The sequence below is a fragment of the Lytechinus variegatus genome, chromosome 17, assembly GCF_018143015.1.
Source record: "Lytechinus variegatus isolate NC3 chromosome 17, Lvar_3.0, whole genome shotgun sequence".
NCBI lineage: Eukaryota > Metazoa > Echinodermata > Echinoidea > Temnopleuroida > Toxopneustidae > Lytechinus > Lytechinus variegatus.
This window is the reverse complement of record NC_054756.1, coordinates 24165962-24238050: the sequence shown is the minus strand read 5'-3', so window position 1 is coordinate 24238050 and position 72089 is coordinate 24165962. Positions and strand designations below refer to the sequence as shown.

Below are 72089 nucleotides of genomic sequence, written 5' to 3'. Positions count from 1 at the left end.
TCATAGGGTCAGTCAAATGCCACTGTTATTCTAGTCATATCTGACTATTTTCTAGTCGTAGTTTACTAGAAAAGAGTTATTTCTGACAAGAACGTATGTCAGAAAAGTGATAATCAGTGATTGTCATATCAGTTTCACCCATCTGACTACTGGTCTAGTCAATTTGACTGGTTTGTTTTAAGAGTGTACACTCAAAATCGAATTCAAACCTGGCGTCAATAGCGAGCAGTCAATTAGGCCCTGCTGAATTTTGATTCAATCTGATAATATTTGAATCTAAATACTTTGAGAATAAGAAATATAGCTTTTGCATTGAAATTACATCCCGACTGTGATTGATCACCGATTCTTGGTCCCGTCTTACTAAGAAATGCGATTGATCCATTCATGTTGAATTATATAGAAATCCATCACAGCCATCATTTTCCCTACAATTTTTTTTTACACTGCCCCTTTTGAACTAAGAGGAGCTTACTGAATTGTTAAGACAACGAAGAATGTATGGAATAAAAATGCTTATCATCTTTTTTTTTGAAGAAACACGCATTTAAGATGTTTGCGTTGTCGGCTTTTCGTAGTTGTGGTCGATCGGATTAATAGTAACTCTTTGCAAAACGGGACCAAGACATGCCTTCACTTTAATTCCATGTAAATCATACTATGTAATAAATGGGATAAATAAAAATAAGTATGAATTTCTCCGATGCATTATTTCATTTTTCATAAAGAGAAAAAGTTGTATGCCAACGTTACTGTGTTTCGTATCAACAGCACATTGTAAGAAGTAACTTTGAAAAGATTGATAAAGGCGTAGCTAATGTGACGTCATAGCTATTAATATTGAGTTTACATTAAATTGGCAGTATGTCATCATCTTAAAGTGATTGGTTGACATTGGCTTGACTTTTAAAAAATCTGAGCTAGAAGGTCACACTTGTCACCTGTGTCTGTGATATGTTACAAAAATGAAGCCAAGAAAAAATTGCGTTCGAAAATAATTATTTAGTACTTCAAAACTTGAAATTATATTAAGTGACCGGAAACACCATCTTAGTTTCATCCCATACACTTATGTGTACTATTTAGGTGTCTATAAGACGCCTATTTACAAAATCAGGGTTTGCCTTGTAGTTTTAGCTTTTCATTCTCAATAATGGTTGTTTTCAGGGTTTATTAGTTCTAATACATGCACTTGTACACATGTTTCATCTTGGTTTCAGAATTTTTTTAAATTGGCTGCTCACAAAGTTAAACAATACCTTTAATTGTGAAGGTCTGTCTTATAATATGAGATGGACGGATTCCTGTTTGAACGGTTACAGCAAGGGATGGTTGCTTTAGCAGAGTGACAATTTTTCATTATTCTGATTATTTCGATTGAGGAAGATATTTGCAATAATTATTCATTAACAACAACAAGAACAATTGGCTTGACAATAAAAGTGAAAGGAGCTTAGAAGTTGGTCGAAATAGTGTCTAGTATCATTTTTAGGATGATTAGCCCGTCTTGACAATCTATACAAGCTTGGTTATGATATCTCTATCTCTATCATTCCATCTTGTCATCGAAAGTGTGTGTTTTTTTAATTTTATTTTCTATATTTTTAACTGTTATCACTATATCTATTCTTGATAAAAGATTTTATTGTAAAAATTAGTATTTGTGTGACTATTTCTAGCATAATTTTCTTTAGAGAATGATCATGTATTCATTCGTTTCTTGTGTATGAGAGTTTGAATATGAAGTGCATATGGATTGGTATATATTGGTGTAAATGGATTAATATTTCTAGTACTACTACTATTAATATTGTTACTACTACTACTACTACTACTACTACTACTACTACTACTACTACTACTACTACTACTCTACTACTACTTCTACTGTTACTACTATACTACTACAACTGCTACTACTTCTACTACTTCTACTACTGCTACTACAACTACTTCTACATCTACTACTACTACTACTAGTACTACTACTATTACTACTACTACTACTACTACTACTTCTATTACTACTACTACTACTACTATTACTACTACTACTACTACTTCTATTACTACTACTACTACTACTACTGGGTCATTCTCAGAAAAATGCACCAATTGATGGGGGGGGGGGGGAAATCGTAAAAATGAAGTCTACAGAATGGGTTGAAAGATGCATATTGTGAAAGTACCATGTATGAGAAAGTGGAAACAGAAAAGGGGCAAGTCGCTGTTGCGTCAATTTGAAGTACTGACCGGATTAACTCGAGCACTGTATATCAACGTTACGGAGGTTAATCGTTAGCATTGCCCACTTAAGTTACTCGATTAAATCACTTTTGAAATGATTGGAATTGAAATGCACACAATTTAGTTTCAGTGTGGTATCAACAATTTTATCTCTGAAGCCAAAATGTTTGAAAGATGGAAAAATATTCAATATTGTTTTTCAGAACTAGGATTTTACCAAATAACAAATAACAAAAAGTACCATAAAAATCATTGCACATTTTTCGTTCAGTATAATGTTCATAATTTGAATGAGTGAACCTTAAAATAAGTTTCATCCATAACCTGAGATCCTAAGCAATGCATGACCAATGCTGGGAATCCAAAGATAGTCTACCATTAAATTCTCTCGATGGCATTTAACTCTGTCAATCTTCGTTACGGAAGTTAAAATTAAGTTACAAGTTGCAATACTTATTTTGTTAGCTTAGGAACATTCATATCAAGGTATTCGTATATCATTTTTTTAAAGATTAATGTGGAACGCATTTCTTAATTTTCCCACCCCCCCAATAAAAAAATTTAAAAATAGAACAGGAAACAGAAAACTGTCATTTTTGTTGTCGTTCTTGATCACAGTTAAAATGAGAAAACAGAATAACCGGGCCACAGAATTGTAGTTCGTCTTAGAAGTTTCTGGCCTCAAGTAATCCTAAGCAAGATCCTTAGAAATGCATAACAAATTCTGGGAATCCCAAGATACTTTACCATCAAATCATCGAGTGGCATTTACCCTTGTCAATCTTCGTTACGGAAGTTAAATCAAGTTACAAATTGCAATATTTATTGTTAGCTTAGGAAAATCCATATTTACGTATTCGTATTACCTTTTTTTAATAAATAAAGATAAAAGTGGCGCGCATAGCTTACTTTTGCCACCCCCCAAAAATGTGAAAACATAACATGAAACGGAAACTGTAACTTTATTGTCGTTCTTGTTCAAAGTTGGAATGAGAAAACTGAATAACAGGGCCACAGAATTGCAGTTCATCTTAAAAGTTTCTGGCAATAAACAAAATATAACAATCGTAGTCCCGTAACCAGGATGAGTTCTCTGGGTTACGAGGAATCCCGCCGCTTGCCAATAGCCAAAAAAGATAGAGAGAGAGAGAGAAAAAAACGTTTAAAAGGACATGGGGAAACGAATAATAATAAAGTGACGTGAATGAAACAAGAGGATATCAGAAATACATAAATTATTAATGGAATCTATATGATCTAATCGCGATTTTCGTTTCCTTATTTTGTTTCATCGAGATACCCAATTACGCATCCTGTTACAAAAATGATTTACAAAAATTATGAATAGCCAAAATGTTTGATTATCGAAATACGTATTTCATTAATAAATTCAAACAAACCTTGAGTGTTTGAATACCCCTTTCCACGTTTTCACGTAGGTAGACCTATATCAAATATTTCAGCTATTTTCATGCGCATTAAAGGGGTCATCCAGGCTCAAAAAATATGTTCTGAACAGATAATAATCTGAAAAAATAAAATACTGCAAATATGATCAAAATCGAGCAAGGAATAACGAAGTTATGCCATTTTAAAGATTTGCATTATTTTAGGGGAACAGTTTGGTCTATGCATATCTTCATGAATATCTAAAGAGTTGATTGATGGTGTACATACATGTAACCCCACTTGTTCTTTTGTATTTTATTGCATGAAATTATTTTTTATTCAATTTATATCCTTCTTATTTGAAAGTGTGCTTAAAATGACTGTATTTTATATTGGAATGACACATTTTCAGCTAGCGCTTTGCACTCGCTGCGCATCAGTTCCTTAGCAAGACACCCATCCTTTTTATGATTACAAAAAGTTAAAAGAATGTCCCGTTTTGGGTTCTAAACTTCAAAAAGCGCGCGTTTTACCTTTTCAATAATTTTTTATTGGATATATATCTTGTTCTCAAATTAAAACGTCCAAAAATGATTGTTTTCAGATCAAAACTAAAGAAATTTACAGTCGCATCAATTAAGATACCCATCCTTGTAATTGGTACAAACACTGTTTAGAATGTCAAGGTTTCAGTCGGAATACTAAAAAAAATCAGCTAGCACTTTGTACTCACATTAATAGTTTATTCAGATATCCTCCTGATCACTTTTACAAAAAATGCTTAGAATCCCAAGTTTTCAGGTAAGACTATACACAAGTTTTAGCTCGCGCTTTGCGCTCACACTTTTGATCGGTGAAATAACCCTCCTCATCATTGCTCATGAGTCATTGCAAATAGTTTTCCGTTCTGTTTCCTTGTCTATGAAAGTTTTATTGTTTCTCCTTATTCCCTTTCTTTCCACCGTTTCTGCCGACTTCAGCATTAGACAAAGCCATGTCACATGTTCTGGAACTAGAATCGTACTATCAATCTCAGCAAAGTACATCAAAGAAGTGTATTAACTTCCGTAACAATAATTGTTACGGAAGTTAATGCACTTTATATAGCAAAGGAAGTTAAAATTGTTAAGTTCTAAAGAAGATGCCAATATTCCAAATTTGTAGTATGAATTATTTAAAATTCCAAAAGCATTAAATATCGTATATAATTCGCGGGAAATTGTTTTCGCTGGCAATTTTCCCTCTTTACAAAGTGATGTCGAAAATAAGGTGTGTAATAATAATTTTACAAGGATGAATAGCTATCATTTTTATGGGTGAGAAGGTGAAGGGTACCTTATATGATTTATATCTGTATGATCCGGAGTGATTCATTATAGCATAAATTTGTAGCATATTCAAGAAAAAATGTTACGGAAGTTAATGCGTTACGGAAGTTAATGTCTTTATGCTTTAAGGTCCAACGTGGTCCTTATATAGCAGCCCTAACTTTGCAAACTGTATTTATTATGAAAGGTGTCTCTTATTCTATATAATGCTGAATTCTCAACAGAACTGCTAAAGTGCATATCTTCTTAAGGTGCGTTACGGATGTTAAATCTGTTTAGTCATACATTTCATTTTGTAAGAACAGTCCTTTATTTTCGTGTAAAACAGGAAACACATATGATAATTCCCTATCAATTATTTATTATTGATTATAACTCTACTTGCAGACACATTATCATGTAATATAATTCAGTTTGAAAGGGAGAAAAAACTTGTGGCAGTATTCGTTACGGAGGTTAAAATAAATTTGGGACAAAGTTAAAAGTGAAATTAATCACAAAGTGATCATCAAATACTAGGATAAGCGCAGTATGTCAGACGTTTACACCATGCTGCCCTCACCAGACATCAATGTAGGTAAGAAATACAGAGTACTTATAAAAGAGAATGATAGTAAAATCTAAAACTGACCCGAGACAGTGTCTATTCTAATAAAAAGCAAAAATAAAAGTCTTTTGTAATAAAATTAGAGCTTTACAAGTCACTGGTCGCATATGCTTTGTGAAACTAGTCTATTATTGTCATTTTCTTGATAAAAATTTTGTAGAAAATGTTCAGGGTTGTGAAGCTAGCGGCCATAAGATAGTCGAGACACGTTTTTTGTGAATTGTATCATTTTTTTGAGATTGACCCTACTACTTCTACTACTACTCATGCTTCTAATATTCTTGATCCTCCTACTGCTACTTCCGTTATTATTACTATTGCTACTTACTATTGCTACGTAATAAGAGCAAATGGTGATAATAATAAGAGTCTTTAGATATACGAATGACGTAGTAGAGGTTTTAAGTACTTTTATTTTGGGGGAAAAACCAGTTGCATGATAAATGGCCAATTCATGATTATCAAACGTTTTACAAACAGGATATTAACATTATGTTGAATACGTGTTCGTAAAAGAGGAACTTCATTTTGAAAATGACTCGGATCGCCTATTCTTTAGTGATCGGTTCACTAGTTCAGGGTCGACTTATATGAATCAAACAAAAGGCTGCTCCTTTATGACATAAAAAAGGAATGCAGAAATGAACAATGTTCTAGGCCATGTTTCTCAAACTGTGCTTTCTGTGATACTATGGAATATTTGTTAAAAACAATTAGACATGAGTAATTGGACTGCCGCATATTCGTTAAGATGGTTATTTTGTGAAACCCAGTCTTATCCCATATAGGCGAAAGGGGGATTCTTGGATGAGGGTTTTTTTTACACCCGTGCACCTGTATGTCAACGATCCAGCGAATATTTGGACGATTCATAGATGCAATGCTGAACAGTACTGCGACAAGCAACACTAGTAGCGGCAGTTTAGTATACTCATACACGACAGCTGTTTTAACTTGTTAGCAGATGATTCTTGGATTGATTGAAAGAGACAAGAAAGACATGAAGAATTAATTAGGAATAATGGTAATTATATTTTCATTATTTCGAATGTCAATTTCGGGTAAGTCGTTACAACAACTTTCAAATTATATTTATCACTGTCACTATCAAAATTATGAATGTTAAATGTACATGCATAAAGACCTACTGTATAACGAGGGAAAATATATTTCTTTTCGATTATAAGACATGCTCGAACTGCAGATAGAATAAATTACTATGATGAGAATATAATGTTAATGATGTATATTAGGGTGGGGGGACAACAACAAAGTGGTAGAGGTTTCTCAGTATCGGACAAGAAATAAGAAATTTGTGACTGTTTGGAACAGTAACAAATAAGTAAGAATACTGATTTCCCAAATTGGAAACTTTTTAAGTGACATGCGATAGAGACAATCATTGGGAATTTCATTTCCAGGGATTTTTTTTTGTCCTGAGTATCCTTTCTGTACCATTTTATAAATGTATTTGACTTTCCAAATTGTTTGTCTTTGGGTGCGTTTATTCGACACTTTTTTACCCTAGAATCATGATTAGAATCATGATTCAAATCACGATTCTGCAGAATCACGATTGCGTTTAGTCGAAATTGGAAATAAACGTCTTTCAAATCACAAACATGAAACACGGAAAAAGGGGCGTTTGGAAAGACGTTTCTGTAGAATCACGAACGAAAAGGGTCGTATAAACGATATCGTGATTTGAATCATGATTCTATGACGTCATTGTGTCGTGCTTCTTCCGGGTTCGACTCAAAGGCGCGCGCTGTGTTTCGTGCTGGTTAATTTTCGTGTAGCAGATTGCCAGTGTACTAGTACCGGTATATGCCATTTGTCATGTGCATTTAGGAATTATCATTCTGTGTATTGTACCCCGGGGTTGTACTGTAGCGTCATTTGTATATTTCACTCAGGGTGACCAGATTTCACAAAATGAAATACGGGACAATTGACAAACGAAGATCAACAGACTCCATAGTATAATAATAAGACTTTTGAAAAAAATATAAAGAATTAGAAGGGAAGGTGAACGAAAGAATGAAGGAGAGAAAGAAAAGAGATGATTGGGAAGGAAAGAAAACAGAAAAAATAACAGAAAGTTAGAATAAAAGGATGAAAGAAATAATAAAAGAGATAAAAAAAGGTTTCCGTCATTCTTTGAAATGAATATAGAAAGAAAGAAAGAAAGGAAGGAAGGAAGGGAAGATTAATAAATGTCTCGCAAAATAAAGGAGACAATTAAAGGGGGAAAGGTGAGAAAAAGGAGGAAAGAAAGAATGAAGGAAATAAACATGTTTCCTTCATTCTTTGAAAGAAAGAAACAATAGAAAGAAAATAAAAATAAGGGAAAAGAATGAGAAGGGAAAAATGAAGAAAGGAATAAAGAATGGAAGGGAAGAATGAAGGGGAAGAGAACGAAAAAATAGAAAATAATGGAAGGAGAGAAAGAACGAAAAGAAACAGGAGACGAAGAGAGAAGGAAGCCAAGGTAATTATAAGGAAAGAAAGAATGAAGGAAATAAAAAAGTATATTGGATAAAGAAGGAAAGAAAGAAAAATGAACAGAGAGAGAGAGAGAGAAAAGAAAATGTCGAGGAAAGAAAGATAGGAAATAAAGATAGATGGAACAAAAAAGGGCAAGCAGAAAGGATAGGGTATATATAAAATAAAGAAAAGGGAAAAGTTCAAACTTCAAGTAAACAAAAAAAATCCAATCATCTAATAAAAATCATAACTTTATTAAATGTATTTTTAAAATTTTAAACATAAAATGTTTTAGAAATGAATAAAATTTCAAAGTGAAACATATTGTCAAACTTAAAAATTAGATGAAACATCGCGGCATCGTGCACACCAAGACTCAAAACGAAAGCTGAAACTAGATCTATGAAAAGTCAATAACATTTTCCTCCGATTACATCTCCAAATCATTAAACTGAGAATCCATAGTATATTTCCCGCCGATTTTGTGATTATTTTGGTAGAAAAACTGTTTATCATGTGAGGTGTTTGCACCATTGAGAATTTGCTTCGATCCTCCATGCCTAGCTAGTAGCCTGCCACACACAGGCAGGAGGCCAGTTCGTTTGCAATGTATTAGCAAGAAATCATCGCAGAACTTGCAAAAGTTTACAGTTATCGATTTAATTGTCCCTGCTTCGTCAGCTGTTGGTTATTTAATGAAAATTCGTCACTTTCAAATGTATTAACTACCTTTTGTTCAATATTCTGAAATACGGGACAATCCCGGGAAATACGGGACGTCTGGTCACCCTGATTTCACTGTTTTCATCAATCATGTCTTCAAGTTCCAAAGGCACAAATTGGACTGACGACGAACTCAGGGCTCTGCTTGTGCTTTGGGCTCAGCCTGAAGCACAAGCATCCCTTACCGGGATTCACAGAAATATAAGACAATCTACGAGTCCCTTTCAGCGGCGCTTGCAAGGGAGGGATTTCAACGGAGATGTGGCACCGCCTGTCGAGACAAAATTAACAGAATTCGTGCCCAGTACTACGGCTACCGAACACCATTTTTGATGAACCGACAAGATTGAATACAAGTAAACAAAAACAATACGAGGACGAGGTACAATACACGGAATTCTGGAAATAAAAGATTTATTTTTCGGAAGCCGAGTTGCACTTGCACAAACGATCGCGCGTTAGCTCCGGTGGCAGCAAAAATCAAGCAGCCGACGTGAAGTTAGAAACACGCGCGAAAATGTTGACCTATACTTCCTGGGTCAAACTGCGCACTGTGATGCGCACTGGATCGGCCCGAATTCAGGGAGAAACAGCGTTAGAAAGATGGTCGTATAAACGCTGATTCTGTCGGATCGTGATTCATGTTGCTGTTTTGAATCATGATTCAAATCGTGATTCCAATCATGATTCTGGGTTGAGGTCGCATAAACGCAGCCTTTGACTGCAAAAACAATCGTCCATGCAACTTTCTGATTTATCATTTTTTCGTGTAAATTAATTTCCCCATTTTTTTCTGTGTTTGTTTGTATGGGGGGGGGGGCTATAATAAAGCGGAATTTAGCCTGGGTAGTAAATTGAATTGTGTGCTAGGGAAAAAAAGGAGAAATAATGTGAAGGGAACCATGGTACAAGAATCAAGGGAATGAGACCATTACTAGGCCTATGTAAATATGTAATAAAAATTAATGATGATGATAATATGATAATAATTATAATGATAACAGTGATAAATAATGATAATAGTATGATGAAATCAATAATGGAGGCGCGATATCTCAGTCGGTAGAGCGGGGGATTCGTATTCCGGTGACCCGGGTTCGATTCCCACTTGGTGCGCTAGTGCCCTTTGGTAAGGCATTAATCCTCAGTACCAGGTCCTTCGGAGGGGACCTTAAGCCGTCGGTCCTCTGGTTGCTTGCTTACAAGCATTCATGCTTTCTTAGCAATCAGATAAAAAAATCACCAATCAATAATAATAATAATAAAAACGTTGAGTAAATTGTTAAGTGATAGGGACTATTGTCCATTCGTCATGCACTTCGGACAGCAAGCAAAAAGCAATAGAAAATGGATAGGTGGTGTTAAAAGTAAATTATTCTGCTGAAGTAGCTTTTGATAAATATGATACATTAGTCATGTTATGTATTAGAACGAATCGATGAGTTCTTGCACTCCATCACAACATAACAGTTGGTCATGCATGGAATTTCCGAAGATGATAAAACCTTCATTGTCACCATAGTTCACAAATTCAGAACTTAATGGTTTGTCCGCTTTACTTCGCAACTTCACGTATTTGAATAAAAAAAATCATCTAAAATCCACTGTTAGCAGTAGGTTGTTTTGGTTTTGGTCTACCATCGAATTTCGAGTTTTGTACACCATCCTATTTAGGTATGTCTTGTACGGCGCCTATCAAGGATCCAAAAGGCATCACGAATTAGTCGTCTCTGCTTGTCGGTATTCGTCACTGGATTCAAAGAAGTAGTTTCGTCTCTAATGAAGTTAACACTCTATTTTTTTGTACAGTTTGGTGTAAATAATAAATGGAACTTTGAAATATAAAATAAGTTAAGTGAGCCTGAAATGTTCTAGGCATCACGAGTTAGTCGCCCCTGCTTGTCGGTATTGGTCACTGGTTTCAAAGAAGGTCGACTGTAGTTTTATCTCTAATGAAGTTACCAATAATCATTTATATATGGTATAAAACATTAATAGACTTTTGAAATATGAAATAGGTTTAGTGAGCCTGCATTGTTCTGAGCAGGCAAAGGGTCGGAGGGGAACAATTGATAACACACCATGGTTAGCCCCTTAAATATGTTTATTTAATTTTTTCTGCTCAAAACTTCCTAACACCGCTATTTAAATTATACTTCTGATATAAGCCCCAAATTCTAATTGATCTGCAGATTCACGGATGATTGCATGTGATCTAGAAATGGATTGGCATCGGATCAACTTTGCGTTCCTAATCACACTTCTGATGCAGTACGGTAATCATATGGTCAGATGTGACATTACAGGTAACAAAGAATGCCCAATATAATGAGTTTTACTAATATCGAAGGACTTATACTACGTTAATTGCAATGGCACCATGTAGTTAAAGGATATAGAACGCCTTTGCTTGATGAGTTGATGTCCGTCGGCCCCATTGAGGGTCTTTGGAGTCTTGGAGTGTACCTTGAAAGAAAAGGATTACAGACAATGAAAAGAAGGCAAATTATAACCCAAAATAATATAGATGCAACTTAATCGAAATTTCATATGCAAGTAAAACTAACAATCTTGATCAGATGTTTTCTGGGTATATAAATATCAATTATAATGTAATGCGTATAGTTGGAACAAATGGTTTCTTACATTAACAACCTAACAGCAGACTGTATGCTCCTAGATTTCATATTCTTTCTATCCCATGTCCCCCCTTCTTCGTTACTTCGTAGATGTACAACTGGTTGGAGGTCCATCATCTAATAAAGGTACAGTAGAGATCAAGCAAGATGGCGGCGATTGGGAGACGACGTGTGGAATAAATCTTGACATCAATGACGTCATTGTCATCTGCAGACAGTTAGGATTCACAGGAGCAAGCCTAGCAATGAGAGCCACACCTTATGGACAGAATTCAAATCCTCTCATAGGGTTGGATTGTAACGGAAGTAAGTAAATACCATTTAATAATTATTAAGATACTCTTATACACCTTCCTAAAGTAATACATTCATATTCTTTATCGAACAAAATTGAAAAAAGTTGGCATATGTTTTACCCCATGTTTATTTAAAAAATTGTAAAAATCATATGGAGTATGGAACTATATTAATGTTATTATGTCTTTGGCGTCACCTATGCATGGGAAGCGAAAAGCGAACTGAATCACTATGACCCGCAGGTCTCTCCTCCCGATATAATTCATGGGGGAGGGGGAGTGCAGGTGGACCACTCCACCAGGGTTACACCCCCAGATGTTTGTTTTCACAACTCGTAACCCTAAAGAGACTTTGAGGGGGAGGGTGATTCAGCATCCATTATGATCTCGGCCGTCGATCACGCGACCGCTACAAAAAAACGGCACGCGTGTAACCCATGGCATAATCTACAAAACTGTAAGATCAAATTCTTCGGAAAATGTCACTGCTAATTAACTATGCTAATCTATGCATACAATAACAAAATGTTTATATCAATTAAATAAGGCCCCTAAAATGCTCATTTTGGATTACAGACTCTTTGTTGGACTCTGTTCAAATGAAAAAAATATCATATTAAGTTTCCTATGTATTTTATTGCTTTCTAAATTTCTCATGTAGTTTCATAATGTTTTTAATGGAAATTATCAGGACTGTAAAGAAGATGAAAACAATTGAGTTTAATCAGTAAAAAGAAAAATACTGATACATTTATGAATTTTGGATAAAAACACTATTTGCCTTGGATTCTTTTACACGAATTCACGTTATTGGAGCAGGTTTGGGTTTGCATGCACTTATTAATGCTGCGCAAATTCGGAACTGCATACCTGGGGTCGCAGTTTTGGTCTCAAAATTTGCGCGAGGTTACGATACTGCAACAAATTAAAATGAAAATTTAGTTCTAAATTTGAGTATTTTTTTCAATCACAGGAAATAGATCAATCATACAATAACCCCCCCACAAAAAAAATAAACACCTAACATGTACATCTCTTGAAGTGTGCTCTGGTTAGTCCACAAATGTATATTTCAAATGATATGTATATCCAACTTCGCTGGCGAAGATTCCTTAAATTAAAGTTCACAATGCTGGCGATGATGAAATTGATTTTAGAACACAATGAATAACATGAATGAGAAGAGTCACTGTAACAAGTTGAAATGTCCGTGAAGACGATGTTGATGAACAGTCAATTTCAGCAATCCATGGGTTGACAAATGTTCCTTAAAAGAGGTTGATAATCTCAATGAGAACCGATAATTCCTCTCTCAAAAAACTGCAAGCAGTTCATTGATGGTGTCCAAATAATTCCAAAGAAGATAAGTTTTGTATTCCAGTTGGAAATACTATGCTCTGACACAAAGCCTGGTGTGAAACTCTTAAGTTCTGATCTGATATGATGATGTCCTTGAATTAAACTGCCAGCTTATATATAAATTTCCATTATTCTGGAAGCTTCTCGTATTTGCTTAAAAAAAATTTCTTCTTTCTAGAATGGTCCACTTCTAGACGACTCTTGAATGACCTTAATAGTGAAATTAACAATATAAACAACATATCTAGTCCGATTGTCCTTTTCCACTGCTGCCAGGCCCTATTGTCTATCTTTGTACATTCCTGAAATACTAAAAATATCTGTACCCAAGCCTAAATGAGGCATTCTAGAATATTCTTATTATACAATGAACCTCCTTGAATAAAAAATAACTAAATGGCTAAATATACATGCAATGTCTCTTACAATTCTTCTTATATATAACAGAGAGAAAAGTCAGCGACCGACGCGGTAAAAAAAATGGCGCGGAGGATTTATAGCGAAAAATTTCGGGGGGGGGGCTGAATCAGTGCCTAGTCTTATCAGGATGGAGTGGATATCACATATGACAAAAAAAAATGTCGATTCTTGGAGTTCGCAGTTAATAATAATAATAATAAAATAATAATGCTCAATTCTTGTATAGCGCATCACACATAGCATAGCATGTCCCTATGCGCTTAAAGAAGAAATAGTGAAAGGTATATAAGAATAAAGTAATCGAGATATTTAGATTGGACCATTAGTTCAAAGTTAGTTTTTTATGCATTGAAAAGATATGTTTTGAGGGATCTCCTGAATGTACATAAATCACTTTGATATCTCATTGAATTCGGTAAAGCATTCCAGGACAGCAGAGACATGAGTAAAAGCACGCTCACCATATGACTTTGTAAAGACAGAGGGAACAACAAATAATGCTTTTGAGCTTGATCTAAGATTTCGGGATGGCTGGTAATATGAAACTAAATCGAGTAAATAGGACGGGGCAATTTTATAAAAACAGTTGTGTGCAAAAAATGGAAAATTTCAAACTGCATGCTGTTAGCATGGTGAAGAGCACATCGCCAACGCGTATCAGAACTGTAATAGAGCACTGTTTTTTTCATTTCAGAAATTTTGCTACCGTATTTATTAGAGCATGATAGAATACCTCTGCTACCAAAATTTGGTACGAATCGGTCCATGGGGGCCTGTGATATAACCTCAACATATTTAGCCCCACTGAAGCCAATGTATTATTGGTCTGTTTCCAAAAGTAATGATAACAACCCCCCCTATTTTTTGACGTAAATCAATAGATGTAATTATGTTTATGTTGAATTTCTAGGTGAAGGAAACATCGCAGCATGTCCTACATCATCACATGCATCGGGATGTTCCCCAGCCGGAGCAGCATCTTGTCATGGTAATTATAAAACCAACAATATTTACCTGTTGAGTGTTGAAAAATTATCTTTGAATATCATAATAAGATGATGTTTTCATGATTTGGCATTGGTATTGGTATTTATTTTTCATATCCCAATGTAAAAAACAATACAAGGTAAATGTATGTACAAAATAAAATCAAAAGTATAGTGAGATGGCTGGATAAACACACTCACATTTGTTAATTTAACAAAACTGTTCTTCTCTGGGGTCCAGAGAATATGTAACAACGGTTACTGTACATAACATGACATGAAAACAGTTACTGTACATGACATAAAATAGGATTACATATAAGAAATAATTGAGCTAGACAATACTGAAAAAAAGCAAGAGAATACATCTGTACCTTAAAGTGACTCCCCCACCCACCCATTTTTTGCTAGTTTTTCTTTTAAAGGTCAGGGCAAAAGTGAATTATCTGATTTAAATTTTTATGAAAAGTAAATAGGCTATTTGATAATTTTATTGTAGATGGTAGATCATTATATTCTCGTGATCCTCTTTATAAGAACGTTCTTCGACAGCATTTACTCTTGGGTTTTGGAATTTTAATATTCCCTCGCGATCGGAGAGAATACGAATGATTGTAAACAATATTGGAAAGACTCTTCTTAATAAGGTGGGGCTAAGTTATGAACGGATTTGTATACCATTATGTTTAAATATGATTTACGCCTTGATTTGAGAGACTGCCATCCTAATTGTATATGAATATAATTGTTTGAAACGTGATTAAACGGATTTATTTTGAAAATAAGATGATGACTGAAGAAATTATAAAGGCAGAATACATTAAATCCGAATCAGTTATATTTATTGAATATGGAGTCCAGTTGGGAGTAGTGATCAAGTTATAGGTCAGCCTTGTAAAATAGATAGGCAAATACAACTTCTGTTACAAAAACTTAATTTTTTTCACGCTCATGCAATGTTGACTCTTGTTAGACATTGTAACGAAAATTGTTGGTACCACCCCAGATAGCAAAGTATCTGGGGCCCATATGGGAATCATGTGGGCCTACTGGGGCCCATGTGTACCATGTAAAACCCATATGGGGCCCATATGGCTTGTCCCACTTAGAACTCAGATAATAAAAACCATATGGGCCCCATGTGGTATCTACATGGGCGATGTGATCTTATTTCAGGGTCGACCGAGCCCAGATAGAAACATATAAAACCCATTTGGGGCCCATATGGGTTTTCCCACCTAGAACCCACATAATAAAACCATATGGGTCCCATGTGGTATCTATATGGGCGAAGTGGCATAATTATCCCAGATAGCAAAATATCTGGGCCCCATATGGGTCCAATATGGGTTATCTGGGACCCATATGGAAACCATATGGGCTAGAAGTGGGTAGGTCCACATGGGGCCCATATATATGGGGCCCATCTGGGTTATATCTGGGCCCATATGTACCAGATGAATATCATCTGGGCTGGAGATGGGCATTTCCCAGTGGGACCCAGATGGGCTAAAATATGTGGGACCGATCTGGGTTAAATCTGGGCCCATATGGACCAGATGAATATCATCTAGGCTGGAGATGGGCATTTTCAAGTGGGACCCAGATGGGCAAACATATATGGGGGCCCATCTGGGATGTATTTGGGGCCATATATACCAGATGAATATCATCTGGGCTAGAGATGGACGTTTCCAAGTGGGACCCAGATGGGCAAACATATATGGGACCCATCTTGGATGTATTTGGGCCCATATGTACCAGATGAACATCATCTGGTCTGGAGATGGGCATTTCCAAGAGGGACCCAGATGGGCTAAAATATGTGGGATCCATCTGGGTTAAATCTGGGCCCATATGGACCAGATGAATATCATCTGGGCTGGAGATGGGCATTTACAAATGGGACCCAGATGGGCTAAAATATGTGGGGCCATCTGGGTTATATCTGGGTCCATATGTACCAGATGAATATCAGCTGGGCTGGAGATGGGCATATCACTGGATCGATCGATCTAGACTCCAGTCAGGAATATTCATTACAACAGTAAATGACCAAAAATTTTAGCTAAAACAGCTACAACAATTGAAATGTAATTATTTTATTTACTATTTATTTCTCGAACCAAATGTTTAATTGTATTAGTTATTTTATCCTGTACATATATTGTAACCATTGCAATTCAGTCTTTAGACTACGAGAATGGATATTTTTTAATAAAATCCTTCAATCAAATGTTTATGTTTATGCAAGGATTCCACCGTAAAAAGTTTTAGAAAAGTATGTAATTCATTACTATAAATCGAAACATTTAATTTCAGGACAAAATTTTCAAGGTTAAATATTGGAAATAGTTATTAACCATTGCCTGTCAAGTATAGGAAACTCGCTGTATATATAGAAGTCAATAACAAGATTTAGTAGTTAGGTGTAGGATAGGATTAGGATAGGATTAAGATTTAGGGTTAGAATATAGGATTATAGGATATGATAAGGATTAGAGTATTGGGTTGCAAAGTCACCTTAATGACACAAATTAATGTAATGTTTTAATTGATTAAACACAGTATTGTTTTAATATGGGAGCAATGTGGGCCTGCCCATATTCAACCCACACCAAACCCACTTGGCCCAAATGGGCCCCACATAGGGTGTACATATGGGTCCCAGATTGGCAAAGTGGGGCCCATATGGGCCCGTACATAGCCCAAATGGGCCTCATATGGTTTACATGGGTACGATGTGGGCCTGCCCATATTTACTCCACGCGAAACCCGGGCCCATATGGGCCCCAGACGGGGTGTACGGTGCAAAAAAACAAGGAGCCCGGATGGGCCCATACATAGCCCACATGGGCGACCCAAATGGGTCCCAGATTGGCCAGGTGGGGGCCCATATGGGCCCATACATAGCCCAAATGGGCCCCACATGGTTTACATGGGTACGATGTGGGCCTGCCCATATTTACCCCACGCGAAACCCTGGCCCATATGGGCCCCAGACGGGGTGTACGGTGCAAAAAAACACAAGGGGCCCATACATAGCCCACATGGGCAACCCATATGGGGCCCACATTTTTAGCCCAGATAAGCCCCACAAGTAACCCATATCGGCCCCATATATTTTGCTCACTGGGACAGGCTAAATGGCCAATTATGTTACATAACAATGAAATTGATTATGTCATTTCATTTTGCATTTCATTTAATTTCGTTTATTTCCATTTCCAACATTTCCTATTTGTTTCATATAGTTTAATATAATTAAATTAAAACCTACAGGTTCGTTCAAGGAAAACAATATAGAAAGTAAGGAACAGGGGGGATGAAAATAAAAATGTTAAGCCAAAACCTTTTTGCTTTAAAAACTGAATTTCGGCACTGATTTGCGAAAGAACAAAGTGAAAGTGAATTTCCTGTCCTTCACTCTTCATTTGGCATTTGTTGGTGAACTGTTGCTTGATTCTCTTAATTCAGTTCAATTAAACATTTTTCTTCAAGTTTCATAAAAGATTTATAAATCAATAAAAAACGAAAATAAAAAAATGAATGTAAATGCAATATTTATGTTCATGGAAGAAGGTGAAATAAACCCAGAAAGCAAGCGCCCGTGTCCGGAATTTCTCCAATTAGTCTGACCTTTTTCTGACCGATTTTGATGATATTTTCACTGTTATGTTTGTTGGATTTTTCTCTTTTTATTTCAATCAGCATTTTATTGGGATGGATTTGTCCTTTAATGTTTCATTTTTGCACCCTGGGACATGTAGGCAGAGTAGCTAATAGGATCATATAATGTTACTGCTGGGTGGCAAGCCAGGTGAAATAAATCATTAATTCACTAGAACCGACTAGTATTAAGAATATAGCTAACCCCCCCCCCCAAAAAAAAAGAGATTCAAAATAATTAGGTACATGTAACTTACATTGTTTTTAGGTGATGTACTTGCATTTTCATATTTCGGCAACATTGATCATTATTGACATGCATATCATTATGATTCTAGGAACATTTTTCTTTACAATCCTAACGTTTTGAAGTTCAATGCGAAAATTCATTGCTTTATCAATACAGGTGAGGAGTATCTTGGATGTTTTAAAGATGTTTCGGATGACAGAGTGTTATCTAGCACCTTCGTCATTGATAGTATGTCGATGAGTATTTCATATTGCTTCTGGTTTTGTCGAGTGTCTACCACACCTTACTATACGTACGCTGGTGTTGAAGATGGATCTAAATGTTCTTGTGGAGTAGCCAGCGATAACTATGCGAGACATGGAGTGGGAGTAGATTCAAACTGTTCCGTTTCATGCCAAGGAGACCATACTGAGAGCTGCGGTGGTACTGGATACATAGCCGTCTTTAGAAGTATGAATTCTAATTCAAATGAATTTGATTTTCCAGGCAATAGAGTATCATTACCTCTTAATATTTCATCATGTTCATGGGAGGAGGTACATCTCATTTTGTTCGTTTAATTTAATTCTGATTGGTACAATTTTAAATTGGAGGGCAGTGGTAAATAAGAAGATACGAACAGAAACATGTCACTGTATTTTTATAGACAAATCCATTAGTAAGTACAACATGTACATTTATTCATGTAAAATCAAAACTAATGTTGCAAAATCGACTATAAACTTCATACTCACCATGTTTGTAATGTTTACCCAGGCCTATTCAGAAATTAAAACATGAAATATCCGTTCTATTATTTTGTTATCTATTTTGGCAACGTCAGTTCGAATTCATCTTTTCTTCATTCAGAATAATTATGGTGGACATACTTTTTGATATATTTGACTTTGTAATGATATGTTGTTTGTTTATTTGAACGGAATAATCAATCAATAAAAACACAATGCAATACATGTTTATTAGACGAAATCTAAACACATACGGCAGTAACAAAATCGTTTCAACAGATAACATAGTAAGTTTGGTTTACCGTTTCTTGTTCTTTTCTATTTCATTTTTTAAAATGTATTATCATACAAATAGTTGTAATATTTAGACTTGTATTGTAACTTTAAATGTATTTTGTTGAAATGGATAAAAATTGATCGATACAAATCTATTCTCTATTTTTTCTCCTTTTATTTTTTACAATACAATTGCAGTATCAGACGCCATGACAATGAACACACCGACTACGGTAGTGGGTATGTTTCCTCTCTTTTGACAATATACGTACTGTATTCTTCAAATTTTAAATCTTAATTTTAGCAAAATAGATTTTGAAATTGAATATGTATTAAAAAAACGAGCGGCTAATAATCAGGTTGATACGAGTAGTACATATTTAATGGCGTACCGTGGGTCACGACATGGGGGAGGGGGGGGGGGGGGGGCTGCAAAAAGTTTGAGTCACTTATTGGGCGTCCGAAGTGCGCTCAGATATACTGACCTGATAGAGACACTTGACGGACGGCGCCATTAAACGGATGTGTATCTCACTGATCAAATGATGCGAGCGCAGAGCGCGAGCTGAAAATATTTGACATTCAAGCCTTAAAGGGGACATTATAAGCACATTTTGTAACCATGTATAAGAAGAATTGTAAGAGAAACTACATGTATATTCACTCATTTAGCTCTTTTTTCTCTTTGGAAGTTCAGTGCATAATAAGAATATTCCAGAATGTCTAAATTAAACTTTGTTAGGCATGCATATTAAATGAGGCACTGCAATGTCTGGTATTTTTGTAATTTACAATGGACAATAGACAATAGAGATTGCTAGACAATAGAGGCTGCTAGCAGGGAAAGGTACAATAGAATTAACTATGTTCATTGAGGTCATTGAAGAGTCTTCTAGAATTAGGATTGCTCTAGAAAGAAGGAGAATGTTTTTTTTTTAAGACAATACTAGAAGTTTCAAGAATAGTGGAAATTTATATATATAAGCTGACAGTTTCGTCAAGGACATCATCATTATATCAGATCAGAACTCAGAGTTTCATACCAGATTTTATGTCAGAGTTTAGTTTTTTTCACCTGGAATACAACATTTATCTAATGTGGAATGATGTGGAATTTGCCTACCATCAAAGAACTGTTAACCCATGGATTGGTAAAATCGACTTTTTATCATCATTAACTTCGTCTTCACGGACATTTCAACACGTTACAGTGACTCTTGTTATTCGTCGTATTCCTAGTTACGCCACTGTATATCAATTAATAATAAAAAATAATGTCCATGGCTATGATCGAAAAATAGGCAAATACAGCAAGCATACTGCATACACCCCAATGTTACCTTTCCTTTGAATAATATTGATGATGTTTGAGATTTTCATCCAAGGGTGTGTTTCCCATCATTTCTGGGATTGATTTGCACCATCTTTATTTCACAAATCCTTTTGATGCATTGCTTGAGACTTCACTCTCTGATTTGAACCCCAGTGCATGTTCTGTAGCTGGGGAAAGTACCAAACATTATGGTTAATAAATCAAACATATCGTTGCATTTATGTTAAATAATCCAGATACGCACATCTTCAGACTGGGTTTGATATTATTTAAACCCAATCTGGTCAATGTAGTTATGTTTCCATTTTAAGTTTTAAAAAAGAATATGTTATAACGGTGAGGGCTAAGGTGTACTATTGCATAAATTACTTTTTGATATTTTTCTATCTGTGGAATTCATATTCTCTTTGAAATGCAAAAAATAACTAATGAATAATTGACAATTATTCAAGGAAATCTTAAAAGAAATATTAAACTATATTATAGTTTAACTATATTAAACTATACTAAACAGGTGAACATGCACGATTTTGCCATATTACAAGGCATTATGTAAAATTGATAAAGAAATGTTAGTCAGTGATATTTAGTAAATAAATTGCATTAATCTAAATGTTCTTTCATTTGACACAGCCACTTCACCACTTACGACGACATCCATTGTACCTTCCACTAACCAGGAAGTTACAACAAACGGTGGTAGAATTTCAACACCTTTATCACCATCACCATCATCATCATCAAGATCAACATCATCATCATCGTCATCACCATTATCATCATCATCATCATCATCATCACCATCATCACCATCTTCATCATCATCACCATCATCATCATCATCACCATCACCATCACCATCATCATCATCATTATCATCACCACCACCACCACCACCATCATCATCATCATCATTATCATCATCGTCACCACCACCATCATCATCATCATCATCATCACCTACGGAACCTCAAAGACAATCCAATCTTCCTACGACAGGAAATAGCACAGGTAATTTAACGACCCCCTGACAATCTTCTGCTAATCTTACGCTTACAATTTCTCTTTCAATATTTTTTTCTTTTTCTATTTATATTTATATATCTCCTTTCTTTTAGGATAGCAACACGAATCATATTTACAATAAATGATAACAATCACAGTAATAAAGACGATTGTAACAATAGTGATTTAAAGGTATTGTTTAATTTTGTGAGCAGCCGATTTAACAAATTCTCAAACAAAGATGAAACATGTGTACAAGTGCATGTATTAGAACTAATAAACCCTGAAAACAACCATGAGAATGAAAAGCTAAAAGAGAATGAAAAGCTAAAACTACAAGGCAAACCCCGATTTTGTAAATACATGTAGGCGTCTTATAGACGCCTAAATAGTACACATAAGTGTATGAGATGAAATTAAGAGGGTGTTTCCGGTCACTTTATATTTCAATTTTTGAAGCACTAAATAATTATTTTCGAACGCAATTTTTTCTGGGCTTCATTTTTGTAACATATCACAGACGCAGGTGACAAGTGTGACCTTCTATCTCAGACTTTTTAACAGTCAAACCATTGTTAACCAATCACTTTAATGCAATTAATTTTTTATAATAATGTAGTACCACGATGAAGGTATCTAATGCGTATTATATTATTAGAGTTTATATTTCATCATTAAGACCCACTAAATGCCAATTTAAAAATGAAAGTCGCGCGGGCGGTAACACAGGCAATTTGGTAACAGAAAATCCGTGATGATCAAAACCCCAAGGCAGTCACCATGACCACCGCATTGGAATGAGAGTGAAAATTTCATGTCGCAGGTCTATCTACCTCAATCAAAACGTATGAACACAGTATAGGAATTAAGAAACCCGTTACCATATGGTCATGCAACTTTTTATCATTTTTTAAAGAGATTTTTGACACTTTTGCATGAAGAATAGGTATAAAGTCAAGCGGAATAATTAGTATTGTTAATTCACACAGTCTTGTATGCAGGGATTGGTGGAGGTGTGGCTACTGTTGTGATCATCGCCATCATAGTCTTCGTCGCCATCGTTTGTTTCACAAAGAGGTTCGTAGTTACCATATATTTTTTTCAGACAGAAAGGTAGTAAAGAAACTGAAATAGAAAGATAATGTCACAAATGTACAATGATATAAAACGGGACTGCTGACTACAATTGTGACGATGTTTATGTTGTTATAAAAACATAGTTAAATTTGAAGATAATGACTTTCGAAGTTGCTCTGTCATGTTTATGTCTTTCATAAACATTGGTAAATCAATGGGAAACTATAGAGCAATCAGATAATCTCCATCCTCGTTTTAAAAGTTGAGATCCTGAGCGGTCATCAAAAATGTTACTAAGATTGTATTGTATTGTATTTATTTTCAGTCAATTAAAAATTACAACAACAATAGATATATTTACAGTTACGAAGAACCGATCATTAAAAAGAAGGAGGGATCGCCCTACTCAGCGTTGATAACATATCAACGCTGTTTTACAGAGGGGTCCCTAAACGACAAAAGATACTTCAAGTGTAGGATACCTGCTCTGAAAGGTATAACATTTCTCATATTTCTTCCTTATTGTATCAAAACTTTAATTACAGGTCACAACAGAGAATAAAAGGTATCGCCTCTTCACAAGGGGCGACTTTGACTCAAGCCAGCAGGCCTCCAGAATATGAAGAAATAAATGACTTCGGTATCCCCAACGGTGTAATGGCAGAGTCACCGTCCGCCAGAGGCTTCCAACCTGGGGCACAAGCACACAACGCGAAGTTTTCTAGAGGAGACAAGAACGTTCTCCTTGTAAATCTAAATCCCAATAAATCATCGAATATATATGAGGGGACAATGGATGAAACCCCAGACTCTGAACTGACGCCATATACTTCACGTGGGACCACTGACATCCTGCAGAAAAGTAACGAACGATTAAGCGTCCTTTACGCCATGCCTGACAAGAACAGAAACGGAGCACAGGACGGCTACGACGAAATTAATCTCGGAATTGCACCCTATTCTTCTTTTGAAAATTCTGAGCAGCCAACCGCCTCGGCGAAGATGGCCGACAGAATGAGTGTCGCTTACGCCGCACCCGATAAGAACCGAGATCGAAACGGCACCTGGGAAGATATGGACAGTCTGTGTGCTATGCCAGATAAGAATGGAAACCGGAACCCTTCGGATGATACTTCGGAAGATGTCGGCAGTTTGTACGCGATGCCCGATAAATCCCGAGGAAAGCCAGATGGATGTGATGGCGACCAGGATCCATACGCAAAATATAATGATTCATTTTCTGGTGATCAATATAATGAAATGGAGATGGTTGAAAATGAACTTTATACTATGTAAGAGGTGTCAGTTTGAAGTAGCAGTAGATGGGTATTTTTTTCAGTTTTATTTGAAATGTCATAAAATGTCATTATTAAATCATTCCGTAATTACAATTTCGTACACAAACATCCACACATCTTATTTTTATGCCCTTTACACTATCATGTCCATTCAATTAATGCGTTCCTTCAAGACATACTGCGGAGATGTGGATGTGTCGTATTGGAAATTATGTGCAAATTAAAATATATTCATCATCATACAAGAATTTAATGCTTAACGGAAATGAATTCATCTTAAAAGCTATGCCACTTTTATTATTTGCTGACATAGCGATAAATTATCTTTGATTTTCTTACCAACATATGGATAATTTCACCTTCATGATAATTACAATAATTAATCACCTAATGTATTTGACAAAGTATAACAACCAAAACTACGGCAAAGAATGAAAATAATGATAGAGATACAGGGGTCCATTGACTACATTTTTAAAAATAGTAATCATGACAAATTAATAACCACTTTTGAAAACTGTAGAAAATCTGGAACCATGATATCTTATGTTAGCTCGCTGAAATACGAAAATGTGTTGAACGGTGAATGCAGTGAACTGATGATTTTGATATGCCAAATGTCAAAGCTGATTGTACTGGATCAATTATCTGATTGTGCAGTAGATTTATGTAACTATGCGATATTACAGAAAAACATAGCAGATGCAAAATAAACTTAATAGTGTTTTAGATTTACATTGAACTAATTTTGTTCTTACCTGCTGTTTATTAAATGTGTATAGGCATGATAGGGTGATGTTATAACACTTACTTTTGTTCGCGGTGAACGGGTACCGATGCAATCAGGTAGTTATCAGTACTACGTAATAGTGTCGTATAACATTACTTACTACGAATGTTATTCAGAATTGATACTTAATTTGTTTATATATATATTTATACATTCTTTTTTTATAATAAAGATTGTACAATACATCCTTTAAAATGATGACATGTTTTTATGTACAGTAATTCAGGTAAAAATCAGTACTACGTAATATCAACGCTATCATATTGCTTGCAAACCTATGTTATTCAGACATTTTCATGCTAAGTTTTGATATATATTTTTATACCTTTATTTCATAATCAAGATTGTAAACTGTACATATACAAATGGGGAAAATGAAAGGGCTTTGTTCACGAAAATGACATGTTGCTTATGCACAGTACGAATATTTGTATCATTCAATGATTCTTGTAATTTCTTGTTTTGAATCATTGCACTCAAAATCTAATTCAGACCCGCTGCCAATAGGGAGTATTTAATTACTGAATATTAATAGATTAAATCTAATTATATTGGAATCTAAATCCTTGGAGATTAAGAAATATAGCTTTTCCATTGAAATTGTATCCAGAGTTTGACTGCATTCAATAAAGACTCATGTAATTTATGGTACAAGTATGACAACGGGGAAATATCAATAAGTATGATTTACCCCATTCATTCTTTATTTTTTCATGAAGAGAAAATAAAGTTTTTACAATGATTTTCTGTCAGAGTTACTGTGTTTCCTATCGGCATCACATTCTAGTGTATTTGGACTGACAATGTCGTAGCCAATGTAAAGTCATAGCTATTCATATTGGCCCGTATTCTGATAGCGTGGTTTAACTTAACCCTGGGGGCCGTTTCATAAAGCTGTTCGTAACTTAAGAGCGACTTTAAGAACGACTGGTGAACCTTTCTTACGCGCTTAACCCAATCGCCAATGAATATACCATTTACCAAAAGAAAGGATCACCAGTCGTTCTTAAAGTCGCTCTTAACTTACGAAGAGCTTTATGAAACACCCACCTGGTCTAAATGTGGTACTAAACTGCCATATTTAAACCTAGGTTTAAGTTTCGTATTCCGATAGCGAGGTTTAAGTTAACCCTGATCTAAGTGTGGTAATAAATCCTCAAAGAGTTTACATTACGTTTACAGTATGTGCTCTCCTTGATTGTGCACATATATATATGTATATATATATATATATATATATATATATATATATATATATATATATATATGCATCCAAACAGCAAACCACCCATCTCCAATTATATATATACAGTGCGTCCCACAAAAAAACGAAACCGAGATTTATCGGTGATTTATCATAACTTAATCAAAAATGCAATAGACAAATGGCCTACCATTTTAAAGCTTAGAATCTCCTCATCATCTGGAATTAGTTAAATTTTTTGTCATTCACGCATGAGTGAGTAAAAACAATATAAAAAGGGGATTCAAAAAAGTCACTTGGCGGGCCGTATCTGGGTTTAAAAAAACCCCACATTTTTAAAAGGTTCAATATCTGTTCTTTAATTTGATACCTCAATCACAGAAAATGGTCAAGGAATCACAAAGTTCTGGTTATTTGAAATAAGGCTGGAATTTCAATAATTTCATAAAATGAGAGGTTTTACAGGCTAGCGTTCAAACTCACTCGACGTTCCGTTTGTTGACGATCTGCCATGCATTAACTCTTTCGTTACCGTGCGATAGCTTCTGTGGGAAACTGGTGAAAACACGTTTATTTAATGAAATTATGGAAATACAAGCATTGTTTCGAGGGATCATAATTTTTTACTTCTTGACCATTTTTTGTGATTAAGGTATCAAATAAAAGAGCGAATATTGAACTTTTCAGTCATGTGACTTTATTTTTGAACTTTAGATATACATATATATATATATATATTTTATATAATAATAATAATAATATACAGTTCTTGTATAGCGCATATCACATTATGAATAATGTCTCTATGCGCTTCCAAAGGACTTGGATATTATTACCCCAGCTGTAGCTTGGCAGCCGTAATTACTAAGATTACAGCGCACACGCATTTCAAGGAAATAAATTTCTGCCAGGTACCCATTCACCTAACCAGGGTTGAGTGCAGCACAATGTGGATCATTTTCTTGCTGAAGGAAATTACGCCATGGCTGGGATTCGAACCCACGACCCTCTGTTTCAAAGTCAGAAGACTTATCCACTGGGTCACAACGCTCCACATGATATATATAAACGGATATGTATTTTTTTACAAAATTGATAAATGAAAGGAGCTTAGTCTTAGAAGTTGGTCGAAATGGTGTCTAGTATCTCGATATGATAAAGAAGTTAGGTTAAGATATCTCTATCTTGTCATTATTATTATTTTGTTCAATTTTCTCACTATTTCTATTCTTAATAAAAGATTCCATGATGAAAAACATTTATTTGTGTGACGTATTTGAGATTGATCATGTATGTATTTGTTTCTTGTGAATGAGGGTTTGAATATGAACTGCCATTAAATAATTGTTAAAAAAAATATACATGGACATGTATTTTTCTGAGGGTCGACAGTTTGATGTTTATTTATATCGAATGAATAACTATATTTACTACAAATGTTTTACTGATGCACTATTTTATTGCCACTTCTGCTACTACTACTACTGCTGCTGCTGCTGCTGCTACTACTACTACTTGTATTACTACTGCTTCTTAATGTAATAATAACACATGATAATAAGACGCTTTAGATATACGGATGACGAAGAAGATTTTTATGCACTTATATATATATATTTGGTGGAAACAAGATATTATATGAACAATTGCCAATTCATGATTTCACAAAAGTTTTAAAAATACGATATGAACATTGTATTGAATGCGTGTTCCCGAAAGAGGAACTTGATTTTGAAAATGACTCGGGTGGTCTATTGTTCAGTTATCGGGTCAATAATTTCAGGTAGACTGTATATAAATCAAACAAGAGGCTGCTCCTTTATGTAACGAAAAGGAGTGCCAGAATGAACAATGTACTAGGCCATGTTTCTCAAACTGTACTTTCAGTAAAACTATAGAATATGTGTTAAAATGTATTTAAATGCGTAACTGGAATGTCGCATATTCAAATATTAGGTTAAGATGGTAATTTTGAGAAACCAGGTCTTATGCCATATCATTTACGAGGCGAAAATGTGGATTCTTGGAGGTGGGTTTTTGACAGACACCCGCGAACCTGTAAATCAAAGATCCGACTGTTAATTTGTAGGATCCATAGATATAATACTGTACAATATACCGAGAAGCAACTGTATTAATGCCAACAGTATCATCACACACATCTGTGTAAATTGTAAGCAGTTGGTTATTTACCTCATTGCTGGATTAAATGAAGGAGTCAAGATAGACCTGGAGAACTAATTAGGAATAAAGGTAATATAATTATATTTTCATTATTTCGTCTGTCATTTTAGGGAAAGCCGTCACAAAAACATTCAAATTACTTGCATAATTGTCACTATCAAAATTATAGATATATTCATGCGTTAAAAAATGAAAGAAAAAATAATCTTTGTGATTAATAGCGGTGTCCGATCTGCAGTAAAAAATTGAGTTTTACAATGGGATAATATGAAAGGTATATTAGTTGAAATAATAACAAAGAGGAAGAAGTTTGGCGGAATCTGGCAACGAATAAGAAATTTGTGGATGTTTGAGATAGCAAATACTTAATTCTCAATTGCCAACTTTTTTAAATAGTGACAAGCTATTATTCTGAATTCAATTGTCAGGGGTTTATTGTCTTGTCCTGAATACCTTTTCTGTATACTTTTTGAATATATTTGACTTTCTTATTCTTTGTCTTTCACTGAAAAAAAATCAAGTGTTCATCTGACTTTTTTTTGCTTGACGATTTTTGTTTATAAATCAACTTCCCCATTTGTTTGTGTGTTTGTATGGGGGGGGGGGGGGCTCTAATAAAGCGTGATTTAGCCTTGGTAGTAAATTGAGTTGTGTGCGAGGGAGAGAAGGATAAATATAAGAATAGAATCATGGTTAAGTATTGAAGTGAATAAACAAAATTTTTTTCCAAAAATAACGACTATGAATATCTCAAATAATACGAGTGGATAATAATGATAATCATAATATAAGAGTAACAACACCAATAATGATAATGATAAAATAGTTAAGTTGACTGTTAATTGGTAAGGATTATTTTCCATTTGTACTTCGGGCAGTAATCAAAAGAGGTGAAGCTAAATGTAATGAATTAATTATTCCGAGCAAATACATGTGGCTTTTGTTTTATTTGACATTTTAGTCATGTTATGTATTAAAACGAATCGATGAGGCTTTGCTCTAAATCACAACATAATATTAGATTTTCGGTCATGCATGAAGTTTCCTCGGATTATAAAACCTTTATTGTTACCAAAGATCACAAATTCATTAGTTGTTCATGGTTTGTCTGATAGGATTTACTTAAAATCCTCACACGTATTAGGATACAGTTCTCTTATCCAAAATCCACTTTTACATTAGATAGGCCAGTAAAGTGATGTTTTGACTGTGACGTGTTCCCATAAAATTTCGAGTTTCGTACACCATCCTATTAAGTTACGTCTTTTACGCCTATCGAGGGACGAAAAGCATCACGAATTCGTCGCCCCTGCTTGTCGGTATCGGTCACTAGCTTCAAATAAATGGAAATGCTATATGCATTATTGGTAACTAGGTGTGCACTTGTTAAGAAAAAGAAGACAAGATGTATTTTTCTCTAAGGAATGAACACTCTTTTTTGTGAATATAATTTGGTGTAAAACCGAAATAAACGTTTGGGATATCTTACATTTTGATCAGGTAGAAAACTTAAGGGGAATCATTAATTACACACATTGGTTCGCCCCTGAAATAATGTTTCGTATGCTCAGAACGTCCCGAACCCACTGTTTAAGTTATAATTCTGATATTCGCCCCAAATTTTCAATTTCAATCTGCAGATTTGCCGCTGATTGATTGTTTATGATTTAGAAATGGATTTGTATAGGATCACCCTCGTGTTTCTAACTGCTCTTCTAATGCAGTACAACAACCACATGGTCCGATGCGTCATAACAGGTAAACGAATCCTGTTTGCGAAGTATCATGATTTTAATTCATACATATTAACTAGGCTAGGTGTAATGGCACCATGTATGTAAAAGATGTAGATTGTCGTAATTTGATTGATTAGTTGGTCCTTTGAAGTGATCAAAGAAAAAGTTTACAAACAATGTAAATAAAGACACATTATGACATTAATAACCTCAATGTATTTTTATAGGATCTCTATAAATTTCAAACTCGCTAAAGTGATCAGATTAGTTGTGTGTTTATGAAAATGTATTACAATTTTATTGTCTATATGGGATCGGGTGATACTAGTAGTTGGTATTTGGAAGAAGTAGATCCCTTGGTATTTTTCAAAGCTACTCCTAGCCGCAGATTTTTCACTCTCCTATATGAATATTCATTTACGCACGTTGTCCTTTCTTGATAGACGTACAACTGGTTGGTGGTCCATCATCTAATAAAGGTACAGTAGAGATCAAGCAAGATGGCGGTGATTGGGAGACGACATGTGGAACAAATCTTGACATCAATGACGTCATTGTCATCTGCAGACAGTTAGGATTCACAGGAGCAAGCCAAGCAGTGAAGACGACACCTTATGGACAGAATTCAAATCCTCTCATAGGGTTGAATTGTTACGGAAGTAAACACATACCACTTAATATTTCTTTCATAAAATAATCTTACATACTTTCCTAAACTAGTGAATTCATATTCTGTATTGAACAAGATTAAAAAAAATGTAATTTACTGCTTTGGCGTCACCCATGCATGGGAAGTGAAAAGCGAACTGACTCACTATGACCCGCAGGTCTATCTTCCCGAACTGACCTGGAGAGTGCAGGTGGACCACTGCACCGAGCTTCCCCTATACAGATGGGTGTTTGATTTCACAACTCGTAAGTAGATATAAATGTGGCCGAAAAGTTGTCAGTGCATACAGTCATGGAGGATTTTAAACCTCTGTGAAGAGCGCATCGCCAACGCAGATTAGAGCTGCAATGGCGCTGATCTGTCCGGTGGCGGCAAAGTTCATGCGCACCCACTACTCCGTTGTAAACCACAGTGTGTAGCTCCTTGCTTTGAGCAGGGAGCTGGCGATAGTGATTGGGCATCGATGCCCGTTTCATTCCAAACTACAAATACTGCATCTAGAAAAAAAATTTTTACTGATGCCACAGTCAAACTGGCCAAAACGAATCCAAACAAACAAAATCGAAAATCAACAACCAGCGGTAAATTTGGAGGCAGATGTAACAGTTTATCTGCCAATTTAAACTGTCTAGAATCGCGATCTAGTAAAATAACGATGTTCCAACAGCTTCCCTTTGGAAAGAAAGTCAATGTGGTTGTAAGGTGAATAGTTAGCCTATACCATCATTGTCTTTGTTATACAGTCCAAACATTGAGTTTTATATACCTGTCAGGCGTTTAAAAATTGTATATGTTGCCTAATATTCTCTACTTATCCATCATAATTTATATCTGCTCTCAAAGGAACCAATGCAGGGATGACATGCTGTCTTTTCGTTGACCCCTTTATCCCTCAAAATTTGCAGACGTAAATCATCAGATTATTGTTATTATCATGTTTATGTTGAATTTCTAGGTGAAGGCAGCCTGTCAGCATGTTCTACATTACCTACATCCGGGTGTTCTTCAGCAGGATCAGCATCTTGTCATGGTAATAAAAAATATATTCAGCTCTTGAATATCTTGAAAAATCATGATTGAATATAATATGCAGACGACAGTAAAATTGAATCAGTTCTTTGAAATGAATATAGAGTCCCTTTTGGAGCACTATGATCAAGTCGTAGGTCAGCCTTGTAAAATCAATAGGCAATACAACTTCTGTTACAAAAAATGAAAAAATTATAACATATGTGATATTGACACTTCTTAGCCAATCTTACAACGATTGATGATACCATTGGCTTGATAGCCAATAACGTTATATAGCAATGAGTGTATGTCATTTCATCTTGTTGTTCGTTTTTTCCCATTGCAAAATTTACAATTTGTTTCGAACATTTGATATACAAATTAGAGCTGGAAAACATATAGCAAATTTCTATGTACATGTATGATAATTACAATAAAAAATGTCGTAAGTATACCGATAAATGTAAGATCCCATTCATTAAGGCTCGTTCTAGGAAATATTATAAAAAGGAAAGGGACAAGGGTTATGAAAATAAAAATGTAAAACAAAAACGTTTTTGCTAAAAAGAAATGAATTTCGGCACTGAAGGGCCGCAGGCAGGTATTACTTTGGCGAAAACGAATTTGCAGACGTTTACTCTTCATTTAGCATATTTTCGGCGTACTTTTATTACTTTTACTAGTAATTCAGTTCAATTCAATCCTATTCAATTAAACATCTGTTTTCTTCAGATGGACATTCCCTCCAATGCCATATAAGATATATAAATCAATAACATAATCATAAAACAATGGATGGAAATACAATATGTTATGCACATTGAATAAGGAGTATGATAGACCCAGGAAGCAAGTGAATGTGTTTCCAAAAGGACTGACCTTATAGCTCCAGTAGACCTGACCTTATATCTTCAATAGGACTGACGTTCTATCTACAAAATTACTGACCTATTTCCAATAGGACTAAACTTCTACAGGACTGACCTTATATCTCAAATAGGACTGACCTTCTTTTAATTGTTCGTATTTTTCTAAAGAATAAATTTAAATGGTCATATGGCCAAATTGTTGCAATGCAATGTCAATTATGTTCAATGAATAGAGTGCAAATACTAAACGGAATACCTGTATGTACACAACAATATTTTAAATAATTTATAATCCTACGTTTCCAAATGCAATCCTGAAACTCGTTACTTTATCATTTATCCATTTAGGTGATGGATATCTTGGGTGTTTTGTGGATGTTTCCGGTAACGGAGTGTTATCTGGCAATATGAATATTAGTCATCTACGTTTATATCAAGCATTATCCTACGTTTTTACCCTTTTTATTTATCATATAGGTGACGGATATCTTGGATGCTTTATGGATACGAGGAATGGCAGGGTGTTGTCTGGCGAAAGTATGTTAAATATTTCATTGATGAGTATTTCATATTGCATCCAGTTCTGTCAAGGGTCTACCACAGCTAACTATGTATACGCTGGTGTTGAAAGTGGAAATGAATGTTACTGTGGAAAGGCCAGTGATAACTATACTAGACATGGAGTGGGAGTAAATTCAGACTGTTCTCTTCCATGTCATGGAGACCCAACTGAGAGCTGCGGTGGACCTGGATACATAGCTGTCTTTAGAAGTAAATTCAAATTTTACAATAATCATTCCTATAAACGGTAATGTATCCATTCCGTACTGACATGGGATGACGCAGTAGTTGATAATAACTTAGTGTTATTTTCCCTGCATTCATAAATAACACAATTTTTTCAAAGAAATATTATCTATATGAGATTTTAATATCAGCTGACAGATAAAATCGAGAATGAAATATCTTGGAAGAAGGAGAGTTTAAAGTTATTCATACTCGTAGTAGAGTAGCAAAACAGCCAGCGTGGTTAGGATTTGTGAAGACGCACGATGTTATTTATTACATGCATGAATTCATATATTCTATATATCAGTGAATACTATATGTTATTTTCTAATACTCTTTTACTTAAAAAAACAACCGAAATATAAACTTAATCAATATATACAGATTAATTATGGTTCACGCAAAACTTTTATTGTAACAAGATATGTGCCTTAATGAAATGCGCTTGGAGGTATGGAAGTCATTCAAGCTAATGGGATATAATAGAGTATGTTAACCCTTTGCGTGCGTACGTGCTCGTCACCAAATTTATTCTTCCCCGTCTGACTCCAACAAAAAATCGGTAAAGTTGAAATGATTTCCTATTTTCTGGATTTTCCCCACGTAGCCGTATATTTTTTTTCATTCTGTTATCAAAATAGATTTATAAAGGAAATAGTGACAGAGGTTTTAGTAAATAACAATTACGAAAAAGCTGAAAAACTTCATCGGATTAGTCCAAAATTATTTCGGCTTCTGTAGAAGCCCGTCGTCGTACCTAAGTGAATGACACGCTGGGCTTCTACAGAAGCCCGTCGCACGCAAAGGGACCCTTTGCGTGCGACGGGCTTCTGTAGAAGCCCAGCGTGTAGAATGGAAATGAATTTAGATTTTCTTTATGAAAAAAGAGGTTATTGAGATCCCGAGTGAGGTGATATTAGTGATGACGATGATGAAGGATATGTTCCCTTAATAGAAAAAAAGACACATTGACGCTTCTTCTTCTTTTTTCTTCTTATTCTTGCTGTTATCGTTACTGCCATTATTATCATTAAATTATTATTGTTTTTAAAGTTATCATTATCCAAATTATCATTATCACCAATAACATTTTTATTACAATTTGAGACATTCACAATTTACTATGAATGCTATAAACGGTATGCTTAAACAACAGTTCACGTCCTGACCAGTGAAACCACATCTACTATTGCGTCAACCTGGTCGACTGAGGAGATACAATATATAAGCACCCAAAAGAAACCGATAACCACTCAGCAAAGTTTTGAGATGACCAGTGGTCATAGTACAAGCATGGAACTACATCATACTACAAGGAATAATCTTACGTCATCACCAATCGCCACAACCTTTTTCTCTACGATTCAGCCAAATAGCCACAGTTCTTGTAATTATAAACAATTCAATATTATTTTTTTAAAGATGAGATACTGCATGTCACTCCTTCTTATTTGAATGATTTCACAACGAATCAAAAAATGACATTGAATGTGTTTTGTGGTCGATTCAGACCGATTGGGAATGTTTTTAGTCATACACAAACTCTACGTACCATTCTTGAAGAATAATGTTTTTTTTATGTAAATATCAATATCGCATTATATGGGAGCCAGTACGAAGGAAGAGAATATAAATATCACACAACCTAGCGCAATGAGATTGTAATAAAAAGTTTTCACTTCCATGGCCTACGACGAATTCAAGAACACAGTAAATCTGTTGAAGATGGCCGTCTAATGACAATGGGCAGTTGGGAGGTCTTTTTTGAATATCGGTGAACAGGAATAGCAGTTTCGTCCTATGATTTGGAGATGACGCGTGGCCAATTGAAGAACACAGCAAATGTGTTGAGGATACCCGTCAAATGACAATGGCCTGTTGGGAGGCCTTTGTCAAAAAGTTTGTGAACCGGGCAAACAGTTTTGTCCTCAGTTTTAGGGTTGACGAAAAATTGCCAATCTGTCGTTTGTCCAGAGTCCATGACGAAGATGTTGTTTTAATTCACGAATTTTTCGGCGACTCATTGGCTGTTCATTGTAATGAAGGGCATTTAACAATACATATTCTATGTTTTTTAATACGTCCTGCGTCTGAAAGCAAAAAGTCCCAGGCAACTCAGAATTAAACAATGGTAACAACAGACAGATAATGATAGGCACCAATTAATACAAATAATTTTGATGAACAAGCGATACCATTTCTGATATATGCATATTCAATTCAATCGCTACAGGTCTAGGCGTTGGACTTAGCGAAGGTGTTGTCATTATTATCCTTAGTGTTCTCCTTATTGTCTTGGTAATATACATCATTCGAATTCGGAGGTGAGTCCCATTCCTTAAGATAGGTTTTGCAATATGAATAAGCAAGCATTGCGTGGGAAACTACTAAAATCATACTTGAATTACAAACAACATACCTTAATATTTAATCCATGATAATGTATCAAGAGTAGCAGAGAGTAATATATTCTGGTCAAGAGAAGGGCGATCATCGCAACCCAGCAATTACCCATATAGTAAGGCGATGTCCAAATATTGAAAGAATCGAATCTTTAGAATACATACAGCCTTGCATACCAGGAAATGAGTTCTTTAGATGAACTCAAAAAATATCACACCATTCGTCCTTTTCCATTTTTACTTTTGTCTCTATAGGATGATGAAAGACCTTAAAAAGGATCAGAAAACTCAACATGTCGATTTGGTCCAGTCATCAGGTTCGTCTGAAAAAGACACAGGTTTTTATCATGATATTCAGGATGTCATGAAATCGGATCCAACGACAACATCTGATGGAGGTACTTACTACTCTTCTCAGATATACGAACATAAACGTGCCAATGTATTGGATCCTGACGACACCAGTGCACCACACCACTCCTATATGATCTAATGGAGGAATACACCCACCCTCCCACACACACACAACCCCCTTACACACCCTCCCCCACACACCCCAATACGCCCAAGCATGCGTGTGTGGTGTATGTACCGTCATACATACCCCATGTATTAATATAAAGAGAAAAAACATTAGGATAAATCTATTCTATGTAGTTCTTTAACCACTTATAAAATAAAATAAATATTTTACTCCGGGAGTCTTGACAAATGGTCGTATTGAAATGTAGCTGACAACTCATATGGTTATCATATTAAACAGATAGGGATCTTTAAAATATATTCTGGTTTAGATGGTGTATACACAAATTGCGATTTTCAATCCAGTTTTTAAAATTCATTTAACAGCCAGATGGCTAAAACTTGATGGCATGTAACTATGATTTATTTTTATATTCTTCAATAACTTAAATATGATACATACTAGTATACCTTTAGTCATCTTTTAACGTTTAACATGATGTTCGACTCTTTGTGGTGAGATGAATTAGGTCATTTCTGATGAAAAGAAATGTACTCATATTTCCAAGAATAGAGTGTATGACAGAGAGATAAGGGGGCTATTTCTTTTCATCCATTGGTCAAATGTCTACATTTAAAGGACAAGTCCACCCCAACAAGAATTAATTTGAATAAAAGAGAAAAATTCAACAAGCATAACACTGAAAATTTCATCAAAATCGGATGTAAAATAAGAAAGTTATGACATTTCAAAGTTTCGCTTCATTTCACAAAAAACAGTTATATGAACGAGCCAGCTACATCCAAATGAGAGACTCGATGATGTCATTCATTCACTCACTATTTCTTTTGTTTTTTTACTGTTTGAAATATGAAATATTTTGATTTTCTCGTCCGGTCATTGTCATGTGAAATGAAGTTTCATTCCTCCCTGAACACGTGAAATTCCATTATTTCAACATTTTGTGCTTCAGGCAAAGAGGTCCTAATCCTCAAATTCGTAAAAATTGAAATATTGTATAATTCAAACAATAAAAAACAAAAGAAATAGTGAGTGAGTGACATCATCAACTCTCTCATTTGGATGTAACTGGCTCGTTCATATAACTATTTTGTTAAAAATTAGCGAAACTTTGAAATGTCATAACCTTCTTAGTTTACATCCGATTTTGATGAAATCTTCAGCATTGTGCTTGTCTTATTTTTCTCTATTGATTCAAATCAACATTTTTCTGAGGTGGACTTGACAAGACAATAAGCAATATTTAGAATATTTAATATTTATTCAGAAAGAAAAGAAATTAATGAATTTTCAAAATCAATTGATAAATTAGCCAGACAGAAATATTTGTATTTTTTTTTCAATAATTGTAAATTGAACACTATATTATTTGTTTATTTCATTAGACTCTGCTTTCCTTGTGACTGCATTGCGAAATTCGAGTAAATAAAAAAAAGAATTAAAATCGTCTAATAAACTATTATCTTGAGGTTTAAAGATTTATTTCTTGGTGAATAAAGAAGAATACAAAAAATAAATCACAAATCTATTCTTTAAGCGTAATAATAAAAAAAAAGTTTTTATAGTTGAAGATGACCTTTAAAACTTGAACAAATTGAAATGTGTAAAATGCATATAGAACGGAGAGGGAGAGAAAGGAGACGAGGGATTGTGGTGTGAAATATATGCTACATGTGTATGTGTGCATGGGTCGGAGTGTGTGTGTATGTGTGTGATGGATAATTCAATTCAAGGTTTATTAAAAACATGAGGCTCAGCCAAATGGCTGAATTGGTCATGTATACAAAGTAAAAAAAAAGAAAAAAAAAGACTCATTACATATTCCAAACATTAAAAAGCAGTAACCTTTTAAAAACATGAGAAATATGTGTATAGGCAAGAATACTTAGGCAATGAAAATTTATATACATGTACATAAGATAATGGGGAAAAGGTTAATTAAGAATGATAAAAACAAAATACGTAAGCTGTAAAAGATCAACAAAAATATATGGATATTAAATAAAAGAGTTGATTTCCTCATTCATTAAAAACTTGATATTGCAAGTAGGCTGGAATTGCTTTCAAATGAGCAATTGGTTTATTGATTGGGCATGTCTTTATTCAGGAGACCTATGCAGAATTGTATGGGGCTATTGCGAAATCGATTTGTCTTACATTTGTATTACTGATATCTAGGAGTATGTCGGAGATTGATGGTTAACTTTTTTTGAGGAGGTAACCAGGTACTGAATGTTGGATGTTTGGTTAAGGACATTGCGAAATCCAGGCTGAGTTTCTCCCTTCTGTATTCCAGAGAAGGAATTTCATAGGCAAGCACTGGCATAATTTGTGTAGTTTGGGCCCAACGTGATTCTACAAGCTCTTTTTTTTTAGATGAATGTTCAAAATAAGACACGAGAGAGAGAGAGAGAGGCAGACCGCAGAGAGGAAGAGAAAGCAGTGTGTGTGTGTGTGTGTGTGACAGAGAGAGAGAGAGAGAGATAGAAAGGGGGTGGATGAGGGGATTGGTAGGGCAATGGAGGCAAATAAGTACAGACAATATGCTAAGAGAATTTGAAAATTATATTTGCAATTATTTGGATACAATTTTTTTCAATATATATATATACTTTAAAATCATAATGATTCACACCTAAAATGACATGAAGTTTCCACAAACTTCAACATTCTAAGATTGAAGCTGAGGATCAATAAAGAATTCGCTACAGACAACAGATCACTTATACGAAGGTAAACCATGGGCTGTAACCATCGACTAAAAGAAATTGGATAGGGCTCGTTGTATGCTGCCACAAATATGAACTTGAAGCTACAGGATGTGTACTCCATGACACAATAGTATATGGGACCATACGAAGACCTGAGAACTTTTATTTTTTTCCGATTGCATAAAGAAAGTGCATTGATTTTCTATCTACATTTATTTTGCTATGTATATATCAATGGCTGTGACCGAGCCAATCATTACATTTCATTTATTTTCATTTCATTTTTTTTCCACAAATCAATCAAAATACAAAAAACAACAACATATAACTCAGATGTTGTTTGAAGTTTTGCATGGTGGCATGTAAAATTGCTGATGTGGTTTACGGTACACCATGTGGAGTGTTATAGAAACAGTGGATAGAAGAAGAGAAGAAATGGATAGGCGAGAAAGTGGAGATTTGAGTAGAGTATTCTTTCTTGAAAAAAGTCCTGAAAAGGACTGTAAACCAGATGGAATGTTGAGTGAGAACAGCTTGAGTAGTAGAACTGATGAGGAGATGCTGGCTTGAGTCGGCGAGTCTGAAGACGGACAGTCAATCTGTCCGAAACGTCGAGTCTCTCTACTACTCATCATCTCTACTCGCCGACTCAAGCCAGCATCTCCTCATCAGCCCCACTACTAAGGACGAAAACAAACAAAATCTCAAAACCTTATGGAAAGTCTTCCTCAACAAATGACGTTCAAATTGGATTCACAGGCATTCTATTAATAGGCTATGATTTTTATAAATGCGTCTCCGTCAAAAAGGAACTTGACTCTTGAAAAAAATTATGATCGCCTATTATTCAGTTATTTGATCGGTAATCACGAGCAAACTCAATAGAAATCAAACAAAAGACTGTTCCTTTGTGAGAAAAAAAGGAGTGTCAGAATAAATAGTGTTCTCAGTCATGTTTCCTGAAATGTAATTCCGTCAAACGGTGCAATAGCAGCTAAAATTATATAAAAGTCGGAATTTGATTGGTGCTGCATACCTTCGAAGCTAGTTTCCCACGCTCAGTTGTGGACTTTCATTTTGTGAAACCAGGTCCTGCCCAATATCTTTACGGGGCAAAAAGGGGAATTCCTTATTAAGGTTGGTCATCACTTGTGAACACAGTGCTGCACATTATTCTGACAGGCATCTATAATAGCACCAGGTATCACCATAAATAATACTGTGGTTTTATTGCAAGCAGATTATCATTCAACTCCTTACTAGCCACTGACCAGATTGTGGATTGGGCAAACAAAGGTCTGATTGAGAACTCATTACGAATACTGGTAATAACGCATTGTATTTTTATTATTCCTCTGTCATTTTATGCTTAGACGATGGAAAAACAAATCATCATTTTCATTAACAAAATCCTAAAAAATATATATAACTGCATAGAAATATATGCATATTTAAATTACTAGACATGTTCAATCTGCAGTATAAAATTGAGTTAAAAGACAGTCCTGCTATGTGAATAGCGCGATTAGTAAATGAATGAGAACAGCAGAATGGTGAAAGCTTTGCTGAAATCGGACAAGGAATTAAATATTTTATTTGTGAGTGTTTGAAAAAAACCCGATAGATAAGATTGCGGTAATTTGAAATATGTAATTGAAAAGTGAAAAGCGATAAAGACAACTTACTTTTATATTGTGAAATAATTATCGAGTTCGTGTGATATCTTGGGCACGTTTACTCTACAGCGTTTATTCATTTAACTTTAATATTGTTTGTTAGATATTGAATTAACCTTAGCCTATCTGATATTGTAATTTGTGTTTTTGTACTAATATAACCTAATTCCTTCATATTATTCATTTTGTTATTATCTATTCATTTAATTTCATTTCGTTTAATACAATTTTATTCTATTTGAGATCATTTAATTCAATCTGATTGAATTTCGATCAATTTCAATATTATTGTATTTCATTACATTTTATTTTGTTCTTTGGATGAGAATCAAGTCTTAGTATTAATTGGTTTGTACGTGAGTGAAAAAAAGAAGAAGTGAATTATCAACAATTTTAAATGATTTAAACAAGGATTGTTTTAAAGATAAGTTATATGTTCATCTAAAAAATTGTAATAATGAAGAGGGAAGGACTATGGGTCATTTCGTCTGTACTTAAGACAGAAAGGAAAATAAACAAAAAAAGTGGACTGTAATAAAAGACCAAATCTGTGAAAACCTTTTGATACATTTGTAATGCGTAACATTTGTGTATTAAAGCAAATAGACAAGTTGTTCCTGCCTTGCATCACAATGTCATTACATTTGCAAATTTATAAAATTTTTGAGGTGAGTATCATTCTTTTTTTTATCGAAACTAAAACAATACAACGTTTTTATTTTTTGTCTATTTCCTTCAAACTTTTGCGTATATTTGCATATCATTTCACATTGAAAAAAATGTCACTTTTATTAGATCGGGATCTGACGGTTCATTACTGTTTGAATTGCATGTAGGGGAAGGGGCCCTTATGATCCTTCGTACTATTTACAGAATATTTTCATTTATTTATTTTATTGAATTGCCAAGTGTAATTTGGTGTAAATGGATTTTTTTGGGATATGATGCAATACAAAATTACTGAGCCTGGAATGTTAGAAATATTAGAGCGGAATCATTGATATATGGTTCGTCACTGATATTCATTTCTGCTCTGAACGTCCTGGCATCACTATACAAATTATTTATGTGGTATTCGCCCCAAATCTCAATTAATCCGCAGATTCACGGGTGATTGTATATAATCTAAAAATGAATAGGCATCGGATCATCCTCGTGTTCCTAATGACTCTTCTCAAGCAGTACAGTAATCACATGGTCAGAGGCGTCATAACAGGTAAACCTGAATTTTCTCTTTATCAAAGGTAAAGTCCACCCCAGAAAAATGAACCAAGAGAGAAAAATCAAACGACCATGAAGCTTACGATTTTATCAAAATCGGATGTAAAATATTATAAGTTATGACATTTTAAAGCTTGTTTTTTTTTCACCAAAACAGTTTTTTTTGCACGATTCAGTAATATGCAATTGAGAGAGTCGATGATGTTCCCCTCTCAAATTTCTTTTGCTTTTTATTGTTTGAATTATGCAATATTTCCATTTTTACAGATTTGACCTTGAAGACCAACTTCACTGAAACATTGAATGATAAAACAATGGTATTTCCACATGTTCAGGGAGGTTGAAAACTTTGTTTCACAGGAGAATGAGGAAAAATAGAATATTTCATATTACAAAAAAATAGTGAGTGATTGACGTCAGCACTCCCCTTATTTGCATATCGATCAGGATGTGCATGTAACCGTTTTTTGTGAAACTAAGCGAAACTTAAATCAGTCATTATTTTACATCCGATTTTGATCAAATTTTCAGTGTCATGCCTGTTTAATTTTTCTCTTTTTTAACATAAACTTTTGGTGTGGTGGACATGTCCTTTAAATGACCTAAGGCTACGTTAATTGCATGACACCATGTTGTCCAAAGATGAAAAACGCCATAATGTGCTTAATTTTTGCCCGTCCTCATTGTGTCGAGGGGTCTTGAAAAGTACTTTTAAGTGATTCAAGAAAAAGTCTACAACAATGAAAAGAAAGACAAATTGTTACCTAAATAACTTCGATATATCGAATCCATATAAAGGAAAAATTCGCGATAGTGATCAGATATTTTCGTTGTTTCTGAAAATCTGACACAAGTATATTGTCTGTAGAGAATCGGGTGAGAGTTGCAATTTGGAAGTAGTTCCCTTTAGGATTTTCAAAAACTAATCCTAGCCGCAGAGTTTGCACTCTCCTAGATTCATATTCATTTACACACGTTATCTTTTCTTGATAGATGTACAACTGGTTGGAGGTCCAGCATCTAATAAAGGTACAGTAGAGATCAAACAAGATGGCGGCGATTGGGAAACGACATGTGGAATGAATCTTGACATCAATGACGTCATCGTCATCTGTAGACAGTTAGGATTCACAGGAGCAAGTCTAGCAATGACAGCCACACCTTATAAACAGAATTCAACACCTGCCATAGGTTTAGGTTGCGACGGAAGTAATAACATACAATTTTATATTTTTTCCACAAAATCCTTTTATACGCCCTCATAAAGTTAGTAGTAAATTTATGTTATTAATTGCACGAAATTAAAAAGTTAGCAATTTGTTTTACTTCATGTTAAGTTTGAAACTGTTATGCCAAAATACAGGAGTATGGAACTATGTTATTATGTTTTATCGTCGCCTGTGCCTGGGAGGCGAAAAGCGAACTAAAAAGTCTTTTTACCGGCAGGTCTCTCTACCTGATATAACTGATTTGGGGAGTGCAAGTGGTCCAATAAACCGGGGTAACGTAGATATCACATAAAGCCAAAAAAGTTGTCGATGCTGTTCAACACAAATTGTCACCCCGCGGCAATTTGACAATTTGTGCAAGATGTGACACCACTAATTGTCACCCCTGCCTCATTTAGGCGACAATTTGTGGCGGAGGGGACACCACCTGTCGTTCCATTTCACTTAACAAACAAAATAGGTAATGTAGAGTTTCAAATGCAATTAGACAATTTGGCTATTAGACGAATTGGTTATTATACCAAATGAGAATTAGATGAAATATTAATTAGACCAACTGCAAATTAGACCAAATTATTAGTAGACCAAAAGGGTTAAGCCTATGTGCTATTAGACAAACGGAGAATTAGTCCAACTGTTGTTAGACCATGTAGATAAAAACCCAGTTTTCCGTGGGCTCTGCTGCTGTTCTCTATATTAGCCTCCCCAAAGGTAAATTGCCAGTTGGTCTAAACCCGATTTGACTAATGGCCTTTAGCCTCATCCTACAGTATACATGGTCTAATTGTCATTTTGCTTATTTACCATTCAATCTAATTTCCATTTGGTCTAATTTCTATTTGGTCTAATATCTAGTTGGTCTAATGCCACTCAGTCAATTCCTCTAACAGACTGGAAATATTTATTTGGGATTTACACGAAAAGGTAATTAGACCATTTGGCTATTCGACGATTCGGCAATTATACCGACGGTTTATATTCGACCAAGTCCTAAACATTGAAGCAAGCTGAAGTTAGACCACACTGTTACCAGAGCAAATGGGTTTAGCTCGTATGGTATTAGACGATCAGAGAGATTGACCAACGGCTACTGCTGGACCAAGTGAATATACCCCCCCCAAAAAAAAAAAAAGATAATAAAAATTATAATAGTACACACATATAAACACCAGTACGCGCATACACTACGCACCAGACTGGTTGTTGAAGACAATTTGTGCAATGGGCGACAATTTGTGTTTCTAGGTTTCTTTTTGCCGACACAAATTGCCACAATATGCTTAAAAATTGAGACCGGGACGTGCAGCATAAATTTTCGTTGGGAGACAATTTGTTGCAGGACTGGAGCGACACTTTGTGGTGTAACCGGGTGCAACAGGTGGAAAGAGTGTGCGGTTCATGGAGAAAAATGAAAGGTTTACTGATGCCACAGTCAAACTGGCCAAAACGAATTCAAATAAACCAAATTTGAAAATCAGCAACCAGCTGTGATTTTGGAGGCAGATGTAACAATTTATCTGCCAATTTAAACTGCCTAGAACCGCGATCTAATTTTACTACGTCGATTTTCACCTATGAAGTATTATTAATTGTTAAACGTCGATGATCCAGCAGCTTCCCATCGGAAATAAAGTCAATGTGGATATAAGATGGAGAGGGTATACCATACCGTCATTGTCTTTGTTATACAGTCCAAACCTTTGAGTTCTACTTGTCAGATGTTTAAAAAGGTGTGGCTGAATATTCACCACTTATCCATCACAAATCTAGTCTCAAAGAAACGAATGCAGGGATGACATTCTGTCTTTTCAAGGACCCCTATATCCTTTATTATACTTGCATTGAATGTTAAACTTATTTAAAAAAAAATGCAGACGTAAATCAACAGACTGTTGTTTATCATGTTCATGTTGAATTTCTAGGTGAAGGTAGCCTGTCAGAATGTCCTACAGTACCACCTACATCAGGGTGTTCTCCAGCAGGATCAGCATCTTGCCATGGTAATTGAAAATAATAGTATTTAGATCTTGAATATTGTGAAATATTTAGTTTGAATATCATAATGTAATTATGTTTTACTATGAATGAACCTATAAAGGGAGACTACATTGAATCCCAATTAATTATTTTGGATATGGAGTCAAGATCATGAGCAGATGAGTAATAACTCGCCCTTGTTAATTTGATAGGCAAGTACAACTTCTGCTACAAAAAATGAAGAGATTTTAACACATGCGATATAGACTTTTATTAGCCTTTCTAGCAACAATCGTTGATACCACAGGCTTATGACACTCTAAAAAATGAAGTGCTAATTCAGCTCTTAAAGAGCGTGTATAGTGACTGCACTTCGGAGTGCTGATTTGTCTAGTTCAAATTTGAACGAGAAAAATCAGCACTCCGAGGTGCAGTCACTATACACGCTCTTTGAGAGCTGAGTTAGCACTTCATTTTTTAGAGTGTAGGATCTCGTTTCTACAGGATCGTTCAAGGAAAATATAATACAGAAAGGGACAAGGGGAAATAAATACAAATGATAAACAAAAAACTTTGAAACCCCCGTTTTGCATAAAAAAATGAATTTCGACACTAAAGTGCCGCGTGTATTACTTTGGCGAAAGTGGTACTTAGCTTAATTCTCTTAATTCAATTCAATTCAATGCAATTCACTTGTTGTCTTCCTCTTGACATTTCATCCTATTTCATATACAAATCAATAGTATGATAATAGCACAATGCATGTTAATACAAAATGTTATTTTTGTACATAGAAGACACGGAAGAAGGCGTAATAAACTCAGAAAGGATGTGCTTGTGTTCGGAATTTCTCCCATTAAACTGACTTTATTTCTCCAATAAGACTGACTTTCTCTGTCTTGTTACAATTCGCATTTTTCTAGAGAATGAATTTAAATGAACATATACGAACAATATTTTGCCATACAATGTCAATGATGTCCAATTAATACAATACAAATACTTAAAGTGATTGGTTAACATTGGTTTTACTTTTAAAAAAAATAGCTAGAAGGCCACAATTGTCACGTGTGTCTGAGATGTGTTACAAAAATGAAGCCCAGAAAAAAATCGCGTTCAAAAATAATTATTTAGTGCTTCAAAAATTGAAATATAAAGTGACCGGAAACACCATCTTTATTTCATCCCATACACTTATGTGTACTATTTAGGTGTCTATAAGATGCCTATTTACGAAGTCGGGGTTTGCCTTGTAATTTTCGCTTTTCATTCTCACTAATGGTTGTTTTCAGGGTTTATTAGTTCTAATACATGGACCTGTACACATATTTCATCTTGGTTTGATAATTTTTTAAATCGGCTGCTCACAAAGTTAAACAATACCTTTAAACAAAATACCCAAAACATGTATATACGGATGTATTCAAATATGCAACAATAAAAAAATATATATCTTTGCGTACACAATAATATTGATTTGAATAAATCGAGAAAAATTAAACTAGCAAAACGCTAAAAAGTTCATCAAAATCGGATCTAAAATATAAAAAAATATGACATTTTTTAATAAGGTTTCGTTTATTTTTCACAAAAACAGTTGTTTTTGCACACTGGGGCATATAGGCATAGCGGCTATTAGGAACACATAATGGTCACTGCTGGGTGGTAGGCCAGCTAGGAGTAATAAATCATTAATTCACTAGCACTGACTAGTATTAAGAAAAAAAGCAAGAAGTTCATAATAATTAGGATATTTACAATGTTTGAGGTAATGTACATATAATTCATATTTTGGGCAACATTGAATATCATTGATATTCATGTCATTATGATTGTAGGAACTCTTTTTTGTATACACTGTTATAATCCCAAAGTTTCTAAGTGTAATCCTTAAATTCATTACTTTATTGTGCATCTTTATAGGTGAGAGATATCTTGGCTGTTTCAAGGATAACACAACTGACAGAGTGTTATCTAGCAAGGTCACACTTTCTAGTGAAGCGATGAGTATTTCATATTGCATCTGGTTTTGTCGAGATTTTACCACATCTTATTTCACATACCTTGGTGTTGAAAATGGAAATGAATGTTACTGTGGGGTAGCCAGTGATAACTATGCGAGACATGGAGTGGGAGTTGATTCGGAATGTTCTGCTCCTTGCCACGGAGACCCAACTGACAGCTGCGGTGCTTCAGGATACATAGCTGTCTTTGAAGGTAAGTATCAATTTTAAATTCGATGATTTTGATTTCCCACTCAATGGCTAATCGTTATCCTTATTTAATTGAAAGAGGTACACCTCATATTATTCGTTTGAACTGAAATATGGTATAATCAAAGGAGAGGGATGTCTAGTTAGACACAAACAAAAATTTGTTAATGAATTTTTATAGGCAAATCCATTTATAAGTACATCATGTATTATGAAAAATTGAGAGTTGAAAAAAATGTGGCAAACATCGCCTTAAAACTTTATATTCACTATATTTTAGCCTATCAACAGATTAAAGCAGGCTAATTATTTACTAGGTTCTGCTTTTGTTTTCTTACTTATTTTTTTCTATAAGCTCTGTTTTATATAGCTTAGTTCCAAATACCGTTATTTGTGATAATTCCCTTAAGTTTTTAAAGTTCAGTTGAATCTACGCAAGTGTTTTGATATTAACAAGATGTATACCTTCATTCAGAAAAAGATAAATGGTCTTGCCTTTCGGCACAAAACGAAAGTTACACGATTCCCAATTCACGATCAAACTATATGGTAACAATGTGCAAGGGTTTGATAAAAAATAAGGTATCTTGGGGTTATACCTGACTCGCTTTTGGCGTAGTGTGAGCATAATTATAAAACATATAAGTTTTTACCTACAATAATATTGAAGGTATTCGCCGCATAAAGCACCCAATACCGTAAAATATTCTTATGCCTTTGTTTTGTTTTAATTTTACCACATATCGATTATTGTTGTACGGCATGAGGCTCTTAAAAATATATCCAAACTACAAAAAAAAAATAAATATGCAGGATTAATATCAAATAAAGATTATTACACACCACAGTGTACACTTCTTACAACCCTAAATTGGGAATTTGTTGAACAAAACATCACTATTGTTTTATTAGTATTCAAAATATTTCATGTAATAACCTCAAAGTACTTCAAATCGCTAATTACTCATTTAACCTTTAAAATATTGCATCCGCTCTCCCCGACATTCTATTCCCTAAAACGGAATTCAAGAGAAGACCCTTCTCTTTTGAAAAAAGCTCCCTTTACCAGTTCAATCCACAAATTCTATCAATACTTTTAAACGATGATACAAATTGGTCAAACATTTACTGTATCATACCATTTGTTCTAGTATTCCTTCTTCGTTTGCCTTTTTTAGTTTATATTAATTTTTTATTTGTATTCATGTTTATATTATCACGTTTAAGTTCTACCATAGCAATATATCTGTTTGTAAAGATGGAGGGCTCTTTTGTAACGCGATACACTCACTAACGCGATTTGTAACTGAGCTAGACTACCATAACTACCCTCCATCTCATTCAATCATCTGTATTGAATGAAACATGAATAACTAATAACTAACAATACACAATATATCATTATATGTTCCTATGCATTATAATGATTTACATGCTTTGTGATATTTCCGACTTTCTAATGTAATGTTATTTTGTTTGTTTGTGTGAACTGAAATTCAATAAATACCATTACAATACAATATTTACTTCGGAGACGAAATCTTAACACAGGCACACGGAAATATCAAAATCGCTTCAACCGATACCTTTTATCTTAAATTTGGTTCCCATATTTTTTATCATCATATATGTTTGATATTTGTACGTTATTATTTCGTTTTGATAGTGCACTCTGATTTTTGATCATGTTTCCAGTTCATTTTGACAAAAAAGTGTGAACCTGACTTTCTATATATTTTTTTTCGCTCTCTAATTTCTTTAAAAATGCAATTGCAGTACGAGCCGCCATGGTGCCAACGATGAATACGCCACCTGAATCAATGAGTATGTTCCCCTACTTATCATGCTTATAATGAAATGCATTGTGATTATTATACTATATACTTATTTCGTTGGATAAAATAGGACTATGAGCAAATGAATTCAATATACGTTAAAACAATCCATTGTTACCATTGATTGATTGACTGATTGAGTCTATTATTTTTTTTCATTTACACTTAAAAAAATCACAATATAAAGTAGGGGTCTGATCCTGTAAAAAAATCATAATCAGATGGTCACTTTTACTTTTTTTACACGGTTTTGGCAAAAAAAAAGTTTTCCGGTTTCGCGGTCCCTGAATCATGTTGATACGATGCTTGAGACCTCACAATTTTTTATTTGAACTGTCTCTAGTCCTGTTCGAGGAAAGTGTCAAACATTATGATTAAGAATAAAATACTTGTATTAATAATGTTAAATAATTCAGATAAAGCTACAGATTGAGTGTGATGTCATTTAACTCAATCTGTTAAATTTAGATGATTTTACATTTAACTTGTTAAAACATATTTTTTTTTTGGATAAGGGGCAACGTTTATTGATTGATTGAATTGATTGAAACTCACATTTATTTCCTTCAAACAGATACAAAATAATATTTGACATAGTAACGAATACAGTATATATTTCGACACAAATTTGAAGGAGGCGAAAACCCGAAAAGCAGAGCTTGAGTTGGGGTCGCCAGATACAAATAAATAACAAGTTACGTACTGTAATGACATCATATGTAATTGCATATAAAAAAGAAAGTTAAGAGTATAAAAGAAACATACAGTAGATGGAGAAGAGGGAGAAGAAATGTAGGCATTAGAAGATAAGTTCATTTGAACAAAAGAGTAAACTGGTCGCAATAACGTAACATTGGTACATGTATATAGAGCTTGACTGACGTTTGTCCAGCATAGCAACAGGTAAGGCATGTGCATTAATTAACAATAGAAATGGAAGGTAGTTCAAGCATGTCAACATGTCAATGATCTGCATTTAAATAAAGTTTCATTTTATAACAGAAAGATTGCAAAGAACGAGAGTTTTGTAGGCGGGCTGGTAAACTGTTCCAAAGTTTTGGCCCAGAGTAGCGAATATCGTACTGGTATCTTCGGGTTCTATGTTTCGGTAAATGAATTTGGGTAGCGTTTCTCGTACTATACTTATGAATATCCGAATTGAAGTTAAAATGACAGAGATTACTAAATTGCGAGGGGAAAATGTTGTTTGTGCTTTTGTACATAAAAATACTTTGCTGATGCAAATTAATATCGCTAAATTTCAATAATTTTAACTCTTTGAATACAGGATTTGTGTGAGATTGAAAATGTATTCCAGATATAATACGAACAATCCTCTTTTGCAGTATTATAAGCTTTAGGATGCTAGACTTACAGGAGTTGGCCCAAATAATATTACAATACGAGAAATATGGAAGTATCAGAGCACAATATAACATACGTAGAATGTGACTTGGCAAGAGATTTCTAATTCTCGATATAATACCAATGTTTTTGGATACTTTACTTTCGACCTCATGTATATGATCTTTCCATGTCATAAAACTATCTAAATAAATTCCAAGGAACTTGGCTTTGTCTACCCGTGGTAATATTACATTGTCGAGTATAACGCATGCATCATTCAAATCGACATTTTTTCTACTATGAAAAACCATGTAGTTACATTTCTTGATATTTAAAGATAATTTGTTAGCTTTAAACCATTCACATACATGTACAAGATTTGTATTCACAATATCACAAAGGGAGTTCAAGTTTGAATTGCTATGAAATATATTTGTGTCATCGGCGTATAGTATAAATGATAGCTCATTTGCTGATTTATAAAGATCATTAATATATAATATGAATAACAATGGGCCGAGGAGACTGCCCTGGGGAATTCCACAGGTTATTGTCTTAAAGTCTGACACACACGATTTGTATTTAGTACATTGTAAACGATTATTAAGATAGCTGGTGAACCAATTATAAGCAATACCACGTATGCCGTAACGATATAATTTAGATAGCAATATGTTATGGTTAATTGTATCAAAGGCTTTGGATAAGTCGATGAAAACTCCAATTGCGAACTCATTATTTTCAAAAACATCTATTATTTTACTAGAGAGACTTGTAAGAGCCATGCTTGTGGAATAATCTTTACGAAACCCAAATTGATTTTCATAAAGAATAGAACATTTATCAAGAAATTCGAAAGTCCTCTTGTAAACAATACGCTCTAATAACTTAGAAAAAACAGATAAAACAGAAATAGGTCTGTAGTTCGTAAATTCACCTTTGTCCCCAGATTTAAAAATTGGTGTCACTTTGGCCTTTTTTAATTCATGAGGAAACATTCTTTTTGATAAAGACAAATCAAATATATGACACAAAGGTCCACAAATATATGGTACGACTTGTTTGATGACTCTTGGACTATATTCATCCAAACCAGCCGCTTTATTGTTTTTAAATGTTTTAACAATGTTACAAATCTCATTCTCCGAGGTGGGATACAGATACAAGGAGTCAGTTGGTGGATCATTGATAAACTTCAAATAGTCCGTTTGAGTTTCAGGGATTCTGTTTGCCAAAGATGGACCGATATTAGTAAAAAAATTATTAAACGAATTCGATATAGTGCTCGGTTCTGTAACAGTTTTCCCGTTATGTTTAAACACAGAATTTTCACTTGGTTTACTTTTATTAAGTAGTAAATTAATTGTTTTCCAAGTGCGGTTAATATTGGATTTATTGAGTAAAAATTCATTATGAAAATATTGTGATTTTGTTTTACGAATTAGCGTTGTAAGTAAATTACGATAACTTTTATAATCGGAAGCATTTTCATCTGACGGATTACGTATATACCATTTATATAATTTATTCTTATGTCGAATAGACTGTAACAGGCCTTTCGTCATCCAACATTTCAATTTTTTATTCCTATTTTTTTCTACGACGACAGGGAGATTTTTATCATATAGTTTACGAAATTTCACCTGAAAAAGATTATAACTTTCATTTGGATCGTCATTATCATATACTTCTCCCCAGTCGACTTCTTGTAAATCCCTACATAAAACTTCAATATTTCTCTCATTTATCATTCTACAGCTAGCCTCTGCATTTGGTGATTTTACATTGCTAGTGCCGAATTTTGATATATGAAAGACTGGCAAGTGATCAGAGACAAACCAGAATCAATAGATGAATGTATGTTGATTGTTCATATATAAAACTTAAAATGAATATTGGAAAAAGATTCATTAACATTTATGCTTCTAAATGTTTTAGCAAAGTTTTCCACTTCATAATAATTTGAACTGGACGTCGCATAGTCCGCAAAATAATTGATGTCGGGGTCTATGTTTACATTATTGTTATGCATGTCACTCTCAATCATAAATGGGTTAAACCTGAGGTTTAAATTGGCAACTTCGGTGGGGCCAGATATAGCAGAATCCAAATCATCTACGGAATGAGACGGGAACACATGGGATGAACAATGGATACACATGAGCAGGCTCTCATTCCATTCATTATATACAACGTTACATTTGCATGATTGACAGTAGATTTGATTACGTAATAGGACATACTTATCATTAGGCATCAATACAGTACTACTCATTTAAATACAAGGTTGACAACAAATATCGCGGGCATAACTGAACCTGAGTGAGATGTAAGCTGCCTGAATAAGGTACGACAATGCCATCGTATGACAATACCAGTATTGTGTTTAAAAATAATTGATGTACCCAGAGAACAAACAGTTCGAGAGTTTGCGATACATTGAAATCTAAGCATGCCAGAGAAAAGGGTATAGGTACAGGGATAGAGAAGAAAAGAAGGGTAGAAGAACATAGAACAACAAGTTAAGCAAAAACAGCTACAGACACAGATTGTGCTGTGAGTGCACAAAAAGAAACAAAAATACAATCAAATATGGTGTAGGTACCTCTCCGTGTTACAACAAAAATGAAAACAACAACCTCGCCGTATATACATTGTACTGTACACACGAAATATCCTAAATGAATCAACTTGCCATGTACTCGAGAGGCCTCAGAGCCTAACAATTTTCATTTGCAAAAGGAAAAATTAATATCTAGAAATCTAGAATTATGTACAACATTCGACAATGGAAGATGCATTTGATTTTACAGAGTATGGAATGATAATTTTTTTTTTCCAGATCATGACACGAGAGGAAAAACAAGTAGAAGTAACTTCTGAGTAATTTATATCGGCTAGATATATGTAAATATACATATTTATATCAAATTATACAAACAAAACCACTATAGTTTTGCTGTCAGACCAGTGTAAACATACGATTTTTTATATTCATTAGATAATTGGTCACGAAAATCATTATCTCATTAACTTTTAGTCTGAGACTGAAAAATATATACAAAGAAAATTTTTAGTCAATTCTCATGTGAACAAAATTATGAGATATATATATATGTTTACAACTCGGCTTCTGCTTGACACGTCTGCGTAAAATCAAAGGTGGTTCCATTCCTATGTCGCCATTTTCCGGCCGTGAACTTTAGCTTAGTTCCCTGCTGGTAGAGTCGTTTTACTTCCTGAGAATATCTTCGCTTTTCTGCAAGATCTTCCTTGGTAAGGTCATCGACTACGAAGTAGCTTTCGTTGGCCAGTGTGGATCGCGCCGACTTCATTATGGCTACTTTATCGCGGAAAGATAGAAGCTTAAACTAGAATTTAATTCGTCATGCGGACGAATTAGGTGGTCTGTCATGATTTGTCATTCCGTGTCGGCTGATGTATGAAATAAATCATATAGATATCATTGATAATCTTGATCGTAGACATCCTAAGAATAAGTTTTGACCATTGCTAAATGTGATTATTGATGTGATGATGACAATCGTCAAACATACAGTTCAATCAGATACATACAAGATAGATGATTATATATATAGATGGATGGAGTGGTGGATGGAGCGATGGATGGATCAAGTGATCGATTGAGAGATAAATGATAGGTGGTTATATTAATAAAACATAGATAGACAGACAGACATATAGATAGATAAATAGATAGATAGATAGAGACAAATAGATTGGTATAGATAGATAGCCAGACAGACATACATATGGAAAGATAGATAGAGACAGGCAGATAGATTGATGGATATATAGAACGATAGATAGATATACATATCTAAACAGATAAATATGTTATATTAGACAGAGAGATAGACAGATACATATACAGAGTAGGTAGATAGACAGACATATATTCATGCAGATCAATATGATCTTCATGATGACGACGGAATATTCATTATGGATGGAATACTTGTGAAAGACGGGAGATGATAAAGCACTGTTAAAAGGGTCTCTTTCATGTATGACAATACATGTGATATGAAACAAAGTAAATATAATCTGTTTTATCTTGCGAAATTTTAAATTTTATACCATTAAATTATCACGAAGGATCATGGACGAGGTGGTAAAAAGAAAAAAAAAAGAAAAAACTAGATTTTAATTCGTCATTAGGACGAATTAGGTGGTCTGTCATGAAATTTCATTAGGTGTCGGCTAATGTATGAACTAAATCATTAGACAATCTTGATCATAGACATCATGGGAGTAAATTTTGACCATTGCTAATTCCCGGTGCTTAATACTCACTCTGTAATGTGTGATGACAAACGTGATGTTTATAAATATGTTGGTGATAATGCAATACAAAATGAAGTTTGGTGCACGTAAAATGCATTAAAAACAACTCAGAAATTGGCTTTCCGAAATTGCGCTATGAAAGGAGCCTTCATTTTCAGAGCAGCTCATTTTTAATCGACAGTTTATGTTTTTTTTTGCAAAATCTTTTTTTTTAAATTCTTTACTCAGTAAGCAACTTTTCTTTTAAGATTACAAGCAAGAATTTTCACAATGTCAGTGGGTATCAAATTCACAGAATGCGTGAAAATTCATGATACTTTTTGAAAACTAAAATATCTTAAATATTTTTATTCAAAACTTTTGCTAAATTTCAATTATCTTTAATGAGAAATTTCACAGTGCTACAATTTCACAGCATTCACTTCAAAACTCATCAGTGATGTATTAGATGAAAGGAATATTTTTTTTTTTGGGGGGGAATGTTACATTTCACATTATATTTTCCGTCAAGAATTTTCAATCTCCTTTTATTAATTGTGTATGACTTAAACTTTTAATTGAAAATTCTTTCTTAATGATTTTACTAGAAAAAATTCAGGTGAAAGATTCAAATACAGGCAATTTTCCCGCCAAATTTCGGGAAAATATGTATTTAAGTAAATTGCATAATTTTTTATTTTACAGAAGGCATATGAAAATTTGTTATATGTTATATTTAGTGAAAAGCGAATAAAACAAAAAGCCGGATATTTCCACAAAATGTCCGGAATGAAATTTTTCAACACAACAGCATTTCAATATTGTAGCATTTACAAAGAAAATACATAAATGATGTTCTACAATGTTAAAATTACCTCTTAAAAAGTTACGGAAAAATTACAAAAATGTCCTACGTGAAAAAACGCAAAACCAGTTGGCTTGAAATTTATAGGAAGACCGTAAAATTGATTAATAAAACATTTTTTTAAGAAAATTCTCAAAAAATAGGCCCAGAAAAAATTTGGAAAAACTTAAACAGGTCACAACACATTGATGCTGTGGTCAAAAGTGAAAATTATTCACACGTTATTTGTAGAGAATTTTTTCGACTACATCATATCAAAATTTGAGAGAAAACTGACCACTAATAATGAAGATACGGTCAAATATGCATAAATACGTTGACGTATGTTGCGAAAATGTGTAATTTTTATTTTTTAAGCAATTTTGTGGTATTTATGCAATTTCCAAATGAGATATTGAGTATATTGACGAGTGAGGAAAAATTGGGGGTCAACGGACTCCCTGAAGAGCTACAGTGAATTTTATATAGGCATATTTTTGCCCACTTATGACTTATTTTGCGAGTTTGCACGCGCGTGCAATGCAAATTTGAATGGACGCGCATTCCGGTATTATTGGTCGTAAGAGGCTGAATGAGGTATCAAATTAATCAGAAGATCATGGACGATGGACAGACACAAAATAAATGACGACTCGAAGAGGCATAGCGATGGTAGGAGCAAAAACGCGCACGCATACCTGTGCGCGCGCAAATTCTTGACATGCTCAAAATGGCCTAAAACGTACCCAAACTTGACCACGGTTGATTTGGAAAATTTTAAAATTTTGACGCGCGCGTACGTGCGCGTCGTGACCTTTGCATGACCTCTGTTGACATGTCCTGATGACCTGTCATCTGAACTTGATATGGTGCAAATATGAATGATTTATGATGATTAGTTGCGATGATATGATCAATAATTTAATTTTACAAAATGGCGCCTAGATGACGTCATCACGCTTTGATGACCTTGAAAAGTTTCGTTTCGCGATTCCACAATAACATCCATACATGACATGAAAATCAAGAAATTTGACAGGCCCGATTTTGAGATAACCTGGGAACAAAATTTGGCAATAAAAATAAAGTAAAATCTGACGAATATAATAGGTGATCTGTCATATTCATGACAGACCACCTAAAAAATCTTGTTTACCACAGGACTCGAACCTGCGTCCCTGTGAAAGCGATTCAAATGCGTTATCCATTGAGCCACGATATTCCCCATAGAGAATACACGTAAGCAATTTTGAGAATTCCAATTTTGCAAGCGAAATACGAGCATGATCCCGGCATCTGATCAAAAATGAAGAGCACATTTTCGAAAGCTTAGAATCTCGGCTACAACATACTAAAAGCTCAGGGAAAACTGACAAGAAACAATGGAGATATGGCTCACGAAATAGAGGAATGTCGAATCTAGTTTTGAGAAAAAGTCATGTCCCAGACACAGAGGCGTCGATCCTGGGGGGGCAGGGGGGGCGATCGCCCCACCAATGAAAATATTGGGGGGGCAAACATATCATTTTGCCCCCCCAATAATTCCGGATATGCATTAAAAAAAAACAAGATTGTAATGTTCAGCAAGCGAGATGGTGATACACAACTCGTTCTTTATTTAAAATCGTGCTCAAAATGTCCGCTTTTCAGATTGAAATATACAAATTTTCAGCTCGCGCTTCGCGCTCGCATCATTTCTGTAGCAAAAACCCATACTTTTCATGATTAAATAGGTGAATGTAAATGTCCCACTTTCAGTTCTAAGCCTCAAAAGACCTGCTTCGATTTGCAATCATCTTTTCTTGGATATATATCTTGTTGTTCATCAAAAACGTCCACTAAACTGTTATTTTTTCAGATCGAAATATCAAAATTTTTCAGCTCGCGCTTCGCGCTCGCATCTATTGTTCTTTTAAATACAAATCTTATCATTGGTACCAAAAATGCTTAGAATATCAAGTTTTCAGATCAGAATATAAGGAAATTTCAGCTCACTCTCGGCACTCGTACTACCTGTGTAGTGAGATATGTATCCTCCTCATGAGTTACTACAAACAGTCCTAAACAGGCACGCTTTTCCTGTCAGTATACTAAAAAAAAAATCAGCTCGCGCTTCGCGCTCGCATTAATTTCTTTGTGAGATACGTGTATGGGTCTCATGAGTCATATATATATATATATATATATATATATATATATATATATATATATTTATATACAGTATATATATATGTATATATATATATATATATATATATATATATGCGTGTGTGTGTGGTGTGGGTGGGTGTTTTGTACGATCGAGCGCCTTTGGAACATTAATGATTTTGCCCCCCCAATCTGAAAAATGGATCGACGCCCTGCCCAGACAGATTACACGCAAAACACATGTGATATGAAAAAAAAATCAATTATAATCTGTTTTATCTTGCTAAATTTAAACATTTATACCTTTTAAATATCATAAAGGATCATGTAAGAAGTGGCAAAAAGAAAAAAAAAACTGAAAAAAAAATCATCTTGTTCACCCCAGGACTCGAACCCGCGCCCTTTAGAAAGCAGTCAAAGCCACGATATTCCCCATAGAGAATACACGTAAGCAATTTTGAGAATTACAAGTCCAATTTTGCAAGTGAAATACGGGCATGATCCCGGCATCTGATCAAAAAATGAAGGGCACACTTGCGAAAGCTTAGAATCTCAGCTACAACATACTAAAAGCCTAAAGAAAACTGACAAGAAAAAATGGAGATATGGCTCACGAAATAGAGGAATCTAGTTTTGAGAAAAAGTCATGTCCCATAGAGATTACACGCAAAACACATGTGATATGAAAAAAGCAATTATAATCTGTTTTATCTTGCTAAATTTTAACTTTTATACCTTTTAAATATCATAAAGGATCATGTAAGATGTTGCAAAAAGAAAAAAAAAACTGAAAAAAAAAAATCATCTTGTTCACCCCAGGACTCGAACCCGCGCCCTTTAGAAAGCAGTCAAAGCCACGATATTCCCCATAGAGAATACACGCAAGCAATTTTGAGAATTACAAGTCCAATTTTGCAAGTGAAATACGGGCATGATCCCGGCATCTGATCAAAAAATGAAGGGCACACTTGCGATAGCTTAGAATCTCAGCTACAACATACTAAAAGCTTAAAGAAAACTGACGAGAAAAAATGGAGATATGGCTCACGAAATAGCGGAATGTCGAATCTAGTTTTGAGAAAAAGTCAGGTCCCATAGAGATTACACGCAAAATGAGGAAAAATGACATGCCTCTTTTCATCGCTGTTTTACGCAATGATGCGTTTCTCAAAATGAAAATTCATGACAACTAAGAGAAAGAGTACATTCTAAACTACAACATATCGAAATCTGGGCGAAAAATGATCTATATTTGAGAAGTTACAACCAAATTTGCATAAATTTGATGACGTCATTTTTGAAAAAATGAAATTTTTAGTTTAGGCGCCATTTTGATGACGTCACGATATAATTTAGGGACAATGGTGACATGAAATCAAATCTACAACTCATACTCTATCGATATATGAAAAAAAAATTGGGGGTCAACGGACTATTTAAAGAGCTACAGTGAATTTTCAATAGGCATGTTTTTGCCCATATATGGCCTATAGTGAGAGCTCGCGCGCACACGTGCTGCAGACTTTAACGGGTGTTAATTTCGTCATTAATGGTCGTAGAAGGTTGATCAAGGTATCGAATTGTTCAGAATTTTATTATCAATGCAATGATGTAAAAAAAACGGTGTTTCTGCGTTGCGTTGAGGTGTTACGTGCGGAAACGCGCACGCATGCGTGCGCGCGCGCAAATTCTTGAAATGCTTAGAATGACCTGAAACGTACTCTCGTTTGGTCAAAAAGTGATTTTGAGCATTTTTAAATTTTGACGCGCGCGTACGCGCGCGTACGCGCGCGTCGTGACCTCCAGGTGACCTTTGATGACATGACCTGATGACTCTTGACCTGAAGTTGATGTGATGTAAATTTGATTGATTTTTGATAATTGATAATGGAGATGTGATTGATAATGTGATTTTACAAAATGGCGCCTAGATGACGTCATCATGACCTGATGACCTTGAAAAGCTTCACTGCACGTGTCCATGACAGATCCTATAGATGACATGAAATTCAATGAAATTGAGCAAGTCCATTTTGAGATAACTTGGCGACAAGAAAAATCCGTAAAAATAAATAAATAAACTAGATTTTAATTCGTCATGAGGACGAATTAGGTGGTCTGTCATGAATTTTCATTCAGTGTCGGCTAATGTTTTATGAAATGAATTACTTAGATATGATTGATAATCTTGATCATACACATCATAGGACTAAATTTAGACCATTCCTATATGTGATTATTAATGTGGGGATGACAATCGTGATGAGTATAATGATGGTGGTGATAATACAATACGGTAAATATGAAATGAAGTTTGGAGTACGTAAAACGCCTTAAAAACTCAAAAATTTCAGACGATTTTTACCAAAATTGACATTCTAAAATTGTGCAACGAAAGGCGCCTTAATCTTAATTTCCACAGCAGCTAATTTTTAATCAACAGTTTTATGTTTTTTTTGTGCAAAATCTTTTTAAAAACCCTTTGTACTGTTAGTACTTTTTTTTCAAGATTTCAAGCAAGAATTTTACAATTTTAGTGGGTATAAATTTCACAGAATACATGAAAATTCATGGGTGATACTTTTTTAAAACTAAAATATGTTTAAAACTTTTGTTCAAAATTTCTTCTAAATTTCTATCATTTTAATTAGAAATTTCTGAATCACAATGCTTCAGTTTCCCAGCAATCACTTAAAAACTGATCAGCGATGTTTTGTATCATAGAATGACGAAGAATTTTGTTGTAAAAGTTTGCACAATTCTGAAAATTTCTAAAAATTTCACATTTTTACCATCAAGAATTTTCAATATCCATTGATTAATTGAGTATGACTGAAATTTACTTGAAAATTCTTTCGTGATGATTTTTAGTGAAAAAGGGTAAGGTAAAAGATTAAAATACAAGCAATTTTCCCGCAAAATTAACAAATTTGCACAATTTTTTAAAATTTCATATAAGGTACCTGCAAATTTGTTATACATTATATTCAATAGAAATCGACCACAACAAAAAAATCCGGGAATTTCCACAAAATGTCTGGAATGAAATTTTTCCAGCAAATAGCGTTTCAATATTGTAGCGTTTACTCAGAAAATACATAAATGATGTTTTACAATGTTAAAATTACCCCTTAAAGAGTTCCGAAAAAATACGGAAAATGTCGTACATGAAAAAGTGCAAAACCAGGGGCCCGTTTCATAAAACTTTTGACTTGCAACTGTAACATCTCCCATATCTATGGCAAATCTTGTTATTGCAATGGCAACTTGTCATAGTTGCAAATATCCGTTTCATAAAAGCAATGACAAATTGTTATCGTAAATAAAAATAATTAAATGAAAAATAGTTCGTGAACGAGCCTGATATGCAGCTAACAGCCGTTTTTTTTCTTCACACACGTCGTCTGCGATAAAATTTTGATGGTGACAGAATTTACGGAAAATTTGAATCGGAGATGTAAGTACTTTCTAATTATCGTATTTATTCAATTATTACATCATTTGATAAAGTAATAAATAAATCACTTCCGAAAGAATGACATTGATAATACATATCATATTTCCACCGTTTTCTACGAGGTAAACATGCATTTTGCCCGGGGATATCGTGGAGGCATCATCGAGATGCCGAGTGGTCGCTATCCCGGAGCTTCCGCGTAGTAGTGTTGGTGTGTGTGGGGTGGAGCTCGAATGAGCGGCGTTGCGACTGTACTGTCATGACTGTCTTGACTCTGAGAGTTGCATCTGTCTTTCTTTCTGACTTTAGTCTTTAATTACCTAATTCAGTGCGATATGTGAAAAGCTGTGTGAGAGTGAGCCTTTATTTTTTGTGGCTTGGGTTGTTGTGGGCGACAAAAATACAGTCAAGTCTCGAGAATCATGAATGGGTTTCGATTGGTGTTCACGCTCAAGTTTGGCCTCGGCTTGGGCATGTTTTTTTTTTTTTTTTGGGGGGGGGGTAACTAACACAAACATTTACTCTGTAACTGTGAGGGATTGTTTTTCTTATAGTTTTCAGGAGGGGGGGGGGCTTGCGAGTATAAAAAAGTTTGGTGGCCAGACAGTAATAAAAAAAGGCAAAATTTTTTTTTTTTGAAAGCTGTGACTGTGAGTTAGCAAAAATTTGACCGGCAGGAAGTTGGTTGGATATTCGATATTCAAACTGTGAAGTTGGTTTGACATTCAGGTTCGATATTCAAACGCGTGTGAAGTTGGACGGATATTCAATATTCTAAAATTAGGGGTTTTGAAAGCTAGCTAGGGGGTTTAAAAGGTGCAGCACGTCTCGGGCAACCATAAAATCACTGGCTTGCCCTAATACGAGGACTTTCAGGGGACAAAAGTCAGTGAAAAAAAGGGTATGAATTTTTTTTTTTGTTGAGAGGCCTGAAGGGTATTCCGACGGCCTAGCTGGGGTAATCACATGTCCTAACTTGTAGAACTTGACTCGGGCAACAAGATAAGCCCTAACTTGACCCGGCGCATGCACATTTAGGGGGCTCAAATTAACAAAATTAAAGGGAATAAAGGGCTATATAGAGCATTTTTTTAATTTAAAAAAAGTATTTTTTTCAAGGGGCCCCAAGGGATATCCCAACGGCCTAGCCAGGGTAACCACCTATCTTAACTTGTAGAACTCGACTGGGGCAACAAGATAAGCACTAGCTTGACCCGGCGCATGCACATTTAGGGGGCTCAAATAACAAAAATTAAAGGGAATAAAGGGCTATTTAGAGCATTTTTTTAATTTAAAAAAAGTATTTTTTTCAAGGGGCCCCAAGGGATATCCCAACGGCCTAGCCAGGGTAACCACCTATCTTAACTTGTAGAACTCGACTGGGGCAACAAGATAAGCACTAGCTTGACCCGGCGCATGCACATTTAGGGGGCTCAAATAAAATTTAAAGGGAATAAAGGGCTATTTAGAGCACTGTTTAATTAAAAAAAAGTATTTTTTCAAGGGGCCCCCAGGGATATCCCGACGGTCTAGCCAGGGTAACCACCTATCCGAACTTGTAGAATTCGACTCGGGCAACAAGATAAGCACTAGCTCGACCCGGCGGATGCACATTTAGCGGGCTCAAATTAACAAAAATGAAGGGAATAAAGGGCTATTTAGAGCATTATTTGCATGTTTTTTGTTGAATTCAATTGACCATTGACCCCCCCTCAAGAAAAAAATAAATGAATAAATGAAATAAAAATATTGAAAATAGAATAAATAAAAAAAAAACAGGCAAAATATATTACCGTATATATAATCTATAGAGGGGGGTAATCTAGATCTAATAATGTGTGCATTAGAAATTGCACATTACGTTGATAATGGACACAATTTATGTGCTGGAAATGACCACATTTGTCAAGCCTCATAGCTGAAATATCAAGACAGAGCGACCGAGGCCGAGACATCAGGCTTCGAGGATGCAAATTCTGGTCCCGAGGCCAGCCTCGGTATACAACACTGATAACTATAGCATCAGCATGCACTCTATACCCTACAAGATTGATAACAAAGACATGTGTTTCAACAAGAAATAATTGGTCAACATATATCTAAATGGGGTATTATACAGTACAATTGATCAACCAATGATACCAGGGGCCCGTTGCAGAAAGAGTTTTAATCAATCGCATCTCTAAAAATCATGCGTAACTTGATTTTCAACCAATCAACAGCGCGCATTTGGGACTTGCGATTGATTTTTTGACTTGCGTTTTAACTCAACTCTTTCTGCAACGGGCCCCAGTTCTTGTATTCTGACATTTAAATCCATGTTCCTCTGACCAATGTTGTCAAATAAGAACCTTGCTTTGAGCATAATATCCTCAAGGTGGTCTGAAATTCTATTAGAGGAAGGTGCAAGTACTCTTCTGTGGAAGTTCATTTTATGCTTTGACTGCTATATCTACAAGTTTTATTATCAATATGCTAGTGTTCTGAAGTTGATGTGTTAATAATCAAATGTTTATTCTACTTAAAACATAATAGATGGAGACCAGCAGCGTGGCAGCAGGAGCTAATGTTGGTTGTGATAAGGCATATACCACCATCAACAATGCTGCAATTGCAGTCACCACCACCACTGCTGCCACCACCATCAGTGCTGCTAATGCCACCACCACCAAGTCTGCTTCTGCCACTGCCATCACCATTGCCACCGCCACTACCAAGACCACTCCTGACACAAAGCCCCCAAGTCCTCAACTGACCAGATATTGCAGCTGGAGAAGGATAGACCAGGAACTTCAAAGCCAGGGCTTGCCGGTCTCCTACAATAAGAAAAATGCCAAGGGCCCATCTAAAGAACTTCTAGCAGAATATTTGGCCACAGTTGTAGAAATGCAGAGACTAACAAACTACCACAGGTAATAGGCTTTGAAATATGGGTTGCAGAATGAATATCAGTAAAACCCATCATGATTTGCAATCTGATTTAACCCTATAAAGGTGGTGGGGGCCCAAAAATTTTCACGATTAATCAACAACGTGAAAGATGGTGCCGCATGATTATATGCCTTTTTTTAAAGATTCAGGAGTTTTCAGACAAAATTTTTGACACATGGGTACCCGGTCCTGAAATTACGCAACGTTGTGTAAGCACATGTCAGAATTGCTTTAAAATGTGATTTCATGAACAAATCCAATGGAAATTCGGTTTCTAGCCAAAATTCATAATTGCATCATACCGGTTAATAATTATTTTTACTGATTAAAATCAATTAATTTCATGGTGATTATTATGATAAGAAAATTTTGTCAACAATATAAAAAAAAGTATAAAAAAAAAGAAATACTTCAGAAAGGAAAAAAAAAAAATCGATTTTTATGTTTCTAAACAAAAAAAACTTCAAGGGGTTTGTTTATAAATTTCCAGCCAAATTCTAATTTCATGGATGATTTAGTAAAATATATTAATTGAAAATAATTTTAAATAATTTTAGAATGATCAAATATACAATTTTTTCATCTGTGGCTGGCATTTTGCATTCCTTCACAATTGCGCAATTAACTGTCAATCTTGAGGGCCCCACCCCCCTTCCACCCATCTTTCCTGCCTCCAAAATACCCTGGCAGTCTTATTAGGGTTAGATAAGCAAACAAAATTCTTACAATGGAGTGGCGTTATGAGCCAAATATTTTGAGAGGGCTAAATATGGCGGATGGAACAAAAGTTCTCCAAAGATGCGAGAGGGCGAAGGGAGTGAGCAAAATTTTTGAACTTTTTGATACAGAAATAAAATATTTGGAAAGATTTTGACGTAATAATGTTCAGTAAATACTTCTCTATTTCACCCTTTCCTGTTCTCTTTCTTTCTTTTCTTTTTTTTTCTTGGCCCCCCATCTATATGCCAGTGATGGATTTAATACTTTTTGCATGTACAATGACAATGCTCGCTCTCTCTCTCCATCACCCATCCTCACTATGTGTATATGTGTGTGCAAGATAAATTATGAGGAATAATTGCATGAAGTGACGTTTCTCAACCAGAGATTCCTTATATATTATTTACTGTTGCATTTTTGTTCATCATATTAAACCATCTTGACCCCTTTACCCCCCCCCCCTGACAAAAACCTAGTAGTCACATGAAGTTTCCTTTTATTTTCTTTGATATACATGCAATGTATCCATGTGAGAAAATAAATTATAGTGCCAAACATTTTTTGAAAATTTCAGTTTAATTTATTCCTTCAGGTGAGGCTTTGTCCACAGTTCCAGAAAGACACAAGATGGTATCAGAAAGCCATGCCAAAATCAATGACTGAAGGGTTTGGAGAGCCAGATAAAGAGCCTAGAAATGTGATTTAACAGTAAGTTAAACTTATTTATAATTCTGATTCATTTTGGCATAGGAAGTAAGTCACATGATAACAATTTGAATGATTTTTGTCTTCTTGATTTGCTCTTTGTCAAGAATCCAAATTTTAGAATTAAACTCTAAGTTTGAGATGTTGATGAATTTTTTTTCAGCTGCAAAAGTAACAAACCAATATCAATCATTGGTAGATAATGTGACTTGCTTTCTCTTGCCAAATTGGTACATGTACACAACCTGCATGTACATGAATATTCTGCATTTCTATAATGATTGACCGACACCACTACCACCTTAGATGTAACATGTCAAATTACTGTCAAACTCACTTCATCATGTTTTTAATTACCGGTATTAATTTTTCAGTAAAGGAGTAAAAGGACTCAGAAAGATTACCCGAAGAAGCTCACAATTTTTTTTTTACTGGTAGACCCTTTACATTCATTTGAAGAATTGAGTTCATGCAAAATCAACTGAATGTAATGAGTACAAAATCCTGTTAATACACCTTACTAGGTGAGGCTATTCTGGTAGGTCATCTCGGGGGTGCCTGAGGATCTTGTCCATTTGGATAAATCTTGCAAAGTATCAAAAGGTATCTATTAAGGGTTAACAATGAAAGTGAAATTAGAAATAACTTTAGTATCTTGCTTATATGCATTATAAATTAATTACTATTTCAGGTACTTCAATCACATGATCAGTAGCAGGAGCAAAAACAGCAGCAAACACACGGGAGATGTAACGACTACATTGACCAACAACTACAGCAGCTTCCCACAATTTCTGCAGGAGATGCAAAAACCACACTGGCAATCTCAACAACATCAAGATGTCCAACAACCCCTCCGGGAGCGTTAACAGCAACCACATCTTCTACTCGAGTTTCAACAAACACATCAGCAAAAACAGCACTTATGAAATGAATCTAATTGAAACTCAAAAGCCAATCTTTTACAAAATGAGACATCATTTATTCATTCTTTTACAGGATAAAGAAAAGGTTTTTTTGAAAGTGTAAATTTTGCAGGAACACAATGGATGTTCCTATATGTATCTATTTATTGAAATAAATGTGACTTTAATAGGAATGAATGATGATTCAATAAATATCTACTTTTTATTTGTCAATTAGTAAAAATACCTGTATTTTCTATTTAGAATGACAAAAGCAATTTATCAAATCAAAATCATCAAAAAATTTAGCAATATGGCTGTTAGGCCCTCAAAATTGTTGATATTTTGATAAAAAAGCTGTTTCTGCTGCAATATTTGACGCAACTCAAATAGCTGCGTCAAATATTTCCGCAGAAATTGTCATTTGCCGCTGAAAGTATCTGCGGCAAATATTTGACGCAGCTCAAGTAGCTGCGTCAAATATTGCCGCAGAAATTGTCATTTGCCGCTGAAAGTATCTGCGGCAAAGTTTTATGAAACGGAAACTTGCCGCTGTTTTGAGATTTGCCGCAGAAACACAGATTTGCCGCTGAAAATGGGAGTTGCCGCTGCGGCAAATGTTTTATGAAACGGGCCCCAGTGGGCTTGAAACTTACAGGAAGACCGTAAAATTGATTAATAAAACATTTTCTCTAAAAAATTCTCAAAAATTAGGCCGAGAAAAATTTTGCAAAAACTTAAACAGGTCTCAAAACATTGATGCTGCGGTCGAAAGTGAAAATTATTCACACGTTATTTGTAGAAAATTGTTTTGACTACATCATATCAAAATTTGAGAGAAAACTGACCACTAATAAAAAAGATACTGTCAAATATTTATAAATACGTTGACGTATATTGCGAAAATGTGTAAATTTCATTTTTAACGTAATTTTGTAGTAATAACAGTGAATTTTATATAGGCATATTTTTGGCCACTTTTGACTTATTTTGCGAGTTTGCACGCGCGTGTAAGGCACATTTGAATTGACGCGCATTTGCGTATTATTGGTTGTAAGAGGCTGAATGAGGTATCAAATTAATCAGAAGATCATGGACGATGGACAGACACAAAATAAATGACAACTCGAAGAGGCATAACGATGGTAGGAGCAAGAACGCGCACGCATACCTGTGCGCGCGCAAATTTTTGACATGCTCAAAATGGCCTGAAACGTACCCAAACTTGACCACGGTTGATTTGGAAAATTTTAAAATTTTGACGCGCGCGTACGTGCGCGTCGTGACCTTTGCATGACCTCTGTTGACATGTCCTGATGACCTGTCATCTGAACTTAATATGGTGCAAATATGAATGATTTATGATGATTAGTTGCGATGATATGATCAATAATTTAATTTTACAAAATGGCGCCTAGATGACGTCATCACGATTTGATGACCTTGAAAAGTTTCGTTTCGCGATTCCACAATAATATCCATACATGACATGAAAATCAAGAAATTTGACAGGCCCGATTTTGAGATAACCTGGCGACAAAATTTGGCAATAAAAATAAATAAAGTAAAATCTGACGAATATAATAATAAAGGAAAAAAAAAAAAAAAAAAAGAGAGTCAAGCGAGGTTTGAACCACCGACCCTAGCGTTACCAGGCAGATGCGTTATCCAGTCGACCACGATCTTCCGGACAGACAGGGAGCGCAGAACAGGAAACATATTGTCAATGTAAATTGTTGCAAGTAGAAAAATGTCATGATGACAAACCTAGTACAAATTCCAGTTTTGAGAATAGTACAAGCTTTAAAATGAAACAATGGACATATTGTCTAAAGGGTACATTCTAAGGTAAAACATATTTAAAATTTGGCGAGAAAAGACCAATATTTACGTAATTAGAATCAATTTACATGAGTGTTGTGACATCATGAAACAGAAAACACTAATTTTTAGTTCTGACGCCATGTTGATGACGTCACGATGTTTTTAAGGGTCAAATGTGGCATAAAATCATATCTCCAATTCATACTCTATTCGAATAGGAAAAATAAATTGGGGGTCAACGGACTCCTTGAAGAGCTACAGTGAATTTTATATAGGCATATTTTTGGCCACTTTTGACTTATTTTGCGAGTTTGCACGCGCGTGTAAGGCACATTTGAATTGACGCGCATTTGCGTATTATTGGTTGTAAGAGGCTGAATGAGGTATCAAATTAATCAGAAGATCATGGACGATGGACAGACACAAAATAAATGACAACTCGAAGAGGCATAACGATGGTAGGAGCAAGAACGCGCACGCATACCTGTGCGCGCGCAAATTTTTGACATGCTCAAAATGGCCTGAAACGTACCCAAACTTGACCACGGTTGATTTGGAAAATTTTAAAATTTTGACGCGCGCGTACGTGCGCGTCGTGACCTTTGCATGACCTCTGTTGACATGCCCTGATGACCTGTCATCTGAACTTAATATGGTGCAAATATGAATGATTTATGATGATTAGTTGCGATGATATGATCAATAATTTAATTTTACAAAATGGCGCCTAGATGACGTCATCACGATTTGATGACCTTGAAAAGTTTCGTTTCGCGATTCCACAATAATATCCATACATGACATGAAAATCAAGAAATTTGACAGGCCCGATTTTGAGATAACCTGGCGACAAAATTTGGCAATAAAAATAAATAAAGTAAAATCTGACGAATATAATAGGTGATCTGTCATATTCATGACAGACCACCTAATAATAAAGGAAAAAAAAAAAGAGAGTCAAGCGAGGTTTGAACCACCGACCCTACCGTTACCAGGCAGATGCGTTATCCAGTCGACCACGATCTTCCGGACAGACAGGGAGCGCAGAACAGGAAACATATTGTCAATGTAAATTGTTGCAAGTAGAAAAATGTCATGATGACAAACCTAGTACAAATTCCAGTTTTGAGAATAGTACAAGCTTTAAAATGAAACAATGGACATATTGTCTAAAGGGTACATTCTAAGGTAAAACATATTTAAAATTTGGCGAGAAAAGACCAATATTTACGTAATTAGAATCAATTTACATGAGTGTTGTGACATCATGAAACAGAAAACACTAATTTTTAGTTCCGACGCCATGTTGATGACGTCACGATGTTTTTAAGGGTCAAATGTGGCATAAAATCATATCTCCAATTCATACTCTATTCGAATAGGAAAAATAAATTGGGGGTCAACGGACTCCTTGAAGAGCTACAGTGAATTTTATATAGGCATATTTTTGGCCACTTTTGACTTATTTTGCGAGTTTGCACGCGCGTGTAAGGCACATTTGAATTGACGCGCATTTGCGTATTATTGGTTGTAAGAGGCTGAATGAGGTATCAAATTAATCAGAAGATCATGGACGATGGACAGACACAAAATAAATGACAACTCGAAGAGGCATAGCGATGGTAGGAGCAAGAACGCGCACGCATACCTGTGCGCGCGCAAATTTTTGACATGCTCAAAATGGCCTAAAACGTACCCAAACTTGACCACGGTTGATTTGGAAAATTTTAAAATTTTGACGCGCGCGTACGTGCGCGTCGTGACCTTTGCATGATCTCTGTTGACATGTCCTGATGACCTGTCATCTGAACTTAATATGGTGCAAATATGAATGATTTATGATGATTAGTTGCGATGATATGATCAATAATTTAATTTTACAAAATGGCGCCTAGATGACGTCATCACGATTTGATGACCTTGAAAAGTTTCGTTTCGCGATTCCACAATAATATCCATACATGACATGAAAATCAAGAAATTTGACAGGCCCGATTTTGAGATAACCTGGCGACAAAATTTGGCAATAAAAATAAATAAAGTAAAATCTGACGAATATAATAGGTGATCTGTCATATTCATGACAGACCACCTAATAAAGTAAAATCTGACGAATATAATAGGTGATCTGTCATATTCATGACAGACCACCTAATAATAAAGGAAAAAAAAAAAAAAAAAAAGAGAGTCAAGCGAGGTTTGAACCACCGACCCTAGCGTTACCAGGCAGATGCGTTATCCAGTCGACCACGATCTTCCGGACAGACAGGGAGCGCAGAACAGGAAACATATTGTCAATGTAAATTGTTGCAAGTAGAAAAATGTCATGATGACAAACCTAGTACAAATTCCAGTTTTGAGAATAGTACAAGCTTTAAAATGAAACAATGGACATATTGTCTAAAGGGTACATTCTAAGGTAAAACATATTTAAAATTTGGCGAGAAAAGACCAATATTTACGTAATTAGAATCAATTTACATGAGTGTTGTGACATCATGAAACAGAAAACACTAATTTTTAGTTCCGACGCCATGTTGATGACGTCACGATGTTTTTAAGGGTCAAATGTGACATAAAATCATATCTCCAATTCATACTCTATTCGAATAGGAAAAAAAAATTGGGGGTCAACGGACTCCTTGAAGAGCTACAGTGAATTTTATATAGGCATATTTTTGCCCACTTTTGACTTATTTTGCGAGTTTGCATGCGCGTGTAATGCACATTTGAATTGACGCGCATTTGCGTATTATTGGTCGTAAGAGGCTGAATGAGGTATCAAATTAATCAGAAGATCATGGACAGTGGACAGACATAAAATAAATGACGACTCGAAGAGGCATAGCGATGGTAGGAGCAAGAACGCGCACGCATACCTGTGCGCGCGCAAATTCGTGACATGCTCAAAATGGCCTGAAACGTACCCAAACTTGACCACGGTTGATTTGGGGAATTTTAAAATTTTGACGCGCGCGTACGTGCGCGTCGTGACCTTTGCATGACCTCTGTTGACATGTCCTGATGACCTGTCATCTGAACTTGATATGATGCAAATATGAATGATTTATGATGATTAGTTGCGATGATATGATCAATAATTTAATTTTACAAAATGGCGCCTAGATGACGTCATCAGGATTTGATGACCTTGAAAAGTTTCGTTTCGCGATTCCACAATAATATCCATACATGACATGAAAATCAGGAATTTGACAGGCCCGATTTTGAGATAACCTGGCGACAAAATTTGGCAATAAAAATAAATAAAGTAAAATCTGACGAATATAATAGGTGATCTGTCATATTCATGACAGACCACCTAAAAATCTGACGAATATAATAGGTGATCTGTCATATTCATGACAGACCACCTAAAAATAAAGTAAAATCTGACGAATATAATAGGTGATCTGTCATATTCATGACAGACCACCTAATAATAAAGGAAAAAAAAAAAAAAAAAAAAAGAGAGTCAAGCGAGGTTTGAACCACCGACCCTAGCGTTACCAGGCAGGTGCGTTATCCAGTCGACCACGATCTTCCGGACAGACAGGGAGCGCAAAACAGGAAACATATTGTCAATGTAAATTGTTGCAAGTAGAAAAATGTCATGATGACAAACCTAGTACAAATTCCAGTTTTGAGAATAGTACAAGCTTTAAAATGAAACAATGGACATATTGTCTAAAGGGTACATTCTAAGGTAAAACATATTGAAAATTTGGAGAGAAAAGACCAATATTTACGTAATTAGAATCAATTTACATTAGTGTTGTGACATCATGAAACAGAAAACACTA

General features: G+C 34.9%; 3 protein-coding genes across 4 annotated transcripts; all 3 read left to right on the top strand.

Annotated features, from left to right (window-relative positions):
• The first annotated feature begins 21629 nt into the window (after positions 1 to 21629).
• On the top strand, positions 21630 to 24115 carry LOC121430582. Its single transcript, XM_041627900.1, has 3 exons — positions 21630 to 21748; positions 22732 to 22819; positions 23365 to 24115. The coding sequence occupies exon 3, from the start codon at positions 23477 to 23479 to the stop codon at positions 24113 to 24115; it is 639 nt and encodes a 212-aa protein (XP_041483834.1). The 5' UTR covers positions 21630 to 21748; positions 22732 to 22819; positions 23365 to 23476.
• A 5916-nt stretch (positions 24116 to 30031) lies between these two features.
• LOC121430581 (lysyl oxidase homolog 3A-like) lies at positions 30032 to 49136 on the top strand. Its single transcript, XM_041627899.1, has 8 exons — positions 30032 to 30053; positions 30475 to 30690; positions 31657 to 31731; positions 33059 to 33352; positions 42858 to 43073; positions 45016 to 45093; positions 46994 to 47287; positions 49060 to 49136. Exons 1-8 carry the CDS (start codon positions 30032 to 30034, stop codon positions 49134 to 49136), a joined length of 1272 nt encoding a protein of 423 aa, XP_041483833.1.
• Positions 49137 to 60930: 11794 nt separating this feature from the next.
• Positions 60931 to 66353, top strand: LOC121431422. 2 transcript variants are annotated; one of them, XM_041628989.1, is made up of 4 exons: positions 60931 to 61201; positions 63737 to 64113; positions 65450 to 65560; positions 66249 to 66353. In XM_041628989.1, the coding sequence occupies exons 2-3, from the start codon at positions 63737 to 63739 to the stop codon at positions 65556 to 65558; spliced, it is 486 nt and encodes a 161-aa protein (XP_041484923.1). In that variant the 5' UTR covers positions 60931 to 61201; the 3' UTR covers positions 65559 to 65560; positions 66249 to 66353. The 2 variants fall into 2 exon arrangements, with proteins under 2 accessions (XP_041484923.1, XP_041484924.1); XM_041628990.1 differs by having other exon boundaries at positions 65445 to 65560.
• Positions 66354 to 72089: the final 5736 nt, after the last annotated feature.

Excerpts from the sequence above, each read along its gene's own strand:
- LOC121431422 (XM_041628989.1), top strand. The coding sequence starts at position 63,737 with ATGGAGACCAGCAGCGTGGCAGCAGGAGCTAATGTTGGTTGTGATAAG. Across the intron at positions 64,114-65,449 it reads AGACTAACAAACTACCACAG|GCTTTGTCCACAGTTCCAGA; the intron begins GTAATAGGCTTT and ends CCTTCAGGTGAG.
- LOC121430582 (XM_041627900.1), top strand. The coding sequence starts at position 23,477 with ATGGCAGAGTCACCGTCCGCCAGAGGCTTCCAACCTGGGGCACAAGCA.
- LOC121430581 (XM_041627899.1), top strand. The coding sequence starts at position 30,032 with ATGGTCCGATGCGTCATAACAG. Across the intron at positions 30,691-31,656 it reads AGGGTTGAATTGTTACGGAA|GTGAAGGCAGCCTGTCAGCA; the intron begins GTAAACACATAC and ends TTGAATTTCTAG. Across the intron at positions 47,288-49,059 it reads ATACATAGCTGTCTTTGAAG|TACGAGCCGCCATGGTGCCA; the intron begins GTAAGTATCAAT and ends ATGCAATTGCAG.